The 72,089-nt window shown below is 38.0% G+C and overlaps 1 long non-coding RNA gene across 1 annotated transcript; it reads left to right on the top strand.

Annotated features, from left to right (window-relative positions):
• The first annotated feature begins 51,292 nt into the window (after nt 1-51,292).
• LOC118764990 lies at nt 51,293-70,393 on the top strand. The gene is made up of 3 exons (XR_005000833.1): nt 51,293-51,421; nt 55,748-55,757; nt 70,383-70,393. It is a non-coding gene; the product is annotated as an uncharacterized LOC118764990 (long non-coding RNA).
• Nucleotides 70,394-72,089: the final 1,696 nt, after the last annotated feature.

The following is a 72,089-nucleotide window of genomic DNA, read 5'->3' as shown; positions in this document are numbered from 1 at the left end:
ACTGGTCCACTTTCTTCTTCTTTCTCTATAATCTGCTGAGGCTATCTTATGATAACAGCTGTGGTCAGTCTGCATCTCTATCAAGCCACTCCTGAGCAAGAGGCCTTCCCTTAAATGTCCTCCATCATTGTCACTGTTACCAACAATGTTCATCAGAATTTATCATCACTGCTATCATTATTTGACATCTGATGCTTTCAAGTAAGATTCGATTGCATCACTTGCATCACTTTCATGTTGCTCAGATGTGTGCAGCATTGTGTGTTCTTTTGTGGGTACTTTTTTTTCCTTTTTTTGGTGAGTATTGAATTGCTTCAGTATGTTTTGTTTAGGGGTTTGGTTGTATTAGTGTTTGTATTATGTGTTGTGTGTGCAGTGCGAGTTGTGTTCTTTTGTTGGGTATCGGGTCTGTATGGTACTTGTTGTGAGGGTTGTTCAGTTCATTGAGTATAAGAGTTTATACTGGTGTATTTTAGGGAGTGTTGCACTGTAGTATGCATATATCACTTCATTGTAGTCATCATCTGTCCATCATTCTCTCTTAGTTTTGTTATTTATTTGGGATCGGTTTGTCTTTACTGCATTAACTTTCTGACAGAACATTCTCTCTGGATGCATGTTGAGGCTTCTTTTATATTGTGATTGCCTGAGCCTCACAGAACGAAATTCCCTGCTATTTCTTTCTCCTTTATTCTTTATTCTTAGCTTTATTACTGAGCACAATTACTCCTTTCTAATGCTTAGGATGAATGGAGCTAGTCGCCTCTTTTGTTAAAGTAATTTAAATACCATGTGTGGACTGAATAAACATTATATTTGTTGATTATAAGCAAGGAACTGAGAAACAACAATGTGTATATGTATATAGGATTTGTAGAGATGAGATGCATGTGTGATTAAAAATTTACTCACAGTTTTGCAGCCCATGTGTTTACTTTGAAGAAAAATCTTTTGAGTTCCTGTGATGACTACATTAAAACAAACTTTTCTTTCATTGTCCTTGTGAATTCTTAACTTCAATTTCATGTTAATTTCAGATTTGAACTTTCTTCCAGGCATCTTGCTGTCATAAGTCCATGCTGTTAAATTAGTCACTCCTGTTAAATTTGTAATATTGGTAAATGGTCAATGTACTTAAGAGCAGCTTTGCGTATATTCCCCAGAGCTCCACCAGTCTTAAGTACAGCAACTGTTTTTAGATGCCACATTTTTTAAGCCTCTATTTGAAGGCCGTTATATTTACTTAACTTTTTAAATGTTATTATTATTGATTTGACTCAAGTTTGGTCTTATTCCTGGCAGGATTTATGTGGCTATCAGATTGCTACCTGTAACATTAGGTATCCACTAGCTTTCAATAGACTTTCAAGTGCTTAGAACACCCATGAGAATCTTCCCTCTCCTTAACAAGCAAACTTTCTGTAGATGCTCTACATCTCCTTCAACCTTTTGTCTATATGAAACCACTTTAATTTGGTACACTTCTCAGCCAGCATTCAATTACTATCACATTTACATCTTTTTTTTTCTTTTTGGACTTTGATTCTGGTCCTCTTCAAAGGCTTGGAGACAACCTGCCAGAGCTTGTTCAGATACTCCTTGCCTGTCATGTGGGATACCTTCACCATCGTTTTTATTATTATCCTCATCATCATCATCATTATTATTATTATTGTTGTTGTTGTTATAACTGCCATTATTTTATTTTGCTTCCCAGACCTCTTGATTTTCCCTACTCAGTTAATGCTGTGAGAGGATACAGCAACTCACAGGGTCTCTTTCCACAAATTATAAGACCCAGTACCTAGATGTTAAGTATCATTGACAAACACCCAAGTTCCAATCTCAAAATCATTGCTTTCCCCAACAGAGCAATATTTTTAGCATGTTCTGCCCTTGTGTCAATTCCAATTTCTCCAACCTGGTGCTTAGTACTCCGAGTACCCATACAGTTACTCTTTTCATTGCTCGCATTCTTGCAATTTTGTCTTTTAGCAATTTGTATTTTTTCATTTTTTTCCCCAACTTTTTGTCACCTGTTCATTCATCCCCAGGTATGGCAATATCAATGACCTTAGTTTCCTTTTTCCTTTAATTCACTACAATGATGTCTGGTCTTTGAAGATTGTTTAGGGAGTTGCACTGGATTACAAAAAATCCCACAAGATCTTATATTCATTGTTCCTAGAGACGTCTTCTAGTTCATGTTCATACCATTTCTGTATTCTTCCAAGACCACACTTCTCATACAATCTCCATTTAACAAACTTAGCCATGTTATCTTGCCTCCTTTTGTATTCTTCTTCAGACAGTTTGCTACACTCACTCACAACATGTGATATTGTTTTGTGTTTGTTTCTGCTTCCACACATCCGACAAACGGATAATTTACTGCTCTTATCTATTTGGAACTCAATGTAATTAGTTCTCAGAACTTGTTCCTGGGTGCTGCATATCAATACCTCAGTGCATCCTTTCAAATTACTTTTCCATGGCCACCTCCAGGTGTTGGTCTTGTCTTTTCCTTCGATTTCTCTGAGGTTATTGTCTGTGCATTGTTTTCATTTTCCAGTTGTTTATTCTTTGTTCTTCATTTTGCTTCTTAAATGGTTTTAGTACATCACATTTTTTGTAGCTACCATGTTGCTATTTCTAACTGTGGCAAGCTAGAGTTTACTCTGCTGTTTGATGTACCATCCCAGGCTGTTTTCCTCATTAACAACACACATCTTGCGTCATATGAGGCTTCCTCCTTCCTTGTACCTATACAGACTATTGATATCACTTTATGGCTTCATTGTCATCACTTTCCTGGTATTTTCCTCAAACTTGTTTCCTGTCTGCCTAATAACACCTGCACCACATCACATTCAGGAAACAGCCCATGTATTCATTGCCCTGATCTTGTTCTTTCCATTGAGTCTACTTTCCATAATTATTATTGTTGTTAATAATAATAATAATATTCAAGCAGTGAGCTAGCAAAATCATCAGCATACTGGGCAAGTATTACTTAGTGGTGTTTCTGTTCTGATTTCAAATGCTGCTGAGGCTGTATTTGCTTGTCATCCTTTTGGGAGTCGGAAAAAATAAGTACCAGTTGAATGCTGAGGTTGATGTAATTGACTAAACACTCCCCCAAAATTTCATGCCTTGCGCCTATAGAATTATCATTATTTCATATACGCACAACAGATTTAACTGTTGAAAAAGAAAAGTTCCTAACATCTGGTTACAATAGATAAACTTAGATGCCAAGAACCCTCCTAAGTATTCTAGCTGTCCCTAACAAAGCTGTTTTCTGGAACTGTACTAAACAAGGTTTAATGCCTAAATCCTCTATCCATCCATTCAAATCTTTCAGGATAGGTTCCTAATGCACCTATAACTATATGCATACATTTCACCTGCACTTTCCCATAGTCTCTGTAATTCAATGGTTACGTCCTAGTACTTTGTTCTTTTCTCTATACCTCTCAAATTGACTTTCTTATCATTTTGGACTGGAAAGTCAATTATCTGGCACTTTCTATTCTCTTTATCTACCACTACTAACTTCTTGTCTGTTTGAATAGGAAAGTCCCACAAAATCTCACATTTCTCTGACTCCAGTACTCTTTTGACTCAATGATGGTACCATGTTTCCAGCTTCAAATCCCCATTTCTGACAAAGTTTCCAGTGTAAAACTTTTACAACCTGGTCCTGCTGCCTCCATTTCTTATATTCTTCCTATGCCAACTTGGGGCATTCTTCGAACTGGGACAATGAAGGGCAGTGTTGGCATATGTGGATGACGTCACCATCATGGTGTTGCACGGCTCTGAAATGGAGACAGTTGGCACCATCCTAAAGGAATATGAGTCAGTAGCATGGGCTAAGATCAATGCCAAGAAATTGGTGGGTTTCCTGGAGAGGCAAGATGATGCCATGAGACAGTGTCATTGGACGCTGGACTGACAGACCAGTTAAACTGCTCAGGGTCTTGTTTAGTCTCAACCACCAGGTTGATAAGAAACAGGACAAGGTGGTGAACAGGGTGGCTAGTCTTACCCAGAAATGGGCTGAGAGGAAACTGTCCCTGAAAGGTCGAGCAGAGGTGGCAAATGCCTACATCACCTCCTTTATCATTTATTGCCTGACCCTCATCCTTATCCTGGTTACTGCTTGACCAAGTTGAAACATCTGTTATTCTGTTATTTAAATTTCTGTGGAAGAGATGCATTACAATGGTTAGGTGGTCATTCTGTTGTCCGCATCCTCTGAGTGGTGGATTAGGTTGGATGCTGTGGCTCCGAATGCACAGCCGCACTCTCTTAGGTTACACCACCTGCAATGATTTCTGGACAGTCAGCTTGTGTGAGCTCCGTTTGTGAGGCTCATCTTTCTGCAGCTCATCTCCTTGATGGAGCTGCCGTCCTGGGTGAAGAAAAGACCAAGACTGGGTGCCTGACACCTAAAATGTTGTTAGGCACTCACAGCCCTTTACCAGTCAGGCAATGGGATTGGTGGATGTTCTGCTTTAGAAATTTATAGAGAATTAGTCATGAGGAAGTGTGATGGCATTCTCAGGGAGACTCTGCGCACTGATGTAAACAAACTGGTTAGTCTGTTCTGGAGCACTTTCCAACTGGGAACTATCATGGATAATTTCCAGACGTTCTTGGCCTGGCAGTGCTATGGTAGGGGGGTACTACCAGTTCAAGATAAACTCTACAGGCACAGATATACTGTCAGGCAAGCTTGTCTGAGGTTTGCACAGAATGATGAAACCATTCTGCATGCATTCATTCAGTGTCCAGGTATTGCTGACTAGTGGGGTTATGTTAAACAGCTGCTGTCATGTGTGGGATGGATCTGTCTGTTGGCCGAGTCTGTAGTGATAATTACCCTGACGCCCTACTTCAATCGGGCAAGCAAGGCAGTTTTCCTTTGCTTGGTGGTCGTAGCAAAAGAAGTTGTACGGTGGACAAGGTTGAAAGGCATGAGATGAGAAGAAAGTGCTGTCCTCGAGTGAGTTTACTGAAAGGTGGGCAAAAGTTGCAAAAATGGTACCTCTGTCTGTGTCGGAGAGAAGGAATTAGAGAGGGCACTCGCTCTTAGTGTTCAGGTAAATCTCAGACAGTGGGGCTCCTTGATTATCCCTGAGGTTTTCCTGTATCAGGAGGACTACATCATCTCTATCATTCTCCCTGCCACCTACCCACCCTTTTTTTTTCAACCTTTGTATGCTGTGTATATGACCCTTCTTTTTCAGTGTATACCATATATACTTTTTTTTTATCCTTTCATTATATTGTAAACCCTCACACTTTGTCTGGCCCCTTTGTCCTTTGCCCTTGTGGCAAATAAATGAAATCATTATTATTATTATTATTATTATTATTAAACGACGACGATGATGATGATGATGATGATGACAGTAGAAGGAGTAGGAGGAAAAGTAGGAGCTATAGTAGTCCTACCTTTATGGGCAAGGATTCATATTGCTGGTCAAAGTGATCTTGGATCAGTGTGTGTGTGTGGGGTGGGATTGGGGGCTCCCATGACCGGCACAAGCTGCAGGCTTTCCTCTTTCAAGAGAACTGCATCATCCACATATGTTTTGTAATCCTTTCTATCCTATTTCTCATCTCCTCCCCTCCCCACTCTTTTCTGCCCTCATCCAATCCTTATGTAAACCACTTCCACACCACAAAAATTGTAACCTGTCTTTGTAATGTCCCCATCATCTAACACCCCTTTGGCAAATATAAGAAATTTTTATCTTTATTACTACCTCTACTCTTACTCATCATCATCATCATCACCATCATCATCATCATCATTATTATTATTATTATTATTATTATTATTATTATTAGTAGTATTAGTAGTAGTAGTAGTAGTAGTAGTAGCAGTAGTATCATCATCATCAATAACAAATAATTAGCTTAGTTAACAGAAGCAACACACAAAATTTGCTTTCAATGCCTCGTCTACAAGACAGTAGACAAATGACTGTAATTATGCAAGAATTTATCACAGAGTCTGACAGTTAGAAAAATATAAATAAATAAGTATACAGAAATGAGTAAAATAATAAAATGGAAACCTGAAGTTCCAATAAGACATCAGTATTTCTACAATGCACAAAAAACAACAAAGAACCTTCATCTCAACTTATCTCTTTCTCATGTTGACATCTATTTTTATTTTTCTATTTGTCTGTTTCTATTTTGGATTTTGTTTCTTAAAAGATTGAATATTCAGTTTCCTGGAAAAATATTTGCTTTAGGCAGTGAGTGTATGTAGATCTAATCAGCTAGCAACTGTATTGTCATAAACTAGTTGCACTTGTGCATTAGTGTGAGCACTAATGAAGCAGCTAGGCTTGTTGTTAGCTGGGGAAGAGCTATTAGGCATATGGACGAAAAAAAAAAAGATGGTGAAATACTGACAGCAGTCATTGGAAAATGTACAGCAGTCCCCCAACTGGCAGATAATAAGATGATGATTTAAATGCTTGCCTTTCAGCAAAATATAATTGTTAATGGTGATTTTTGTTATAGCACAAAATCTCAGAGTTTTCGGTCTAACAGCAAAGTCCTGCCATTAATTCACTGCCAGAGAAATGGAATTATTTACATGTATTGTTGCTGGAAGTCTAATTGATATATGTACATGTATGTGTATATATGTTATTTTATTCATTTACTTGTTTCAGTCACTTGACTGTGACCGTGATGTAGCACTGCCTTTAGTCAAAGAAATTGACCCCAGGACTTATTCTTTGTAAACCTTGTACTTACTTTATAGGTCTCTTTTGCCAAGTTTCGGGGATGTAAACGCACCAACGTCGGTTGTCAAATGATGATAGAGGGATAAACACAGACACACACACACACATAAATATATATATATGTACACAGCGGGCTTCTTTCACTTTCCATCTACCAAATCCACTCACAAGGCTTTGGTCAGCCCAAGACTATAGTAGAAGACACTTGTCCAAGGTGCCATGCAGTGAGACTGAACTCAGAACCATCTGGTTGGGAAGCAGAGTTCTTACCACACAGCCATGCCTGTGCCTGTATATATATAAATATATATATATATATATAACTTTATAAAAATAGGGTAAAGTAAAATAATTTACTTTACCACACACCGAGCTTTTTAGAAATAGCAGCCAAAAATTTGGCTATTTCTTCTATTGCAAGAAAAAGTCTCCCAGACAATGTATACTCAGAAATAACTCACATAGGTATAAGGGAAAAACAACAAAAGATCACATCCATACGAGATACCCGAGGACAAGCCTGTTTCTGGATTAGTTGATTAAACGCCAACATTTCCTTCATCAGCTCAGAGATTTCTTCTGATTTAGATTTGAAAGTACTAAGAATCAAACATACCCGTCCGATATATGAAACACCGGACAAACCAAAGCTCGGTGTGTGGTAAAGTAAATTATTTTACTTTACCCTATTTTTATAAAGTAATATTTCAAATATACCGTAAATGGTCATTTTACATACCGAACACTGCTCGGTCGAATTAATTAATTCTACCCTTTTTTATTGACTATATATATATATATATACCTACATACACACATAAACACATATATATCAACATCACCATCATTTTCATGCTCACTTTTGTATGCAACAAACATACACACACATATGTGCACACATACACAAATATATATTTATTTCAAAGCTGTGCATTTCTTCAGGGAACAAAGTGATTCATCTCTTTGTAACCTGAAAGTTGGCACTACCAATAAACTCTGAAATGCTGCGCAGGGAATCATCAGCTTTGACTAGATAAATAAATAAATAAACTCTGTTACATATATTGAGTACTTTTCCTACCATCTGTTTATAAAAACATATCTCAGTTTATTGTGTATATGCGTGTGTGTGTGTGTGTGTGTGTGTGTGTGTGCGCGCACATGCTTAGCTGAAAGTGCACATATCCTTATTTAGATCTAAGAATTACACTGCAGAATTTCAGATCAGAAATTTTCAGTAAATGCAGATATGTAGAGAAGTTCCTTTTGGCAAATTGGAAAACACCACCCTCTCCAAATAGAGCAGCTGTATTACAGACTTTAGATTCCTTCCATTGTTTCTACACCATTTAGCCTTACTATATCGTCAAAGGGGACATAACTCTATTTTTTTTCCAGTTTTTTTTCAGTTTTTTTTTAATCTCTTCCACTTTTTGACCCCCACCTTCATCTATTTTTGTCTTGGGATTTCTCCTGTTCTGTTGTCCTGATTTGTAACTTGTATAGGCCATATGCTTATATATATATACATATATATATATATATATATATATATATTATGGAGATGTACTCGCATAGCAAGTAATTTGATCTGAGATTGTGTGCTGAAACGAAAACAATTGCAGCGTGGAAGGTGTTTATAAGCCATTTAAGAAACACACAAAAGCCGTTCGATTCACTTCAACATTTAAGTTTAATTTGTCAAAATATTTTCGTCGCTAAAATCCGCGACCTGTTCACTGACAAAAATCCGTGCTGCATCACGACCTGTGCATTTCTTCAGGGAACAAAGTGATTCATCTCTTTGTAACCTGAAAGTTGGCACTACCAATAAACTCTGAAAAGCTGTGCAGGGAATCATCAGCTTTCACTAGATAAATAAATAAATAAACTCTGTTACATATATTGAGTACTTTTCCTACCATCTGTTTATACAAACATATCTCAGTTTAAATCCGCGACCTGTTCACTGACAAAAATCCGTGCTGCAGCACGGATTTTTGTCAGTGAACAGGTCGCGGATTTTAGCGACGAAAATATTTTGACAAATTAAACTTAAATGTTGAAGTGAATCGAACGGCTTTTGTGTGTTTCTTAAATGGCTTATAAACACCTTCCACGCTGCAATTGTTGTGTATATATATATATATATGCATGCCTGTGTGTACACATACATTAAATATTTAAAATAATACATTTGTTATGGACTTCCAGTAAGACATGTACAATGACACAGTGATCAGCTGGAGTTAGCTGCACCATACCTACATATATGTGCCCCACTATTGACAACATCAGGGAGAGAGGAAAGAGAGAGAGAGAGAGGAGAGAGAGAGAGTAGTGTGTACAGACATTTACTGTCCAGTTGTGAGCCTTGGGGAGCAAATTTAAGTGGGTAGAGACCTTTGGTGTAGTGAGACACAGGGTGGCCCCATACACAAACAATGATATTCACCTCAGTACTTGTATTTTGAAGTCTGGCAATTACTCTGTCAGGTTTTATCACCAAATTGCTAAGTTATGGGGATTAAACAAACCACATTAGTTTGTGTTAGTTTGATCACAAACACGCTCATGCACACACACAGACACACACACACACACACAAACACACACACACACACACACACACACACACACACACAGGTGATGTATTTCCACACAGTTTCCATGAACCAAATTTACTTGATGTATTCATCCATCTGGGTCTATAGTCGAAGAAAGATATTTTCCATGCTGTGGGATTGAACCTGAAGTCATGTGGGCAGGAATCAAACTACTCAACCACACAGCCATATTTGCACAGACATTGATGAGGACGTCTGTGTGTCTTGGATCCACTCACAGTTACAACCAAGTATGCAGTGTGTGTGTGTGCAATCATGAAAATATTCCTGCTTGCTGTATGAGAATTAGTATCTCCTCGCAACAGTATCCCATAATTTCCTGGCATCACTTATGCTTCAGTAGCAGCCATATTACAAGTATCTTGGATTTACCAGCCTCAAAGATGTCATGCCAAAGGGAGATTTCTCCATCGACCAATAAATACACCAGGCAAGAAACAAAGGAAGCCACTTGATTCAGAAGCTAAAACAAAAATGCTTGACCAACATGAAGAACAGAAAAAAAACAAAAGTAAGTGCTCTCCTGAGATGCAAAGGAAGAGTCCTTTATTCTCAAGAATAATGGAGATTGTTGAATGGGATAACTGCAGATCATGTACGATAGCATTTACTTTTCTTAAGGAGAAAGGATGTTTTTCTTGGATGCTGTTCAGCCACCATGCAGTCAACAGCAATAACAAAGAAACAAGAAAGACTTCTCCACAAAATGGAGAAATTGTTAATGCTCTGCATGGAAGACCAGATAACACATGCACACACACTCACACAAAACAAAAAAACACCTGTAAGCCTATTAACAATGGAAGCTGGAGCTCAAAGAATTTTCAAGACTTTGAAGGAATGAAAAGAAGATGGCTGCATGGAAAAAATATTCAAGAGGAATACTACAAATAATGAATTATTTGATTGCCTCCAAAAATGATTCCTTCTTCAAAGACGAAAAAATGGAAAATGTTGCTAACTGCATATCTTTTATATGTTTCATGTTTCTTTACTGCCCACTAGGGGCTACACACAGAGGGGACAAACAAGAACCGACAAACAGATTAAGTCAATTATATCGAACCCAGTGTGTGACTGGTACTTATCTAATCAACACCGAAAGGCATTAAAAATCAACCTCAGCAATCAACATAGCAGCAGACGAAATATCGCCAAGCATTTCGCCTGGCATGCTAATGTTTCTGCCAGCTCACCACCTTTGATGAAAAGATAAAACATCTTTTATATGTTTCAGTCACTGGACTGTAGTCTTGCTGGAGCACTGGCCTGAAGAATTTATTCCAAAAAATCAACTAAAATACTAATTTTAAAAAAAATATGATACTTATTCTATTAGTCTCTTTTGCTGAACTGCTATTGTTATAGGAACATAACCAAACCAACACTTGTTGTCAAGCAGTTGTGACAGGAGTAATAATCTATTTAAAATCAGTACAAAGTACAGTACTTACTTTTTAATGCATATACTTCCTCTCTCCCCATCACACAGGAAAAGTCAAATATGAATCGGTCTTCAAGGGACATTCCTGTTGTTTGGCAACCAGTTAATAAGTTGGTAAATCCTATATACATATTAGAAAAGGGCAAAATATGGAATAATGTGGTTCAAGACACCCCTAAAAAAAATGAAAAATAAAAAGAGACAGGATGACTGCTCTTGTCTGGAACATCAATAATAACAACAACAACAACAGTAAAAACTAACTTAAACAAGACCTTGAGTTGGCTGTTTAAGCAAGTACTTGGAATATTCTGTTAGTAAGAAAATATCTTTTGAAATTGAACCATTCTGTTTAAATTAGGAAAAACATATTAGATGTCCCAGATATACATGTCAGGAAAAAAAAAAGGATTGGACAGGATAGTCATGGCTGGAATGCCATTTGTTATTGATTTGCATGATCATAGCTGATTAGAAGGTTAATTAACCATAAGAATAGTCAATGAGAAAGAAATAACAAACTGCAAAATGTTATATTTTCCTGGAAGAAAATTTTTTGAAATAAAGTTTGTCACATTCAGAAAATGTAATCAACTAAAATAACCTCTGTAGGAAGTAGGAAAGAAAAATAATTAGCTTGACAACTAAGTTTTGTTAAGAGAGGCAGGGGAGACAAACCCCAGAATTTAAATTAATTAATTTTAAGTAAAAGTAGAATATAGTGGAGAGTGAGTTTGATTGTAATAAATATCTTTATGTAATTTTTGCTTGTTTTGTTAAGATTTTTTTCCTTCCCTGCAGACTTTTTCAGTAATTTCAAAAATGATTCAAAAATGTTTGACATTCTAAACAATTTCTTAATTTTTTAAATTCTTTCTAAACTTGAAAAATTTTGGGTTTTTTTTTTTTGCTTCAAGAATTTGCATTTATTTATTTATTTTGTCATTGGCATAGCAGCATATATTTATATGATTTCTTTCGAGATTCCATTAAATTGTGTTTTGGTGTGGGAAAATATATACTAAAATAGTAATGACAGTGTTGTTAATGATGATGATGATGAATAACTTATTTCACTTTGTAAATGTTCAACATTCTAATCATTTTCTTTTGAGAAATCATTTCAAAGAAAGCAACTAGAATGAAATTCTTTGAAAAACCAAAAAAAAAAAGAAGAAAATTTTTTTCAAGAATATTGTTTACTTTAATATTTGTGTCTTTGTGAAATAGATTTTGGCTGGATTATGTTCTTCACTATTTTTGTATTAATGGCGGTGGAGAGGGATGGCGTTCTAGTGTCTTTTGTTTATTTTAACTCATAAAATTATGTGTAATTAAAATTACTTCATCAGTAAATGAAGGATTTAAAAATATCCTCCCCCCATCCCCATCCACTCTAATACTCCAATATAAATATCTTTAATAGGTAATTCCAGCCTGAAGAATTCAATATGTTATATAATAATAATAATAATAATAATGATTTTAGTCAGTTGTCTGTTTGCTCAACAATATCTAAATATATGTTTGGGAAATTATTGGCAGATACATTTGTTTGCTTCCTGGAAAACTGAAAATTGAGAATAATTTTTTAGCCTGAAGAGAAGGTGTGGAAGGATGAGCGGGAGGAGAGGTCGTGGTGGGGAAGACTCCTGTAAAGGATTATTCCTGTTGAAATTAAGTAATGAGATTATTAACTGAAAATATGTAAACTTGTCTTGTTCAATTATCAATGTCCCTTAAGTGTTGCATTATCTACACAAGTGCAATCTCTTAAATAACTTGAAAACAGCTAAATTGAATTGAGAAGAAATAATTAAATTAAAAACAGAATACATTGATAATACTTGTTCTTTTCTGAAGAATTATATTTGACAGAAGGAATTACACAATGTTGTTGTTTTTAACAATGCTGTTCAAATATTTGCTTTTAAATTTCTCATTTTTATATTAAAAAATATATAACACTGCTCCTAATGAAAACTGTTTTTCTTTTCTTTTTATTATGTTTTAAATTTTTAAATTTAAAAATCAAACAAAATGTATTAAGAGGGTAAAAAGAAGTGACTTCATACAAAATTTTAATATGAAACAAATTCACCAACTGGAATAAAAACAAAAAAAATTATCATACTTCAAATAAACTTGCAGACATAAGTCCATTAAAGGCATCATTATGAAAACATATTCAAAATTTGGTTATTAATAACCAAATAGTAGAAGCCGATTGACAAGATGAGATATTTCAAATAGTTTCTTATAATGAACTGCTGTCAAATGTAAATAAAGGAAATGTTAACACCGGAGATAATGACTTAGTAGATAATGATCTGCTAAGTGCAATTAGCAACATTGGTGATGGTTTACTTAGCAACACTCACTGGTGAGAAAAGAAAGGATTACCTCCCCTTGCCTTTGAACCCCATCCAAGCATATTCCATGCATTAAATACCTGCCAGTTGTTACTTGGGGATTCGACAGGATTCTTAGCGCATTACTTAGAATATATTGAAGTAGTCATTCTGGCATTCTGTGCCCTGAGTTCAAATCCCATCAATGTCAACTGTTTTTTCATTCATTCAATACAATGTCAGGTACTGAAAGGAATTTGTCATTATATTTTACACTCTTCCTCTCACTCTCTCTTTCTCTCTCTCTCTCTCACTCTCTCTCTCTCATTCTCTGTGGTTTGACAGAGAGAGAGAGAGAGGTTGGCTACACCATGTTTAAAATACCCAAATATGAGTGTGAGGAAGGCATCCTTATGATTCCGACAACATGACAGTATGCCCAATACTCAATCATATTGAACAACCACAGTTATCTGTGGTAGGAAGAACACCAGATAAAAATGCTATCTGAGGCGTCTGCTGAAAATCTAAGCATAGTCCTGTCAAACTGTTCCTGTCTATTTATTTGTACAAGCTAATAATGAACCAATGCGAGATCGGGTTTGTGGTGGTTAGGTCTGTTAGATGTAGCAGCCACACCTGCCTCATATCTTAAAACAAGGACATGTGAACTTACATGGTTATATGATCATTGCAAATAGGAAAAAGACAGGATGGTCACAGCTGGAATGCTTTTGATCTCAGGCCTGCACAGTCAGGGTTGACCAAGGGCTAAACAGCAAATTTGTTCACAAGTGATTTATATAGTCATATGACCTGCTTGAAATAGCAGTCAAATATGCCTCAAATCCTATTCTTCAATCTTAAAACAAAAAGGAACACAGTAGATAAGGTGATCCTTGAAAGATGAGATGGATTTTACAACTGGAATCCCATTTGATCAGTTCTGGTGGATCAGAGCTAATCATCATCAACAACATCTCAGTGAAACTAAATCTTTCTCAGTAAATATATTGTACCACATGCTTTAAATCTTAAAACACTACAACAAACATCCCTGTCATATGATTAAATCATTAAATTTAAGACCTAGAATGCTGTGCCTACAAATATCCCTACCAGATGGTTTAAGTCCTGTATTTAAGTCTTTAAATGCTAAGGTCGCAGGCCCTATATTAAAGATGGGAGGGTTACATTTAGGTACATCAATGATGACATGTAGAGAAGTAAAATCTTCTGTAACATTTGGTCTAATTACCTATCCTATTGAGTGCCCATAATTTTTTCCCTAAGCAAACCTGACGGGAGTATTTCGATAAGACCAACAGCAACAACAATGCCTCCAGCAATAAAAACAATCATTGTGAAGTAAAGTTTAAACTTCATTATTTTCTTATTGATCTACATTTATTGATTTCTCTCACCTTTTCTTTCTTTTCTTTTCACTTACTATCCCATTCTCAACGCTTCTCTCACTCAGTATTCTACTCTCTTTTTCTTTTATTTTCTCTCTCTTCCTCCCCCTCTCTTGTATTGATTCAGTCTTTCACTACTGCTATGTATAGATAAGATTCTGTTTAATGTACAAGTATGTTATAGCGAATTGAATTCTATTCTTCCTTTGTGCCATCCCTCTGATGCAAGAACAGGAATAAAATATGGCAGATATAAGCTACGTATCAAAACAAACCTTTGCTCTTCTCCATTTCTTTTATATCTCTCTCCCTCTCTCTCTCTCTCCCTCCATCTCTCTCTCTCTCTCTCACACACACACACACATATTTATACGGGAGGCAGAGTGCTACTTTTATTCCCCATCCTGTTTCTCCATTTGTTAAAATTTAACTACTCTTATATTACCCTCTCACTCTCTTCTGTTGTTCTCTCCCTTAGCTTCCTCTCTCTTTCTCTCTCTCTCTCTCTTCCACTGTCATCTTTCTCTCTTCCCCTTTGTCGTCTCTTATCATTTTACATAAGCACACATACACATTCATACATCCACACACATGCACATCAAACTTATATATATATATATATATATATATATATATATATATATATATATATAATAGAAATATTAAAATTACTAAGTCTCTCTAAAAGTATGGCGATAACTATTTATATATATATATATATATATACACACACATGTATGTGTGTGCATGTTAATATATATATATATATATAAATATATATACGTATATATGTGTACATATATGATTTATTAAAGATTGGCTTATAGAGTTACAATTCCACTCCAGTGCTCATGGTTTTTCAAAGCCAATAAGTAAATCAGTTCAGAGGGTGAATATATAATTTTAAAGACCGTTGAAACGGAATTATAACTCTGGAGGCCAGTCTTTAATAAACAAAAATATTTAACTCTTTTTTTTCTGAAGTATTGCTTACTTTATTAGAATTTGAAAAAGACTTGCTTAAAATATATATATATCTATGTATATATAATTGTGTGTGTGCATACACACACACACACACACACACACACACACACACACATACAGACATATTTATATATATATAAGATATTTAAAAGATGCATAATTTATGTATAGGTGCATATCATCATCATCATTTTAATGTCTCCTTTCCCTCATTTGGATCAGATGAAAGTATTTGGTGGTAGAGTTGTCTGTAGCAATCTCCCTGTCTACCATACAACAAACAGCTCAGACTTTTTTACATGGGAAACTGGAATTAAATGACACTGTATGATCGAGCCTTTTGTTTGCAAAACTTATGCAGCCTATCATGACATATCGTGGAGCCCGGATATGCTTCTGAGGTGGACAGCAAAAGTAAGGGGCACCTTTAGTGAAAGCATTGTTTACAACCAGTGAATGGACACACTCACATGTAGACAAGGAAAATACAAACTCATGCATACAAATACATGCACGCACGCACACACACACACACACACACACACATTATTATATTATTAGTATTGTAGTTGTTGTTGTTAAGGTGGTTGGTTGACTGAAATCTGAGCACATCAGGCAAAACGCTTAGTAGCATTTCTTCTGACTTTACATTCCAAATTCTGATTACCATGAGGCTGACTTTGCCTTTCATCCTGTTAGGGTCAATAAAATAGGTACCAGTTGAGTACTGAGGTTGATTCACTAAAATTGTTGGCACATTTTGATTTTCTTCTTCATCATCATCATCATTATCATTGTGGCGGCAAGTTGGCAGAAACATTAGCACATTGGACAAAATGCTTAGCATCTTTACGTTCAAATTCCACCAAGGTAGACTTTGCCTTTCATTCTTTCAGGATCAATAAATTAACTGTCAGTGAAACACTGGGGTCAATGTAATTGACTAATCATCCTCCCCCAAATTTTGGGCCTTGTGCCTTTAGTAGAAGTAATTATTATTATTATTATTATCATTATCATTATTATTATTATTATTATTATTATTATTATTATTATTATTTAAGGCAGTGAGCTGGCAGAATTGTTAGCATGCTGGATGAAATGCTTAGCAGTATTTCACCGTTTGTTACATTCTGAGTTCAGATTCCACTGCGGTTGACTTTGCCTTACATACTTCTGGGCTCAATATATTTAGTATCATTTAAACACTGGGGTTGATATAATCAACTAACACCCTCCCCCCCAAATTTCAGGCCTTGTGCTTATAATAGAAATGATGATTATTATTATTATACAGTAGTCTTATTTGCTTTCACTGCACTACTGAGCACAATTCTGTGTGCCTTGAGTATGCACTGTGGTTTGTTGTGATGCTCTTATTTTCACTGTATTGAAAGTGCTTTATGTAGGATGTCTCTGGTGCCTAGCGGTGCTATTTTCTGCATGTTATATATACTTGCAAGTCCTGGTGTTTTTGTTATGTGCTTGTCTGAATATGTTTTTTTTATCATACCTAATGTGCCTACTATAATAGGAATTGTTTTTGTTTTTTAGGCTCCAAATTTGAGTTACCTCTATTTTCAGATCTTTGTACTTTCAAAGTTTCTCCATTTCTTTTAGAGAAGCATTGGTCATTTTTACTTGGTGATCTCAGACAACTATATAACTATATCTGGCCAACTATTATTATTATTATTATTATTATATTATTATTATTATTATTATTATTATTATTATTATTTTTATATCTGCATATTTGTTACTATCACTTGTTGAGACACACCCAGCATCCTAGGGCAAGTGAAGGATAAGAGATGTTACAGTATGACTGAAAGCTTGAGGAGGGGAAGTGGCAGGGGTAGTATTGAAATACCTTCATGTAATACAACACAGACGTTTAAATTGATGGGGTTTTCTAATGATGTGGGCATTACTTGTCAACATAATCTTTTAGATTTCTCTGAGATATGGTTCTCCTGGGATATTATCTTGATGTTTCTGACATCCTTTTCTTATTGTACCTAGGGCACCCGCAATAACAGGAACAGTTCTTGCTTTAAGATGCTACATTAATCTACTAGTATTTTTCTTTCCTATCTTTAATGACTATGTCTGGTCAAGTAGCCTGGATTGTTCTGTCAATGTTGACTGGAAAATCCAAGAGGATAGGGACATTTTTACCTTCAACGACTGGCTCAGGATGATGTTCATACTAGTAAGCAGGAGTACTGATTTTGTTGTGTTTACATATTTTCCAATGTAAATACTGTCCTACCCTATCGTGGCAATTTTTGTAATTGTTTAGTGTCAGCACAGGACATGCTGTGATGAGATATTTTGTCAAATGTGTCACAGAATCTGAACTTAGGATCAGAACTGTTTTAAAGAACATTAGCCTGGTAGTTTTTGGTAAGCAAGCTTTGATCTTGTGCTACCAATATGAAACCTTCAGTCTCTCCTTTCAGTCCTGAGCTTCTCAACCACTGATGGGTTGTTGCTTGGTCTACATCAGCATCTTGGCTTTGGAGTATATACTGTCCATGAAGAGGCTTCTGGTTCCATCACACCTCAATCTTTGTTTCTGCTTGTTCTTTTTTGCAGTCTGCTTGATCCATTTTGCTACTTTTGTGGCAGTGGTTTCAGGTTCATCAACTATTTCAGGATTAATGTGAAGTTCCCTTGTGAATTTCCAAGCTTCCTTGACATTGGAATGTGACTTTTTGCTGCTTTCGTGTTTGCATACAAGCTGCAGTGACCACTCCTCTGTACTAGATTAGTACCAGTTCATTGCTCTTGTAGAAGTGTTATAGCACAGTTCTACCTACATCATTCTTCTTTCCCCATTTAGTCTAGGTAGGTACAGACGATCAACGTCTGCTTCTGGGTGGTGCCATATCCTTAGATGTTAGTAGTCTTCTTGTCTTCCTGTTCATACATTGAAGCTCTGTGAGATTCCAGTTAATGATGTTAAAACTATATTTGACTACTGGAAGTGCCAGGGTGTTAATGGCTTCATTGCAATTTTTGGAGTTGAGTTCAGTTTTTAGTATGAGTCTTATTCTCCTGTAATATTCCTTTCTTATTTCTTCCTTCATAGTAGCACGTATACCATCTTCGTTTATCCCCAGCTATTTATAGCTTTCTTGTGAATCAAGCTCCTTGATGGTAGTGTCACACCTCATCTAATTGTTTGCCTTTCCTCACTACTTTAACCTATATCTTTAGGCAAGCTTATGGCATTGAGTCACCTACAGAGGAGAATCTGAGCAGTAAGAGACTGACTCAAACACTATGAAATATATTAGTAATCTCTACTATGGTGTTGAATACTCTTTTTCTGCCAGTTAACACTAAACAAATATCTATCTATCTATCTATCTATCTATCTATCTATCTATCTATCTATCTATCTATCTATCTATCTATCTATCTATCTATCTATCTATCTATCTATCTATCTATCTATCTACCTACCTATCTACCTACCTACCTACCTACCTACCTACCTACCTACCTGCATGCACACATACACACACACGCAAATCTAATTGTGCGCATATTTTGTTCTGTAATGAAATATTAAATTTTCGTTTCTAACCAATATTCTGAAATATACTGGTAATATTGATTCAGTTTTCTTTATTACTCTTTCGCAGACATGATAGATGGCAAATTGTTACTGGAAACTCCCTCAAGTCTATACAACAAAAGGAAATAAATAAACATATTCATAACTGTAAATCAGATAGTGAATTGCAAAATATTTCTTTAAATGACACCAAATAAAAAATATTTGTCATAGATGTTACATTAAATTCAAATACATACATACCCACACACACATGCACACACATATATGTATGTATGTATGTATGAATGTATGCATCCATTCATGTATGCAGACACAGGCATGACTGTATGGTGAACAAATTCACTCCACAGCCACATGGTTTCAGTGACCTCCATGAGGCATTGACCTGAGTGACATCACTGTGTCTACTTCACAAGTTGTAAAATTTGTGTTGCTTTGATCATGTCTATGCTGTGGTCAGTGATTTTGTCATGGACAGGGACAAAGAACCAACATGAAATTTTGCGTTAACCTTGGGAAGTCTACTGCAGAGACATTGAGCATGCTTATGGTGATGAAGCAATGGGCCGTACACAGTGTTTCAAGTGGTATGAGCACTTCAAAAGCAGAAGAACTTCCCTAGAAGACGATAATTTATCTTCTAGAAGACCTGCCATGTGTGTCACCCCTGGAAAGGTGGAGAAAATTCATCATCTTGTGCCTGAGGATCGTTGGAGTACAATCAATGACATTGGTGATGTTGTTGGTCAGTCATGTGTGTCCGAGCAGGCAATTCTAATGTCCGGATTCTTCATGACAACAATGCACCCTGTCACTGAGCTCGTTTCACTCATGAGCTTCTCACCAAAAGCAACATCGTATCACTTACACACTCACCCTGTTTGCGACATTTAGCACCTGAGGACTTCCATCTCTTTCCTTCCCTAGAGGAAAATACAGCTCAAAGATTGCTGTTTTAACACCATTATTAAGATCAAGGTCCTCGACTCACTTATGGTCCTTGGCTCACTTAAAGCAAATGACTTCCAGGTCAGATTCCAAACATGGCACCAATGCTGGGACCTCTGTATTGCTGCATTATGTGACTATTTCAAAGGAGATGGTGTTAAAAATTTGGTAGATAAATCATTTTTTATTAAACATAACTAGTCTGAGAACTTTTTTGATACTACCTTATATATGCTGTAAAGTCTCAAAGAATGGTAATGCTGTTACTTTCAACTACTGGTTTTGGCTAGTTTTCATATCAGATTCTGAATATGTTCAGCACAGGCTTTTGCAGAAAGTCCAGTGAATGTATTGGCCAACTCTGTCATGTCTAGGTTTATCTTCAGTTGAAGTGAGGGTTAAGCATCCAGATAGCATATAGTCAATTGTTTCATTGTGAGCATCAGAAACTCTGCACTTGGGGTTTGCTCCATTTTTGAGGATGTTAGCTTCTGTGTGTATTGCACTCTGATTCTGTACAGCAAGAATGAATCCCTCGGTTTCTGCCTTCAGCTCTGAACTCTGCAGCCACTGATGGGTTTTTGGTTGGTATACATCAGCTCCTGGATGTGGAGATAGTATTGGCCATGGAGAAGTGGTTTTTGTTGTCATTCTATACACTGCTCCATATTTCTCAGCTTTTTTGTTTATAGAATGGAACTTCTTCTGGGGTCCTTGGCTTTTCACCAATATCACCATCCAATCACTGGTCTTAACTTAAGTATTTTTGCAGACCATTTCTGCTTTATATGCGACTTCTAGTTGGATCATCCCTCTTCTGCCTCATTTCCCTGGTAGCTGGAGGTAGTTTATATCCACCTTTGGATAATGCTTTTTATTTATAGTTTACATCCATTCTTTGTAGCCCAGCAAGGTTCCAGTTGATGGCATTGAAGCAATATTCTATCAACAGGTAGCTTCTATGCAGTTCTTTGTATTTCTCCTTTCAAATTTTCCCCTTCATTTTTCTGTGCTGAATACCTTTACCTTGTGAATATCATCTTTTTTTTTTTGTTGTTGCTGTTGCTGTTGTTAGGGCAGTAAGCTTGAAGAATTGACCATTGAAAATCTATTTTGTGCTATTTCTTCAAGCTTTTGACATTCTCATCGGGTTCAATAAAATAAAATACTAGCGCTGGGTTGATACAACCAACCAACATTCTTCCTTCATTCTGGCCTTCTACCTAAATCAGAAATAATAATTATTGTTGTTGTTGCTGTTACCTTGTACTAGTTACAATATGTGTCAAAGTATATTTCAGTTATTAGACATTAATACCAACAATGTAACATGACATCAAATTTCATTTCCATTTCTTTGCTTAAATTTTTCTTTTGTTGTTTCTAAAGTGTTTTTAAATAATAGTACCATTTGTCTTAAGATTTTTTGTTTTTTTATCTCCGTCTCATTGATGAGATGCTAAAATAAAGAAAGCTCTTTCTATGATCAGTATTTTTAGATGGTGACCAAGATATTGAAAAGAATGTTCAGTAACTCATGATACTCTAATGTTACCATCTGTGTATAGTTGCCTTAACTTGTCTGAAAGATCAACTTCCATGACCTAACTGCTCAAATCAACTGTAAGATTCTTCGCCATCTTCTTCTTATCACCAAAGAGTTTTACTTAAATTGATGATCTATTTTCAGACTCACACATTTTTCTATGATTGATGAGGTTAGTGCAGCCAGCTCATTGGAGAGCGTATTGGTCACTCAATTACATCTCAAATGAAGCATGCACTTTCCACTCTGCTGGATTTGTTTCCTATTCAAATGCACTTGCTGGCAACCATATTGAATGCTTGAATGTTGTTTAGTATCATTTCTTGTTCTTTTAATGCTGCAAAGTTTCTAATAGAAATATTTCTTGCAGTCTACCAAGTAATTATTTGTTCCACTCCATCTAATATTTCATGCATTTAGTAAGAAAATATTCATTGATTTATTTGCTTTTTTTCCAATTCATTTCATTTCAATTCAAAGTCATGGATGATATTCTTCAAAAATATTGAAAAATTTAGCAGAGTTTACACTGAAATATTCCTCTGGATTTCGATAATGCAGAATAGGAATTTTGTTCTTAAATTCTCAGAAGAAAGTTGGAAAGAGTTATAGAATATCGATTTCTTTGCTTCTTTTCATTCTGCTGCTAATGGATTTAAAGATAGTAAAATTCTGTCAAAATTTTTTTACCATATTAGATGTGAATTAATACAAAAAGAAATGATAATAATGAATCAGCTTCATTTATTTTTTTGTTTTTGTTTGTTGGTATATTCTCTGTAATAAATATTTATAAATTTAATAGTGGTGTTGTTTACTTGTTTATTCCTTTCTTATAATATATATAATGGGATAATTATATAGCAGTATTTGTTATTTTTTCCTGAAGAAAAATTAATTGAATTACTTCATTCATATGAAAGGAACTTCTCTAGATATCCATTATCAGTTTTGTCACAGGCATAGCTGTGTGGTTAAAAGTTTGCTTTCCAATCATGTGGTTTTGAGTTCAGTTCCATTACAAACCTTGTGAATGGATTTAACAATTGGAAACTGAAAGAAACCATTCATATATGTTTGTATGTGTATGTCAGGAGGGGATGTAGCTTCATGCTATACAGCCTGAGAAAAATGGTAATGCCATATTTCCATTTCTGATACTTGATACCTATTTGTAAGAACAAGAGGAATAAAAACCTCAAATTTAAGAATTTGGGGATGGCAGGAAGAACATCCTGCAGTAAGTCTTCAAATGAGTCCTTGTCAAAGCTATGTGAGCATGGAATAGGGGACACAGAAACAAAGGAAAGCAGTAATAACTGGGTTTGTGGTGAAAGAGTTAAAAAAAATGAATTTCATAGGACTGAGACAAAAGGGTTCCAACAGAGTGTCTTATAGAAGTAAGTCAAAAGTTTTAGCCATTAAGTTATGCCCTCCTCCTCTTCTTCCAACTCCTCCTCCTCCCTCCTCCCCCTCCTCCTCCTCATCATCAGCAGCAGCAGTAGCAGCAGCAATTTAACATCTACTTTTCTATGCTTGCATAGGTCATACAAGAGTACACTGGGACAGTGTTCTCTATGGTCAGATGCCCTTTTGGTCCCAGCTCTCACTAAATTCCAAGCAAAGTAATAATTTCCCAGACATTTTTACATGAAGAACTAGAAAGAAACGACACTGCATGAATGAGCCTTTTGTTTACAAAGAACACACATGTTCAGAAGCTTTGACCTGCTTTCACAGTAGACTGCAAGTAAATTACATTGTCCAACACCATCTGTGAAGCAACCATTGTTTACAATTGGCAAACAGATATGAAAACGAGGATAATATGAACTCACACACACACACAGGCATGGTTGTGTGTTTAAGAAGCTCACTTTGCAATCACATAGCTTAGGTTCAGTTCCACTGCCTGGCACCTTGGGTGTCATCAACTATAACCCTGGGCCAACCAATTTCTTGTGACTGAAATTACTACATGGGAATTGCGTGGAAAGCCCATCATATAAAAAGGTGTATGTTTGATTTTGTATTTCTCTTACTTTCTCTGGTTTGTAAACAATGGCTTCTTGAGAGTGTTTTTGTTTGCAATCTACCACAAAAGCATGTCTGGGCTGGGAGATTATTAACTCACTTGGAAGGACATCTAGAAACTCTGTGCCAACATAGTCTGACACATGCAAGCAGCAATGGTGATGACATTTCTATGCAATTTATGCCCACCAATTCTACCCATAGAGCATTTTTCAACCCAAGGCTATAGCAGAAGTCATTTCCTTAATGTGCCAGTCACAGGGATAGCACTTGCAACCATATGGTTACAAAGTGAACTCCATAACCACACAGCAATGCCTGTCTTTGATTCTTTGAAATAAAATTATCTGTTTTAAAGTGTCCAATATTTATTTTTGGGGTGGGGTGGGGATCGTTTACTGACAGCAGTTTTTTCTTAAGACTCTCCTACTTTTGTTTGTTGTTCCCAAATAAATACCTTCTTGCACATTTATTTAATGGTTCTTTGATCACTACTTTGGCAAGTGCTGTGGAGTATGTACTGAGGTTTAACATCACAGAAACATGTCCAGAAGAATCACTAGTATTGTTCCTTCCTTACCACAAATTTTTTTCTAGTTAGTTTCTTTGATGTTTCACAGTGATGGCCATGTTTCTTCATGATTTGGGCTTTGACCCCTCAGTGCAGTTCTATAAGTAAGTGACTCCTATTATAGCTGTGGGTCAATCAAAGCCTTTTGAATGAAATTTGGTCCACAGAAAATGTGTGGATGCCAGTCAAAGGAACTGTTCATGTTTCTCTGGGATTTGACTTGATCCAACACTATCCCAGCTACTCCAAACCTTTGGATAATTTTTTCAAAATGCTTTGTTGCAAAAATTTGGAAGAGAATAAAAGGTATTGGAATTGAAACTCACATTGTTGACTGCCAATATGTACAATCCTGTACTCTACTAGAGACTTAAGAAAGATTTTTGAGATTTGAGGAGACATGTCACCAAACCTCAGACTGCTAATTAAATTAGCATGCATTCGCAGTGGAATAACAACAACAACAGTTGTAGTAGTGGTGATGAATTGGGTGAGTCATTAGGGTAGTAGATAGAGTATCTAGCAGTATCTATTTTGACTCACTGAGCTCTGAGTTCAAATCCCACTCAGCCCAGCTACAGTTTTTGTCCTTGACAGTCAATAAAAAACTTATGTACATAGGTGGAGGCACAATGGCCAAGTGGTTAGGGCAGCGGACTCGCGGGCGTAGGATCGCGGTTTCGATTCCCAGACCGGGCGTTGTGAGTGTTTATTGAGTGAAAACACCTAAAGCTCCACGAGGCTCTGGCAGGGGGTGGTGGCGACCCCTGCTGTACTCTTTCGCCACAACTTCTATCACTCTTTCTTCTGTTGGCCTGCCCGCTTAGCCAGCGGGGTAGCGTCACTTGTGATAAGCGGTGTGTAGCAACATCTGATAGCCTGGTCGGTCACGGTGATATATATATATATATATATAATCTTTTTGTTAATCTCAGAGGCATTATTTGGGCCACAGGCACTGCCTTATCCCATGACTAAAAAATAATACAAAATATTTTATTAATTTACACACACACACACACACACACACATATATATATATACCCAGGCTTATTCCTCATTTTCTTTTTGGGAGGGGGTAGCCACAACAAGACACCAAGCATTCCATTTATTTCCCAGCTCAAAGAAGCGAGCCCTGTTTTATGCTCAGGTCAAGGCATAGAATGCAACCCCCAGTATCAGTAGCAGGATCCGACAGCATATGTTGGGTTATTCCTGCCGCATCAAGCTGGTTCCATACCCCTTTGAGCAACATCAAATTCACTCATCTGTCCACAAACATTCTCCAACCTTTCCTATCATTTATAATCTCTCTTGCCTCTCTCACTTCAACACCTCTGACCATCAAAGCTTTCCTCACTCCATCCATCCACACAAACCAAGGTCTGCCTCTGGTTCTGCTGTCTACCACTTCTGCCTTCATCACCCTCTTTACCATCCACTCCTCATCCATCCTCTCCATGTGGCCAAACCACCTCAACATTTGTCTATCCAATTTGGTTGTTTTCCTTTCATTCCTGCTTGTCTGCGCACTTCTTCATTCCTCATCCTGTCCATCCATGTCACACCCACCATATCCCTCAAACACATCTAGTTGCCTCTTTTCTGCCTCTCTCAGTCCCCACGTCTCTGCACCGTATAACATTGTCAGCACAGTCATGCCCTCATACACACCTCTTTTCGCTTTCATACTAACCTTTTATCTCTCAGCATACCTTTCACAACTTCAAGTATTTTACTCCCCTCCTTCACTCCGTATCCCACCTCCTCAGCCAACGCCCCATCCACCATCACATGTGACCCCAGATACTTAAAAACACTCACCTCCTCTAACATCTCACCATTTATACTCACATCCATCCTACCAGCCATTCCATCTCTCAAACATCTCATCACCTTACTCTTAGCTACATTTTAATTTTAGTTTCCTCCTCTCACACAGCTCTTCCAAACTCTATCACCAGTCTCTTCAGTTGCTCTTCCAAATCCACCACCAGTGCTGTATCATCAGCAAACAACAACTGACTCGCCTGCCATTTCTCTCCATTTTCTCCCACCATTTGGGCTCCCCTACCGAGGGTTCTAGCATTCACCTCTTTCACCACACCATCCATATATAGGTTAAGTACCCACAGAGACATTACACAACCTTGTCTTAACCCCACCTTCACATCAAACCATTCACTTACTTCACTACCCACCCTAATGCATGCCTTACTTTCCCTATAGAAACTCTGTACAGCCCTCAGCAATCTACCATCTACAACTGCAGCACATTGCATCCCTATCCACTCGGTCATTCATATATATATATATATATGTATATATATATATATATATGTATATATATATATATATGTATATATATATATATATATGTATATATATATATATATATGTATATATATATATATATATATGTATATATATATATATATATATATATATATATATATATATATAATTTAAAATGAGGGTGAGAAATTAGATATTAATTTAATTAACATCGATTTCACACCAGTGGTCTAGCATATAGAAAAACTGAAGGTTCAGTAAAATTGTATTATATACATATTAGAGGGAAACCACTATGTGGTCACACCAATGATCTCGGACATTCACGTAAGTAAAATTACGTAATATGGTTATAGTGAAACATGTATGTGAATAATCCATATTTATATTGCTTTTTCTTTTGTCTTGCTCGATTACATTTTGGTTGTTTTGCTAAATATTTTCTTGAGAACATTTCTTAGTGGTAAGGCCATACCAGATCTATTTCTAGCATAAGGGTGTCCACATAGTGGTTTCCCTCTAATATGTATATATATTCTACTTACATGTATATTACTAATATATATTTACATATCTGAATAAGTTAATCTTGAACTTGTCTGTATTATGTAAACTATTTCATACACAATTCATATTATATTGCATTATTATGATAATACACTTTATTACGTTTATATACAGTGTGAGTCATTGTAAATTTATTTCAATGAATTCTGATAACTTTTGTCTGAATGGACTTCAACTAAGATATATCTGTAAATCGAAATAAATAAAATCTCTATAAATATATTTATGTTTGGTTTTATTTTTAGCTGATTCTATGTAAAATAGAAGCTTTCCATTGATGGAACATTGTGTTTCAATTACATTCGTATTACAATTGTTCTGTTGTTCTCTTTATAAGCAACTTTTAAAACTCAAGGTTTCAAAAAGTAGTCAATGCTCATGGTATTCTTTATGTCACAATATTGGGTTCACTGGGTGTAGCCATGTGTGAAAGGGTCATCACTAGCTTTGTCATCTTAGTTCTATGACCCAATGTGTTTCCATATTAAAACCGTCTGATATTTTCCATTTGTTTATTTTTCATAAAGTTCTTCAAATCCATGTTGATGTAAGTATACAATGACTTGAAATTTACACAAAGAATGCAAGACTTAATGAAGATTATAATAAAAACCGTTTGTCACAGTTGGCATTTACTATTCTTTGAGAATAGCATCTATAACCATTGACTACATTTTTTTCTCTGAACAGTAAAATTACTTTGACTCTCCTACATTGATATAATTCTCCTCAAATAGTCAGTGGTTGTTTGATCTTGATCTCCTGCACTGTGGGTCCCTATTTTTCTCCTTAAATCTGCTTTGCCCAATAAATCTTAGAACTCAGTCACCTTAAAACTTCTGATTTTTGAAGTGATATATTTTCTGCTAAAATAGCTGCCCTCACTGTTTTTTTCTTCCTTTTAATATTAGGCTCAGTAGCCTGCATTACTCTTGTCAGTTTTGGCATCTGATCCTACATACTTCAATAATGATTTACCATTAAGGCGGCGAGCTGGCAGACACATTAGCACATCAGGCAAAATGCTCAGCGGTATTTCATCTGCCACTACATTCTGAGTTCAAATTCCGTCGAGGTCGACTTTGCCTTTCATCCTTTCGGGGTTGATTAAATAAGTACCAGTTATGCACTGGGGTCGATATAATCGACTTAATCCATTTGTCTGTCCTTGTTTGTCCTCTCTGTGTTTAGCCCCTTGTGGGTAGTAAAGAAATAGGTACTTCGTCTGTCTTTACATTCTGAGTTCAAATTCTGCTGAGGTCGACTTTGCCTTTCATCTTTTCAGGGTTGATAAATTAAATACCAGTTGTGTACTGGGGTTGATCTAATTGACAAGGCCCTCCTCCAAAATTTCAGGCCTTGTGCTTAGAATAGAAAAGAATAATGATTCACCAATATTTGCAATGAATTTGCAGTACATTTGACATTCTTTTCATTTTAAAGTCATTTTTCCATGTTTACCAATCTTGTTCAGGATTTTTTGATTCATAAATATTATTATTCTTTTATTCTGTTACATGCTTAAGTTATTGGATTGTAGCCATGCTGGGGCTCTGCATTTAAAAGTTCTGTCAGTCAGATCCACTCTAGTACTTATTCTTTAATGTCCAGCACTTATTGTATTGGTCTATTTAGGATAAACTCCTAAGCTGAGGGGATGAAAACAAACCAACACCAGCTGTCCAGTGGTAACAGACAAATATACACGCATTCTCACATTCAAACACATACACACACACACATTTGATAGACCACTACAGTTTCCATCAACCAAATTCACTCACAAGGCATTGGTTGACCAGGAACTACAGAAGATTCTTGCTCAAAGTTGAACTAAATTGAAAAGCACATCCTCATTTATTAACTATGCCTGTACCTTACATTTGATTATGAACAAAGATGGTCAATCTTGCTGCATTACGTTGCAAGCGAGTGACTTTTATTGTTGCTCAAAGCTGATCAAAGCCTTGTGGGTGGATATGGTCGATGAAAACTAAAAGATGTCTAGACTGTTTTTATCAAACTATTGTCTAAGGTTCACTTCAAAATCTTTTCTCAGCCCTCTTTCAGCATCACTTAGTACTATTGGATTAATCTTTGATGTAGAATGTTTAATGAATACAACAACTCATTTTGGATTTTGATAGAAAATAAACAGAATGATCCAGATTTATCTTTGATATAGAATATGAAATGGGTGTTTGTTGTAGCTGTAATAATTTTAATATAAAAAGTGAATGTAATATATAAAAGTGAACCACACACACAAACGGTGGTCTTCTTTCAATTCCCATGTATGAAATCCACTCACAAGGCTATGGTAAGCCCAGGCTACAGTAGAAAACACATGCCCAAGGTGTCATGCAGTGGGACTGAACTTGAAACCACACAGTTGGAAATCAAACTTATCAACCATACAGCCACACTTGCACCTCTGTGCTTGTTTCTTTCTTTCTTTATTTATTTAATTTTCATCATTTTTTCTAAATTACTTTATGCAAAAATTTTGGGATAAATCACTATTCCCAAGCCAACTAAAGATTGTCAACATCTTTTTGAAGTAATTTATCTAAAAAATAGTGAAATGATTTCATTACACAAATGTTCAGGCACAGTTGCGAATTATACACATGCATACACACACACACACACATGTAGGAGCAGGTATGAACTTCTGGTAAAAAGATTGCTTCTCAACCATGTGGTTCTCAATTTAGTTCCTCTTGTTGGAATCTTGGGCAAATGTCTTGCGAGTGTATTTGGTGGAAAGAAACCCATCGTGCATGTGTGTGTGTTGCTGTCTCCTTCCCTTAATATTCCAGGTTAGTTGTGAACCATCATGTAAGCAGTGTCCTTTGTTCCCAATCTTCCATGGAAACATGTCAGGTTATGGAGAAATATTATCTCATTTGGAAACAAGCGAGGTTTGATGACAGGAAGGCCATTCACCCATAGAAAATCTGCCTCAACAAGGTTTTGTTTGACCAAGCATGGAAAAGTGGATGTTAAATTGTGATTATGATGGTATATACACATCAACGCAATAACTATCATATTAACAAAAGTTTATTTTGGACATAATTCCTATAAAAATCATTTTTATTTTTACCAAAACTTCACCTGTTAAGTAGTCTGGTAATAAGCCAAGGTTATTAAGTTTCAAGGGAAAAATTAATTTCTTCAATATTACACTTATGCATTTCTTGTATATAATTCCAAAATTTGTTATCAGCAAAATGCTGTTGATAAAACACTTAAAGTAAAGTCATTAATCGAAAGCTCTGAACTAAGAATGTGATAAAGTGGAAGGAAGAAGCTACTTTTTGTAGTTTTTAATTATTATTTTTTTGTATACAAATCTAATGTTTCAAATATTAAACTTGACTTAAAATCAATATAGATGTGACTGCAGACTGTTATCATTTAAGATTTAAATTTTTACATTTATATGATAACATATATCATCATCATAATCATGGTTGTCATTTATCATTTCGTAACTATGTTACATCCAAGCATGGGTGGACAGTTTGACAGGATCTGGTGAGCCACAGGCTTGTGTTGAACTCCAGCCTCAACTTTGGCATGGTTTCTATGACTGGATGCACTTCCAATGCTTTACAGTGTATAATGCTATTTTTTATGTGTCACCATTGCTAGTGAGGAAAAGAACAGGAAAAAAAAAACACCCTTGACTAAAGTTGGGTGAAGTGTTTGAGAGGAAATGGTGGCTTTATGCTGGGTGTTGAGAGTCTAAAGTATGATAAAGGGTATCCTATGACAGGGGTACCCTCTATCATACAGATATTTTGCTATCAGGAAGATCCCTGGCTATACTGCATTGCATAAGGGTGAACAGTATTAACCGAGAAGAAGATAAAGATGGTAACGATGGGGTGCTAGTGCAAACTCCCAAGACATAGGTGAATATAAGAGAGGATGGAGATAGCAGACGAGAGGAATAAAGGAAAGGTGGATAGTTTCATAAGTGCATCAGGTGAGAATAACAAATAGTTATAGATGGGAGTAGAGGTGGATGTAGTGAGTGATAGATATATATTAATATGTGTATGTCTCTGTGTGTGTGTTTGTGTGTGTGTGTGTGTGTGTGTGTATATATCATCATCATCATCATTGTTTAACGTCCACTTTCTATGCTAGCATGGGTTAGATGGTTTGACTGAGGGCTGGCGATCCAGAAGGCTGCACCAGTCTCCAATTTGATCTGGCAAAGTTTCTACAGCTGAATGCCCTTCCTAACACCAAGCACTCCGAGAGTGTAGTGGGTGCTTTTACGTGCCACTGGGACAAGGACCAGTCAGGCAGTACTGGCATTGGCCATGCTCAAATGGTACTTTTTACATGCCACCTGCACAAGAGCCAGTTCCATGGCACTGGCAGCAACCATGCTCAAATGGTGCTTTTAATGTTCCACTGGCACAGCTGCCAATCAGGCTGTACTGTCATTGGCCATGACAGCAATTTCACTTGCCTCAACAGGTCTTTGCAAGTATAGTTTATTGCCCAATGATTGAAGGGTACTCTTAAATGGGCTGGTTATATAGTACTGGCATAGGCCATGTTTATGGTCTCACTTGGCTTGCCGGGTCTTCTGAAGCACAGCATATCTCCAAAGGTGTCAGTCACTTGTCATTGCCTCGGTAAGGCCCAATGTTCGAAGGTTGTGCTTCACCCCCCTCAACCCAGGTCTTCCTGAGTCTACCTCTTCCACAAGTTCCCTCAACTGCTAGGGTTTGACACTTTTTCACACAGCTGTCCTCATCCATTTGCAACACATGATCATACCAGCACAGTTGTCTCTCTTGCACAACACACACACACACACACACACACACACACACACACACACACACACACACACACACACACACACACACACACACATATGTATGTATGTGTATATATAATAAAATATACACAGTATTTAAATATGAGCTACCAATGGCTTCATGCTGTGGAAACACAATAATATATATCATGTCTTGTGGTTTATGCCTGAAGGGGGCCAAGGAGACACAAGACACAAAATCTGCTGAATTATTGTTTCCACTACATTCAACTGTTGGTAGCTCTAATTAAATACTGTATGTCTCAAACATTTATTTCTCACTGGATAGAGTACTTTCTTTGATAAAGAAGAGTTACTGTAACCATGATGTTCCAGTGATCTGATGAGCTAGCTTTCTTTATAGACATTAATTTGTGAATATGCAATTCTATCAGGGGCGTGCACTCTCAGGTATGCAAGGTATGCGTTGCATGCCCTGTGATTTTTTTATTCATATGATCGGAAAATTAGATAAAATAGTTACTTTGTTTCAAAGAAAATCCGTCCAGTTGTATTTTTCTCCCCTTCTCTCTCAGTGACTCTACTTCTGCTTTTAGAAGTCATGCATTGACAAGACCAGCATGTTAGACACTCCCTCTCTGTCTCAGTTTGTCCTTCCTTCCTCTCTCTCTCACTCTTAGCGACTTGTTTAAAAGACATGCTAAGGGGATAGGGCATTTGAAATATTTTTACCCCCTTCCTCTTTCTCTTAGTGGCTATGCTGTGGGAAGACCCCCATGACTTCCCTCTCTGTCTCTTAGTTTGTCCCTCCTTCCTCTCTCTCTCTCTTAGTGAATTCATAAAACAGATGCTAGGAGGGAAGGTCGTTCATAATATTTTGTACCCCCTTCCCCTTTCTCTCAGTGGCATGTCATGCTATGAGCTGACCGAATGATACCCACTTTCTGTATCTTTCTGTTTTGTTGAAATTGACTTACAATTTACGCCAGCGTTTCCACGTGTGTTCGTATATAAGAACAGCCTTTTACGAAATGAGTGAAATGTGTGTTATAAACAATATTTTGAGAAATAGTTTTTCGAAAGGAGAATTTGATGGAAAATAATTAATTATATCGGTGGGAGACCAAAGGGCTAATGCATTAGATAACATTGTTAAAAAAAAGATTTCCGAAGCCAACAGCCTCACGGCTTAGTATTACCACAAAGGAAAATTATCATTTCATAATCAGCCTTTTTGAGCACATCATTGAAAATCCTGAAGCATGGGATGATACCACCATAAATTCAGCAATTGGATTCTTACAAACTTTAAAAGCTCCTGATTTCTTATTTTTGTTAGAAGTATTCAGTGAGATTTTTTCTTTTTTCATATTTAACATCCTCCAGAGTAAAAGTCATGACATAGTGTATTGTAAAGATCAAATAGATAAAACTAGAACTGTACTCGAAAACAGACTTGATAATTTTTCAATCTCTTTTACTTGTTTCAGTCATTTGACTGCGGCCATGCTCGAGCACCGCCTTTAATCGAGCAACTCGACCCCGGGACTTATTCTATCGGTCTATTTTGCCGAACCGCTAAGTAACGGGGACATAAACACACCAGCATCGGTTGCCAAGCAATGCTAGGGGGACAAACACAGACGCACAAACACACACACACGCATATATATACATATATACCACGGGCTTCTTTCAGTTTCCGTCTACCAAATCCACTCACAAGGCTTTGGTCGGCCCGAGACTATAGTAGAAGACCCTTGCCCAAGGTGCCACGCAGTGGAACTGAACCCGGGGGGAAAAATATGGAGTCGATGCAGGAATTGGAATTCAGAGATCCAAGAATATATCTATTGAGCTCCAACGACATTATAAAATGCTTTATAACAAAATTATCAGTGCAATAGTTGACCAAATAAAAGCACGATATTCATCCTTAGAAGAGTTTAAATTCATGGAACTTTCGAATTTCAACAAATTTGATGAGTATTGCAAACAATTTAAAAATCATGGGTACTATTTAAGAAGAAAATTTAAGAAATTCATTGCATGTCCAGCCCCGGAAGTCACCACACGCCACTGAATTCTATTGTACAACACTGAGTATACATATTAATGCCAACATGTACACAGAATTTCTTGGATATTTGAAATTAATACTATGTTAAGAAGGTTGTCAAAATGGTCATAATCCTATGGATGTCACATTGTTAAATAAATATATAATCAACTCTCATATCTCCTGACCTTATGGTTTTATATTTTACTCACGAAATACCTTCATTGACTGGATCTTCTGGATTTTCAGTGACGTGGACACTCTATATTACACTTCTTTGTAATTGATTGCTCTGTGGATTGATAGTAGATTCTGTAAGAAGAGCTTTCTGTGTTAGTCACACAGTTCTCTTATTCCACATCTTGTACTACTAATATGCATGTATGTATAAATGAACATGCATGGGCATGCGTGCACACATGTGCACAAATGCATGCACACACACACAGACTGCAATTTGATGTTAAGTGCTGCTCTGAGAAATCTTGAGTTTGTTCCATTTAGTTTTCTTTTCTATGTCTTCATTAGAATCTACTTTAGTACAGCTGTGTAAGAACACGGTTTCTATAGTTACTCTAGAGAAACTAATCTTAAGCTCTCTGTTTCACTTTGATTTCCAAATGGTGTCCATCTCTGACTGAGCTGATCATGTTTTTAACAATGTGAATTTTAAAGCCTTTTTCTCTTTTATCATCCCATCAGCACAATTACAAGAAATCGATTATGTTTTTCTGATTTGTATCCAGCTGTTGTTAATAGGCAGCTTTCTTTTTGGATGTACTTTGTTTTATCCTCATCTGTAAGTCAATCAGGGAAGCACCGAACTCAACTCACGATAAAAACATAAGCTTGTTTTGTTGCCTCAGATCTTAATGCTAAGTCCTCATCTGTGGGGTGCACTGCAGGATGTCTCCTGTTGCATTCTTATTGTGGTTTAAAACTGATTAAATCACCATCTTTTGTTGCTTCTCCCATCACTTAGCCTAGTGCTATTATGAATAGGAAAGGGGTGAGGCTACCAAAATTTCAAAGGACACAGAGGTGTCGTTGTGGAGCACTTCAACAGTCAAGACTATTTTCCAGAGGATTCTGTGAGCAACCAATGGATTAAGTCAAGAACTTTTTGGAAATCTATGAATTTCAGTATTGCTGAAAACCATTCTGATTTGACTCCTTCAATGAGTAGCCTTACTGCTTGTATCTATGCTGTTGTTGTTCTACTTTTCCAAATCCATTTTGTTATGCAGAAGTGTATAACAAAATGAGGCCTTATTCTATTTGGGAACATTTTGCTGTGAATTTTTGCTGTCACCACTGTTCATGTGATATCTTTGTAATTTCTCAAAGATGCCAAGTTACCTTTCTTTGGAAATAGTAGGATTCTTCCCTGTCTCCACATTGTTGTCATGTCTCCTTTGTATGTTTTAGTGCAAGTCTCCTGATGTTGCTCATTTAAATGACCAGTTTTGCAAACTTCAGCTGGAATCTGAAGCTGTGAAGTTTTGTTGTTCTTAAGTGTTAGACATATATTTATGTACACTTAAGCATATATAAATATATGTAGATGTACACATATACACAAACACACCCACACATAGATATTAAAAGTAATATCTTTGTGTTAAGCACTTGATTGTGACATTGGTGTCATACCTACAATTCTAAAATTAATTAGTCTTACTAAGACAATAATTAAGTTTTAGCTCACCGCCATATCATAATTCCTATCTCTGCACCTTAACCAAAGTCAGAGTTAATTCGGAGCACAAGGTCAATCAGTACAGTTCACTGCTGTTTCATACTTGGCTGTAATAAAACAGCTGTCATATTGCAATTTGTATAAAGTTTAAATCCAGATTAATAACGAAAATGAATTTACTTCAGAATATAAGAATTTACAAAGTTCGTTTTGGAATGTAGTCATCTATAAATTTCACAAATGCTGTTCAGTATTGTATAAACATATTTTATATCATATACACATGTATATGTATATATGTGTGTATATATATATATATATGTATGTATGTATGTATGTATGTATGTATGTTTATGTATGTTTATGTCAGGTCACTTTCGAGTGCTACTGGTAACATGTAACCCAGTACAACCTGTTGCATGGCCAGGCCGTCGGTGACTAAACCTGCAACCCCACTAAGCCTGCTTGGTGAGGAGGGTGATTATTGGACACCCTGCGGGATGAAAAACAAAACCCGTCAAAGGGCGGAGGAACTCTTGAGAGTCAACGGCCATCCAATAAATGTGTATTTTTTTTTCTCTTAAGGCTTAAGGCTGTATCATGCGTGGGGACATAGAAATAATTGGACTGAATACCCGATTGCACGGTTAAACCATTGGGAGTGAAGAACTCCTAGCCTTTGTTAGGGCATCCTTCTAGGAGAAGGTAACTCAGGTAACTGGGATAACTCCGACATAAAATCTGCGGCTCAGTGGTTACCGATGATGTTGACTTGTTCTTCTTTTCGGATTATGGCTGCCTTTTAAAAAAAAATCTTCTTGCACAGGCATTGCACGATAACAACATTGTTCATGATTGTTGATGGTGCTGTGAGTCTCAACTGAATGGCTGGCTGTAGCCTTAAAATGCAAATAAAGTCACATTCGATCACAGCACCAATAACAGTTAAGCTTCGTGCAATGGCCATACTCGATAACGAGGGGGCAGCCATCATGTATGTATGTATGTATGTATGTATGTATGTATGTATGTATGTATGTATGTATGTATGTATGTATGTATGTATGTATGTATGTATGTATGCATGCATGCATGCATGCATGCATGCATGCAGCATGGGTATGCAGAAATTCCAGGGTGGTGTCCAGCATGCTGAAAGACCACTGGGAGTGAGGCGCCCCTCAGCTTTTGTTAAAGCATGCCTCTAGGAGAAGGTCACTCTGATATAAAACCAGATATGCAGGGAATGGCATTGGACATTTTGGGGATCTTTGGTTTGTGTTAGAGATCACGGCGCTCCCACATCCCTGAGCCTGCGACTCATATTGGCACCAGCTTGCTCCGGCTTGTCTCTGGATAATGTCAATAAAGTGGAGAGGTTCTATGAGGTGTTGTGCAAGCCTTATTGGACCTAAAACTCTGCACAGGCATTGCCGACCTCTGCTCGATATGTGCATTTTCTTTTTCTTTCTATGTATATTTATTTTATTTTTAATATATATTTTCTTCATTTTTAGTATATATTTTTACTTATTTACTTATTTTTATTTTTTTTATTCGGAAGTCCTGTGGCGATGGGAAGGTGATGAAGCATGCAGACCTGATGGGTTGGAAGCATGTAGTCAGCGACCTGCATGTAGGCGGCCCATGCTAGATATAAAGTCGTCTCCTTATCGCCCAAGACAGCGGTAGGATTCGGTTGCTGCATGGGTGTCTGAGCAGCTCCATTTGGAGAGGGCACTGCTCACCGGGAGACCGGGGAGGTTCTAGAAAAGGTGAACCAAAAATTGCCTGTCTTTCCATATCTGGTCAGTTTAGCGCGACTGATGGATGTCCACCCTGCGCTCGAAAAACAAAGAGTCTTTTATCTATAAAATCTGGACGGAACTTAAACATTTCACGTTGGAATGTGCGCACTCTGTTGGACAACAAGAGTAATTGCAGGCCTGAAAGACGCACTGCACTTGTTGCTCGTGAGCTGAACCGTTATAAAATTGATATAGCTGCACTCTCAGAGACTCGTATAGAAGGTGATGGTCAGCTTGAGGAAGTAGGAGGTGGATACACTTTTTTTTGGAAAGGAAGGCAGAAGGAGGAGCGCAGAGAGGCTGGTGTTGGTTTTTGCAGTCCGATCTGATATTCTTAAGAAGTTGGAAGAGCTCCCTGTTCCTATAAATGAACGTATAATGACCCTACGGTTGCACTTGAAAGGTAAGCGGTTTGCTACTCTAATAAGTGCCTATGCACCTACTTTGACTATCTGTGATGAAGATAAAACAATCTTTTATACCCAGCTGAGAGCCATACTTAGAAAAATCCCCAATTCTGATAAAGTCATTCTACTGGGGGATTTTAATTCCAGAGTTGGAACAGACTGGCAAACATGGAACTCTCTAGGACGTTTTGGAGTAGGGAAAATGAATAGCAATGGTCTCATGCTACTGGAGCTTTGCGAAGAACATGGACTTTACATTGCAAGCACTCATTTTTTGCACAAAGGTGATCACACAACAACATGGATGCATCCAGGGTCCAAAGTTTGGCACTTGCTGAATTATGTCATCATCCGCAAGCGCGACATTTATGACAGTTGTAATGTCAAGTCCTTGCATGGATCAGAATGCTGGACAGACCACAGTCTGGTGCGAGCAAAGTTCCGAATGGTGATTAGGGCGAAAGAGAGAAGAGGACCAGCCAGCATTCCTCACCGTCCAAATGTCCACAAGGTATATGATGTTGTGGTTAGAAAAGAGCTTCAGACTCGCTTGTCCAGCATTGAAACTGCTGCAGCATGGGAAGATTTTCAAGACCAGGTTGTTCAATGTGCAGCCGAAACACTGGGGTATGTTACTGCTAGACACTGAGACTGGTTTGATGAGAATGATGCTGAAATTCAACGACTATTAGTGGTAAAGCGCTATGCCCACAGTGTGTAGCACTTGCTCACTATAACAGTGCAAAATCACTACTGCAGCAATCTCTCAGGAAGATGCAGAACACTTGCTGGGAGGATCTTGCTCATGATGTTCAGGCTGCTGCTGATGCAAATGACAGCAAGAAACTTTACCATCTTATGAAGCAAGCTTATGGACCTAAGAGCTCCACATCAGCTCCTTTGCTTTCCAAGGAGTCTTCCACTCTGTTTACTAAATCAACAGAAATCACAGGTCGCTGGATCAAACACTTCTCTGAACTCCTAAACCATGAGTCAGTTGTGGATGAAACAGTGATTGATACTATGAAACAAAGACCTATCATTGGCTCCTTAGACTCCTCGCCCTCAATAGATGAAGTAATGACATCAATAAGTAAATTGAATCTTGGCAGGGCACCTGGAAAGGATGGAATTTGTACTGAGGTCTTGCGATTTGGTGGTAATTGCATCACACAGTCCCTTTATGAACTTATTAATGCAATCTGGAGGGATGGTGCAATCCCTAAGGACTGGAAGGATGCAATTATTCTTCCTCTATATAAAGGAAAAGGAGCCAGAACAATGTGTGGTAACTACAGAGGTATTGCTCTACTATCAGCTGCTGGCAAGGTTCTGGCAAATATTCTTCTTGCCCGTCTGAATGGGTGTCTCGTAAATGATGTCCTATCTGAATCTCAATGTGGCTTCCAATCTGGTAAAGGGATAATGGATATGATTTTCATAGCAAGACAAATGCAGAAGTGCTATGAGCAGAATATGGATCTTGTCCAGGTATTCATTGATTTAACTAAGGCCTTTGATACTGTAAATAGAGCCTTGCTATGGAAAATACTTGGCAAACTTGGATGTCACTTTATATCTATAATTAAATCATTTCATAATGGGATGGAGGCTTGGGTCAATGTTGATGGTGCCATGGCGGGACCCATTCCTGTAGAGAATGGTGTCAAGCAGGGTGACATCCTTGCCCCAACTCTCTTTTCTTTGTACTTTGCTGCGACTTTTACTCATGCTTTTGCTAAGGTTAGCTCTCTGGGAATATATGTCAGATATCAATCTTCTCGCCGCCTCTTTAATCTTCGCCGATTTGCTGCCAATTCAAAGGTTTCCCAGTCTATTATTCGTGACCTCCTTTATGCAGATGACTGTGACTTAGTCACTCATACAGTGGATGACATGCAAATACTCATGAATTGCATTTCTGCTTCTTGCAGGGCATTTGGACTCAGCATTAGCCTGGACAAGACTGTTGTAATGTTCCAGCCTGCACCAGGAAATCCATATATAGAACCAGCTACCTTGGTTGAAGGAACAATTCTGAAGGTAGTAGACAAGTTTGTCTACCTGGGCAGCACTCTCAACTGTTCTTGCTTCCTGGATGAGGGAATATCTTTCAGGTTGCAGAGAGCAACTAATTCCTTCCGGTCTCTTCAGTCTCGTGTCTGGTCCCAACATGGCATCGCAAGGAGAACAAAAGTTGCTGTGTACCATGCTTGTGTACTGACATCGCTTCTCTACTCATGTGAGACATGGACTCTGTACAAACGTCAGGTAAGGGTACTTGAACGTTTTCATCAGAGATGTCTCAGACACATTCTCAATGTTGGCTGGACCTCAAAAATTCCAGACACACAGATCCTGAGGACAGCTGATATCTTGAGTATTGAGGCAGTGGTGCACAAGTACCGGTTGCGTTGGACTGGACACCTTATTAGAATGTGGGATAGAAGGATTCCTAAGCAGATGCTCTATGGAGAACTTGTGAATGGTAGGAGACTCCGGCAGAAACCAAGGCTGCGATTTAAGGACTGTGTCAAGTCCTCATTAAAGGCCTGTGATATGCAGGACACTGACTGGGAGAACAATGCCTGTCATCGCCACAGATGGAGGAAGCAGGTTAAGGAGGGGATCAACACTTTAGAGAGAGCACGTATCCAGCATGAAGAACTTAAGCAAGCTGCGCGAAAGCGCACGGCTTGTATAGTGAATGGGGAAAGCTTGGTCTGCAATGTTTGCAGTCGTGTATGCTTGTCAAGAGCAGGGCTCAATGGAGCCGCAAATGCAAAATATAAGTTAGTCCTAGAGCGCACAATGTTCCTGAAGGTCAGCAATGGTCTTCCTCAGTCACTAGTGGACAGCCATCATGTATGTATGTATGTATGTATGTATGTATGTATGCATGTATGTATGCATACATGCACACATGCACACAGTGCACAAGTTTACCATTTGGGTTGCAGTTCTTAATAGTAATCTCATTGAACTCTTTGTTGCATGATCCCAAAGAATTCAATGCCATATGAGAACGGCCATAATATAATGTAAAGAGCACAACAATAATGAGAGAAAAATCATAGGCATGAACTTGTTATTCCTTTATTCCATCTGTTACATATGTTTCAGTATTTGGTAATAAATAACACCGCATTGTAAATGCAATCCATAGATGCAACTTATACATACAGCATACATGAAAACTGGACACCTCCATGGACACAGAGAAGAAATACAGATTACAAGCATGCAGTTATCTTATATAAATAGCTGAGAGAGATACAAAACCAGTGGGAAGTAGAGTGAAGAGGGGTAGGTGGGGACTAGATTTAGAGTCTCCCTAACCAGAAATATATAGAGGTGGAGAAAGCAATTAAGGGAATAGCCACCAGATAGAATGTGAAAACACTGGTCAAGACTTTAGGAAAAAAAAAGTTAACCAAGCAAATGGAACCATTTAGATAAGCTAGTAGAGTGGTGTAGTGGGAGGGGTTATAAAGCCCCAAAGGGTTGCTGACATGCCTTGTGATAGGTGAACTAATATATATATAGATAGATAAACAGATAGATAGATACACACACATGCATATACATACATATATCTCTCTCTGTATATACATTTATATATATATATGGTGGGTTAGTTCACAGGTGATCTAAATGACTAGGTATGCTAGGTAAATGCTGTAATGGATTACCAGGGCTCCAAGGTTATAGTTGAGACGGTAGTTATGGAGCCATTGTAGATTTCTGATATAGCAGATATATAATTGTTAAAGTGAATAACAAACGTTAAGGCAAGACAAACATCATATACGTTATTATTATTGGAAAGAACACCTCTCTGAAATTAAACCTAGGCAAGCATACACGCATATTGGATATCCAAACCCTCCCATTGTGGTTAAACAATCTCGCCCACCTAGCACCCAGACGCATAAAACTCAATCTAAGAATACTAATATCAAACCTTCCAACTCTCCTCTAACATACAGTAGGAATCACACCTCCCCAAATTTGCATAATAAAAATGGTGGGAGATTTATTGTCTGGTATATACCTCAATTTGCTTTAAACGTTAAGGGCCTCACCAAAGCACTCTTTAAAATAGTAGACTCTAATTTCCCACGGAATCACAAGTATCATTCTGTCTTTAACAGGTCCACTTTGAAATTATCCTACTCCTTTACACCAAATATAGAATCTATTATCATCTCATCTAACAAATGTAAACTTAGCTCTTACTCTCCAAATGCATACAACCTGACCATAGAGCTACACATCGAAAACACTAACACCGATCACAGTCACATATCCAACATAACCTGGCCCAACCACTTTAAACAACTTCAACATACATAATATTGTCCCCTCACCTCGGAGAGTAATGGGTGCACAGTTGAAACTGACACAAGCACTAATAGGCACACTGATACTATATTATAACCACTACAACTAATAATACCTATACGTCAACTACTAACAGGACTAGCAATAATATTTAGTACTAGCACACACGCACACACACACAAACACACTCCTTTTATCATTTACTTGTTACAGTCATTTGACCGCAGCCATGCTGGGGCACCCAGCATGGTTGCATGTTGATCTTGAAGGGTTTTGGCTGAACAAACCGACCCCAGGACCTTTTTTTTTATTAAACCTGGTCCTTATTCCATCGATCTCTTGGGAGACAAACACAAACACGTCGATGTAATGTCTGTTTTCCATGCTGGCATGGGTTGGATGGTTTGACTGAAAACTAGTAAGCTGGGGAGCTGTGCCAGATTCCAAATCAGATTGGAACCTGGGGCAGCTCCCCAGTTTACAGTCAAACCATCCAACCCATGCCAGCATGGAAATTGGATGTTAAAGGATGATGATGATAATGATATACATATATATTTGAGAAGCTTCTTTCAGCTTCCATAAACCAAATCCACTCACAAGGCTTTGGTTGGCCTGAGGCTATAGTAGAAGACACTTGCCCAAGGTGCCACGCAGTGGGACTGAACTCGGAACTATGTGATTGGGAAGCAAGTTTCTTACCACATGGCCACGGCTTCACCTACACACCCACACACACTTCTTTCAGTTTCTGCATTACCAGACCCATTCACATGGCTCTGATCGGTCTGGGGCTATAGTAGAGGGCATTTGTCCTTGATGCCATGCAGTGGAAATGAATCTGGGACCATGTGGTTAGGAAGTAAACTTCTTACCACACAGTCCTTCATTTATTCAATGTCTTCCTTAAATATTTTTTTGTATCATTCTAAATTTTGTTTATTCTCTATTACCACAGTTGCTACCTGCTTATCTTTGACCATTCCTGCTGTTCATACCTCTTTCTTTTCATTTCCATTGTCATTTTAAAAAATTTATTTCTTTATTCACTCATCTCTTTCTATTCTATTCTTAAATCTCATTCGTTCCAAAGTTCATTCCTCTGTTTATCTACTCTTTCTCAATTGAATTTTTCCATTACATTCTTTGATCATTCTCTAATGGCTAAAACCTTCTTCCCTATCAAAATATTTCTTTCTTTTCCTCTCCACCTTACACTCTTCTTGCTCTTTTTCTTTTCTCTTTGCTTCTGTTTCCTTTCCTTCTTTATTTTCCTTTCTTTTTAATCTTTTTTCTTCTCTTTGTCACTTCTTTTTTCCATTGTTGTCACCTTTTCTCTCCACTACCACCATCATCACCACCACACTATGACAGGAATCCTAAAGATGGATGTGCAAATTCCATCATTTTCCAGTCATAACTTCCCTGAAGAATCTCTGCACCCACAGCTGAAACTCAGAGTAGCAAGAGTCACAACAGGCTGACTTCACTGGAGTAATACACAAACACACATACACACATATAATATATATATATATATATATATAATCCTGAATCAGCAGTTCCTTGGTAGATAAAACAATTAATGATATGAATTCAGGGAAAGCCCCCAGCCCATTGGAATCACTGCTGAGATACTCAAAATATCTGGTGATGAGGGTTATGGTCTAGTCACCCGTATTGTAGATTTGGTAGTTCATGAAGGATTCATATCCAATGACTGGTGTAGCAGCACAATAATCAGCTGCTACAAAGGTAAAGGTGATGCCTTAGATAGAAATGATTACAGAAGTATCAAATTGTTGGACCAGGTGATGAAAGTTACTGAGAGAGTCATAGCCCACCTGATTAAGGATCGAATTAGCTTAGATAAGATGCAGTTTAGTCTTGTGCCAGGGAGAAGCACCACTGATGCTATATTTCTGGTAAGGCAGCTGCAGGAGAAATACATAGCCAAAGATAAACTTCTGTACTTGGCCTTTGTTAGCTTGGAGAAAGCCTTTGAGAGAGTCCCCCAATCCCTTATCTGGTTGTCAGTGTGGAAACTAGGGAAAGATAAGTGGTTGGTGAGAGCTGTACAAGCTATGTACAGGGATGCTACCAGTAAGGTGATAGTTGGCAATGAGTACAGTGAAGAATTCAGGGTACAAGTAGGGGTTCACCAAGGATCGGTCCTAAGCCCCCTCTTGTTCATCATAGTCCTCCAAGCAGTAGCAGAGGTATTTAAGACAGGCTGCCCCTGGGAGCTCCTCTATGCTGATGACCTTGCTCCTGTTGTTGAATTCCTATCAGAACTAGAGAAGAAGTTCCAGGTATGGAAGCAAGATCTAGAATTGAAGGGCCTTAGAGTTAACCTAGCAAAAACTAAAGTCTTGGTAAGTAGGAAGGCAGACAAATCACAAATCCCTTCAGGTGGATGGCCCTGCTCGATCTGTAGGAAAGACATTGGTAGAAACTCCATAAGATGCACCCAATGTAAGCTTTGAGCACATAAAAGATGCAGCAATATCAGAGAAAGGTTAACAGGGAAACTAGCTTTTGTATGTGGAAGATGCACAGGTACAGTAAACACTGAAAATGTGCAGAAAATAGACTCCTTCAACTGCGAGTGGAGCAAGCTAGAGGTATTAGACAGCTTCTGTTATCCAGGTGACCAAGTTAGTAGTGGAGGTGGATGCTCCGAGAGTGTAGCTATGAGAATAAGAATAGGCTGGGCAAAGTTCAGAGAGCTCCTACTTCTGCTGCCAACAAAGACCTCTCTCTCAGAGTGAAAGGCAGATTGGATGATGCCTGTGTGCAAACAGCTAAGCTACATGGCAGTGAAACATGGGCTGTGACAGCTGGGTACATGCATAGGCTTGAAAGAAATGAAGCTAGTTTGTTTCACTGGATGTGCAGTGATGCATGTTCAACAGAGTATAAACATCCTGAGAGAAAAGTTTGACATAAGAAACATCAGATGTGGTGTGCAAGAGAAACGACTGTGATGGTATGTGCATGTAATGCATATAGATGAGGACAGCTGTGTAAAGAAGTACCAATCTCTAACTGTAATGGGAACCTGTGGTAGAGGTAGACCCAGGAAGACATGGGATAAGGTGGTGAAGCATGATCTTTGAACTTTAAGCCTCACAGAGGCAATGACTAATGACCGAGATCTTTGATAATATGCTGTGCTTGAGAAGACTTGTCAAGTCAAGGGAAATTTTTGTCATGGCTGATGCCGGTGGCACGTAAAGGGCACCCATGCAGGTGGCACGTAAAGGGCACCTATCAAGCCTTGGGCCTCATGGAGGCAAAGTGGCTGAGATCCTTTCGAGCGTTGGGCCTCATGGAGACAATGACCGAAACCTTTAGCATTATGCCATGTTTCAGAAGAAGATCCTTCAAGCTAAGCAAAATCACAGTTGTGGCAGATACTGGTGTCATGCAAATAGCCCCTGTGCCAGTGACACGTAAAAGAACCCATTTCACTTTCAGAGTGGTTGGTGTTAGAAAGGGCATCCAGCTGTAGAAAACTATGCCAAATCAGACTGGAGTCTGGTGCGGCCTTCCAACTTACCATCCCTGGTCAAACTGTCCAACCTATGCCAGCATGGACAATGGATGTTAAATGATAATGATGATATGTAGTTAAATAAGATTTGAATAAAAACCTTGTAGAACACTGTGCAAAGCTGGTCCACAGTTCTTGGGTACTTTATGTATTTTGTTTATAATTGTAGGTGCAGAAGTGGTTGTGTGGTAAGAAGCTTGCTTTCCAACCACATGGTTCTGGGTTCTGTCCTACTGCATGGCACCTTGGACAAGTGTCTTCTACTATGGCCTCAGGCCAACCAAAGCCCTGTGACTGAATTTGGTAGACGGAAAATGAAAGAAGCCCATTGTATATATACACATATATATATATATATATATATATATAATATCTGTGTGTGTGTCTCTGTGTCTGTTAGTCCACCACCACTGCTTGACAACTGGTGCTGGTGGGCTTATGTCCTCATAACTTAGTGGTTCAGTAAAAGAGACCAATAGCGTAAGCACCAGGCGTTTAAACAAATAAGTACTGCAATCGATACATTTGACTGAAAATTCTTCAAGGTAGTACTCCAGCATGGATGCAGTCTAATGACTGAAACAAGTAAGAGATAAAAGATTGTATTTTGTCTGTCACTAAATGTATGGGTTTAGTTTTGTCTTTAAACTGCTGAAAATGACACATCCCTTTGGGTCTGAATTCTCACTCTGAGTGAAATGACAGTAAGGTCTGAGAAAGGACTTATGTAAGCAATCACCTGAAGAGGAGCATTTTACACCTTGGATGCCTGAAAATGATTACACAACATCTCACCAATAAACTACAAGTTTTAAAATGTGTCTAAACAATTGTAGTGATTATAAATAATGTTCATTCCATTTTCTATAATACACACACATACATATAATATATATATATATATATATATCATCATCAACATCATCATCGTTTAACGTCCGCTTTCCATGCTAGCATGGGTTGGACGGTTCAACTGGGGTCTGGCAAGCCCGAAGGCTGCACCAGGCCAGTCAGATCTGGCAGTGTTTCTACAGCTGGATGCCCTTCCTAACGCCAACCACTCCGAGAGTGTAGTGGGTGATTTTATGTGCCACCGACACAGGTGCCAGACGAGGCTGGCAGACGGTCATGCTCGGATGGTGTTTTTTATGTGCCACCGACACAGGTGCCAGACAAGGCTGGCAGACGGCCACGCTCGGATGGTGTTTTCTTATGTGTCACCGACACAGGTGCCAGACGAGGCTGGCGGACGGCCACGCTCGGATGGTGTTTGTTACGTGCCCTCAGCACGGAGGCTAGTCGTTGCAGTACTGGCTACGGTCACGTTCGGATGGTTTTCTTATGTGCCACCGGCACTGGTACCACAAGGATACAAATTCCATTGATGTTCATCTATTTGATTTGATTCGATTCGATACTCACTTGCCTCAACAGGTCTTCACAAGTGTCACAAGAAGGAAGGTATGCACAGGTGGACTGACTACGTCCCAGGTAGGGGCCACGGATTATGGCTTCACTAGTCTTGCCGGGTCTTCTCACGCACAGCATACTTCCATAGGTCTCGGTCTCTAGTCATTTCCATGGTGAGACCTAACGTCCGAAGGTCGTGCTTCACCACCTCGTCCCAGGTTTTCCTGGGTCTACCTCTTCCACGGGTTCCCTCAACTGCTAGGGATTGGCACTTTCTCACACACCTATCTTCATCCATTCTCGCCACATGACCATACCAGCGCAATCGTCTCTCTTGCACACAACAACTGATGCTTCTTAGGTACAACATTTCTCTCAAGGTACTAACGCTCTGTCGAGTAAGTACACTGACATTACACATCCATCGGAGCATACTGGCTTCGTTCCTCACGAGCTTACGCATGTCCTCAGCAGTCACGGCCCATGTTTCACTGCCATGTAGCATAGCTGTTCGTACACATGCATCATACAGTCTGCCTTTTACTCTGAGCGAGAGGCCTTTAGTCACCAGCAGAGGTAAGAGCTCCCTAAACTTTGCCCAGGCTATTCTTATTCTAGCAGCTACACTTTCAGCGCACCCACCCCCACTACTGACTTGGTCACCTAGATAGCGGAAGCTATCAACTACTTCTAGTTTTTCCCCCCGGAAAGCGACGGAAGTTGTTTTCTGCAGATTTTCGGAGGTCAATGCTCCAGAGCATCTGCCACATACAAAAACTATCTTCCCAGTTAGCCTACCTTTGACATTGCTGCACCTCTTATGTGTCCATAGCTTACACTGGGTACATCTTATAGAGTTTCTACCTACACCTTTTATATATATATAAGTGTTCCCAGCACTCGGCATCTTAGTTTAGGAGCCCTTAATTGTATAACTACATGAATAATATTTTTCTATATGAATAATATTTTTGTCTTATGACTAATTCGTCTTTTGTGCTGGGCACCTGGTAGTAAATAATATTACTACCCTTCTTGTTCATATATATATATATATATATATATATATTTATATATTTACACACACACACACATACATACATATATACATACATTCATGTGTGTGTGTGTGTGTGTATATGTGTGTGTGTGTGTGTGTGTGAAAAAGGCACAAAGGTAATGGATATTCAGACATTTTATTCCAGTTAGCTTACACATGTTTCTGATAAACCTGAAGAATGCATAGTTCACTAGAACATAAGGAACTTTGCATTCTTTAACTTTATCGGAAATGCATGTAAGCTAACTGGAATAAAATGCATGAATATTTATTACTTTTGTGCCTTTTCTATAGTATTCTTTAACAACATATCCATTTTTTCTTTAGAACTAAGCTTTAAATTCACAAATTGAAGTAGCGACTGCTTGTTAACTACTGATTGCCCGAATTTCTATGTCTATCACTGGCCAATTGTGTTGGCCTCGTTTATTTTCCTTGATGGAGTGCTTATAAGATATATTGTGCAGATGCTTACATTTGATAAATTTGTATGTGTGTATATGTATGTATGTATGTATGTCATTGTTCAGTTTTATTTCAAGATTTCTTGTCATTAAAGAAAGAGCTAGTTTGTAACCTAGATCCAAGGTTCCTTCATTGGAATCTCAACATCAACAACAGGATGTTTTTGTTTGTATGTGCGTATATGTGCAGATTTGTATGTTTTGCTTTATGTATGTATTCTCATGCATATAGTTGCATATCTAGACACACTCGTATATATATCAGGTCTACATGATCAAGATCGACCAGCATTTAAAAATAACAAAGACAAAAATAAAGCAATATATCTTTTATGGGTTTAGCCAAAAATTTTATCTATTTGGTCTCATTCATAAGTGACGAGGCTTGATGACTGTCTTGGCGAATATTTGTGATCATGGAAAGTCAAATGAATAATTTGGCTAACAAGAAGATTGTATAAACAATATATATATGTGTGTGTGTGTGTGTGTGTATAAAACCATACATACATACATACGTGCATACATACATACATACGTGTATATATATATATATATATATATATATATATATAGTAATGATGATAATAATCCATGGATGGAATTTATAGATATTTCAAAGCCTTGCTCTGCACATTTGCACAAATCTCATCGTCCATATTCGTGGGACGATCTCGGTACTATCTATAGTATCCATGGACATCAGGTGGATCATAGTTCATGCATTCATTTCATCAGGTGATACGGCATTAATGTTGGAAGCAACGAATATATAACTGAAAGATATTTATCAATTGTCACCAATCAAAACCTTCAATGTGGGTAGTTCTGTGTGTATTTGGTTGAGAAGAATAGGTGATGAAAAGAGAGAGGAAATATAATAATGAAAGAGAGAGAGAGGAATGTGTAGTCAGGCTAGACTGGTTTTGATATTTGTGTGTGCGGATGTTGGGATGAGTAGTAAAATTTATTGGTTTGATCTTACCCACAAAAGGCACTTATTTTGGTGTAAAAGCTCATTGTCTGAGTTGCCAAATAATGTTCCTTTAAAGGGTCCTTATAATTACTTCTGGTGGTACAGTGACATAGAATAGGAAGATAATGTGTTTTTTTTTTGTTTTGTTTTGTTTAGTTCATTTACATGTTCTCTTGTTCCATTAGATGCTAGTAACGGTTAGTGTTTCATAATGCTCTGTTTGAATTCTAGGATGGATGCCTTGATCTTATGCCTGCTTGATATAATTACTTCAGAATGTCTATTAATTATGTCTTCCCCAGATGTGATCTCTAGGATTTCCTCTTGGTATCAGTTACACAGTTGCAGTGTTCAATTGTATGGTCTAGCATTTTTTTTTATTATCGACCAGTGGGTTGTATGCTCCACTCCCTTCCATTTCAGCCTCTGAATCCCATTAGATCATGGTGTACAGAGCCATTTGTTTTTATTGGAAAATGACGTAAGATGATTGTGCAAATGATATTTCATGGTGTCTCCAGTTCCACCAATAGACACATTTGTGAACCATGTTCTTTACCATGCAGTTATTAAATTTGCATTCATTTTCCATCTGCAGTTACCTGTTATATTATCTATTAACGCTCACATTCTTTCTTCCTCCTGCAACAGTGTTCTTATTTTCCTTAAGTCATGGATTGCACTTCCAATGGTAAAATGCTGTCTGGACCTGCTCTTGTTATGGAGGAGCTTTTATCATTCATATTTGCATTGTTTATCATGTTTTGATCTGCAGTTTTTCGATAAGCTCCTGTTAGTTTTATCTTACTGAGCTTTATGCTATTTAATTTGTGTATGTAGTATTCTAGACTGTGTGATGTCACATATGCTAATTTCACATTATGTCTGTTGATGATTTTGTAATATATAGGCGCATGAGTGGCTGTGTGGTAAGTAGCTTGCTTACGAACCACATGGTCCCGGGTTCAGTCCCACTGCATGGCACATTAGGCAAGTGTCTTCTACTATAGCCTCAGGCTGACCAAAACCTTGTGAGTGGATTTGGTAGATAGAAACTGAAAGAAGCCTGTCATATATATATATATGTGTGTGTGTGTGTGTGCGTATGTATATGTTTGTGTGTCTGTGTTTGTGCCCCCAACATCACTTGACAACTGATGCTGGTGTGTTTACGTCCCCGTCGCTTAGTGGTGCAGCAAGAGAGACTGATAGAATAAGTACTAGGCTTGCAAAGAATAAGTCCTGGGGTCGATTTGCTCGACTAAAGGTGGTGCTCCAGCATGGCCACAGTCAAATAACTGAAACAAATAAAAGAATAAAGAATATGTGCTACATTTAGGGAAGTACAACTCTATAGGACAGCTATTGCAAGTTGATATCATTAGGCTGTAGCCTGCACAAGAAGATAGGAGCTTTTATATACATAGTCAAAAATGTTTCCCCTGTACATGAGCTGAAAGGATATATATATATATGCATGTGTGTATATATATATATGCATATATTTCATACATATGTGTGTGTGTATGTATATATATATATATACAAAATAAGAAAATGGACAAATACATCTAAATCTAATATCGATTACCAGATAATACTCAATCACATACTTTATTAAACCACCACATAAGAAACTGTAAGGACAAACATAATAAAGTAGAACAACATAGTGTACATAAAGGAGTAATGTTATACAGTTAGTACAATATGTATAAGATAATATAAAAATAAGTAAATATAAGTATAGATATAGACTATACATTTATACATTATATATATATATATATATGTGTGTGTATGTGTGCTGAGGACATGTGTAAGCTTGCAAGAAATGAAGCCAGTATGATCCGATGGATGTGTAATGTCAGTGTGCATACTCGACAGAGTATAAGTAGCTTGAGAGAAAAGTTGGACCTAAGAAGCATCAGTTGCGGTATGCAAGAGAGACGGCTACACTGGTATGGTCATGTGGCAAGAATGGATGAGATTAGCTCTGTGAAAAAGTGCTACACCCTAGCAGTTGAGGGAACCTGTGGAAGAGGTAGACCCAGGAAAACCTGGGATGAGGTGGTGAAGCACGATCTTTGAACATTAGGCAATGACTAGTGACCAAGACTTTGGAAATATGCTGTGCTTGAGAAGACCCAGGAAGCCAAATGAGACCATAACCTTGTGGCCTATGCCAGGGGTGTAACCAGCCCACTTATGCATACCTTTCCTTCATTGGACACTAAACTCTGCTTGCAAAGACCTGTTGAGGCAAGTGAAATCAAAATCGAATGAAATTCGACAATTAGCACCCATGCCAACCTTCCTTCATTGGACTCTAGACTCTGCTTGTGAAGACCTGTTGGGGCAAGTGAAATCGAAATCCAATTCGATGACTGGCATCCGTGCTAGTAGGGCGCTAAGAGCACCATCCAAGTGTGATCATTGCCAGAGCAGATAACTGGCTTCCGTGCTGGCGGCACATAAAAAGTAGCATTCGAGCGTGATTGTTACCAGCATCTCCTTACTGGCACTTGTGCTGGTGGCACGTGAAAAAACATTCAAGCGAGGTTGTTGCCAGTGCCGCTGGACTGGCTCCTGTGCAGGTGGTATATAAAAAACACCATTTGAGTGTGGTCATTGTCAGTACCACCTGACTGGCGCTTGTGCCGGTGGCACGTAAAAGCACCCACTATACTCTCAGAGTGGTTGGTGTTAGGAAGGGCATCCAGCTGTAGAAACTCTGCCAGATCAAGATTGGAGCCAGATCTCAGTCAAATCGTCCAACTCATGCTAGCATGGAAAGCAGATGTTAAACGATGATGATGATGATGTGTTTGCATGTGTGTGTGTGTTTATATATATATATATATATATAATATATATATATATATATATATGTATTTATTTATTGCCCACAAGGGGCTAAACATAGAGGGGACAAACAAGGACAGACAAAGGGATTAAGTCAATTACATCGACCCCAGTGTGTAAATGGTACTTAATTTATCGACCCCGAAAGGATGAAAGGCAAAGTCGACCTCGGCGGAATTTGAACTCACAACATAACGGCAGACGAAATACAGCTACGCATTTTGCCCGGCATGGTAACGTTTCTGCCAGCTCGCCTTATATATATGTACTAGCAGTATCGCCCGGCGTTGCTCAGGTTTGTAAGGGAAATAACTATAAAGCATTTTTAGAGAGTTATAGCCAAAAAATAGCAAAAAAAATGGAAAAAAAATGATGGTAAATTTTTTTTGAGAGTAAAAAAAGGTTGAGTTGCGTCCCCTAGACAGTCTGTGGTTTGTTTTTTTTGATTCTCGACCCCATGTCGAATTTATCGATTTTTTTCAGACCTGGGGGAACTTTTCAAAATTTGCGCTGCGTTAGTTTTGAATTATGACATTGGGCTATGTGTGTGTCAAGTTTCATCAGAATTGGTTGAAAGCCGTGGTCAGGGTGAAGGTACAAGCAAACAGACACACAGAAACACGCACAGACAAACTGCCGTTTATATATAGAGAGATATATATAAATATGTATATTTATATATATATATATATATATATGTGTGTGTGTGTATATATATATGTATATATATATATATACATATATATATATATATATATATGGAGACATACACCATACACATACCTACGTAGACACGTGTGTGTGTGTGTGTGTGTGTATGTGTGTGTGTGTGTGTATGTGTGTGTGTGTGTGTATCAGTTGGAAGAGTTAGCTTGTGAGCTTGTGTTTGTTATCAAAAGATGACATTTCCTGCTCTTTTATTGGGTCTGTGGTGTGTCTCCAAGTTGAAAGAATGAGCAAAGTGTATTTGAGAATTTATTTGATGTGTTTTTGTTGTTGTTGTTGGTCAATGTTTGGTGCAAATACTTGTGTTTGACTTGAAGCTATCTTGGGAAAACCAGAGATCTTTTTAACCTCAAGAAAATGGAATATTTATCTTGCAGAGTGAAAAAACTGAAATACTGCAAGTTTTACCACTTTTTTCCATTCACCTGGTATTAAGGAAATGATGATGATGATTATGATGATGATGATTATGATGATGATGATGATGATGATGATGGTGATGGTGGTGGTGGTGGTGGTGGTGGTTATTATTATTATTATTATTATTATTATTATTATTATTATTATAATAATAAGGAAGAAGGAATAATAATAATAATAATAATAATAATAATAATAATAATAAGGAAGAAGGAATAATAATAATAATGGTTCAGAATGAGGATGTAGAATTCAGTTTTAATGGTCTAGTCATTATAACAAATTTATGATGAAAGACATTCCAGCATGACCATACAGTTAATCTTTTTAGAATATTTCTGTTTCTTGCACCACTCCATCTAGAGCCACCCATCCTTATATATCATAAGAATAGCCTTAAATTTCCTCCTACTCAATCTATCTCACTATTCCCCTTCTTTTTACCTTCTTGGCATCGTTCCACTACCCCCATCCGACACTACTCTTTCCCTTCTATTAATTACTCCTACTCCCAACACTGCCCCTGTTATCCTCCACCCCACTAACACCTTCTGCTAACAATAAACTTCTTCTTCCTCTCTTCGTGCTTTCACTTCTTCGCCTCTCTTCACCTCATCTAAACTCTTCACTTTCCATCCTCTTCTCTCCTTCTGATTTGGTAGTTCTTTGGTCTTGCACCCAATATTCTATCTATGATATGGTCTGCATTAAGAGAAGCATTTAGTCAGAGAAGCTGTACCAAAACTGAGATAATGGAACAAGAGCACCCGTTGACCTGTCGGATTCTGTTGAGTCATTCTACCCATGTCAGCCTCCAAAGTGGATGTAAAATGAAGATGATGACAACAGTGGTAATGATGATGATGACAATGGACCCCTTTGTCAGATTGATTCTATACCTATGAAGTGGTACCAAAAAGTTCCAGGACTAGTTCTGTTTAATTAAAAAAAACTTCTTTCCCTAAGTTTTAACATCATCACTTTCGAAATGGTCACCTTGCACAGCAATACACTGGTCCAAGCATTCCTGCCACTTTTGGAATCCAGCCTGGAAGTCACTTTCCATAAGCAAGTCGAGGACCTTCTGTGATTTGCTCTGGATTTTGGCAATGGTGTTAAAATGGTGATCTTTGAACTGCATTTCCATCTTGGAGAAGAGATGGAAGTCTGCCGGTGCTAAATCTGGTGAACAGGGGGGTGGGTGTGGAAGTGATACCATATTGTTTTTGGTAAGGAACTCATTAATGCAGAGAGCTTAGTGACAGGGTGCATTGTCATTGTGAAGAATCCAATTCTTTGCACTCCACCGATCCAATCACTTTCGCTGAATGTCCTCCCCCAAATGCTTCAAACCATCAAAGCAGAACTCTCGATTGACGGTCTGGCCCGGGGGCGGGGGGACGGATTCTTGATGCACAATTTCCAGGGATGATGCTCATAGCAGGTCTCCCAGATCGCTCAACATCTTTCAGGTATATTATTTACATTTGACGGATGTTTGTCTTCATCTTGTTTGTTGCTAACACAACAGTCAGGTGTCTTGGGGAAATATCGAACTTGGGTTCTCATATGGGTTCACATATGGTGTAATGGTTAAGAGCGCGGGCTACTAACCCCAAGATTCCAAGTTCAATTCTAGGCAGTGACCTGAATAATGATAATAATAACATTGAAAAATGCCTTAGGAATAAGAACACAAGTTCGAAATTTCCCCCAAGACACCTGATGAAAGCTGGAGGGTATATCAGCCAAAATGTTGTGTTAACAACAAGCAAGATGAGGACAAATATCCATCAAATGTAAATAATGTAAATAATGTGCATAATTCCTCATCTCTTAAAAATAGAACTGTATCTTTCAGGTGTGTTCTTCCACTTTTGAAGCTCCAGCATACATTCCATACAACCCATTGCCTCATCACTGTAAGCTTGCCAAAGCATGCTCAATGTCTGTGGCAGACTTCCCAAGATTAACGCAAAATTTCAAGTTGGCTCTTTGTCCATGACAAAATCACAGACCACAGCATACACGTGATCAAAGCAACACAAATTTCACAACACGTGAAGTAGACACAGTGATGTCACTCAGGTCAATGCCGCATGGAGGTCACTACTAGCTCTCACTGTGTATGCAACCCTGTGCTGCCATCTGTTGGCATGCTACAGAACAAGTTTGGGAACTTTTTGATACTACCTCGTACATGAGTATGTCTTGACCTGGATGAGAATCTTTTGCAGAGGTCGGACAGTGATCCAGATGTAAGACCTTCTTACATCTGCACACCAGATGTAAGGCCTTCTCACCTCCATGCTTCTGGTTGTTGTCCAAAGGTAGGGGCTAATATAGAATAACCCCAATGTCATCATAAATATTGTGAGAATACAAAATGCGAGAAAACATATCACAAGTTATCCATTTTGTTTGTAAGACTTTCGCAAATCTATCATCCTGGATTGGTATTTTTTTTTATTATCTCCAAAATGAAGAATGTTGATTTGGTAAGATCTAATCTCGAAGCACAAAGAACTGGAACAAATACCACAGGCCATTGTTTCCAATACTCTTATAACTCTGCCAAATTTGATGCTTCAGATATGTTTTTGAATATTATATTTAATGATGCTTTTCTTTGTTCAAGAATTGGCTACGTAGATGCTCCCTTGTGTTCCACATAGCAACAATGGTTCTACTCATGCCGTTTGTTATTACTTCTCCTGTTTTATTCGTGTTATTGTTACATGTGTGGAAATATTAGTGTGTTTGTGTCAATCATTGATTTTGTTCTGGTTTAGATACAGATCCCATCTTCAGTGATCAGATATCTGACCATCCCATCTTATTTCAAGGTGTTGTATATCTAGGACCACATTACCCAAAGTGTTCTTCACCTATTTTTAAGAGAGGAGTGTGTGATTTAATGAGAAAAATATATCTTTAAGAAAATGAAAGAACTTGTTGGATAATGTCTGAGACATTGCTTAGAAATGATTCAGAATGGTCATGATTGGAATATCTTAATTTGCTTAATCCAGGTCTGACCTGGAGTTAAAAATCTCCATTCATTACAATAACAATAACAACATCAACATGTTTGGTTCTTGAAAACAGTTTCATACTAATAAGACTGATTCATATCCCAAAGTTTGGATCTGAATTAGCACCAGTCACTTGCCAGTCTTGCTTTAATTCAAATTCCACCCCTCTTACTATCTCTTTTCTCTCTCTTCCTCTCCCACTCCCCTTTCTCTCTCTTTTTCTTTTGCTGAAATTTGGCATTAACCCATTTCCATTAATTCCATTAATTCATTCTCAACAGTTTTCTCCTCAGTATCAATCAGGCATTATAAAGTAGTTCTTTTACTTAGACTCATATTTGATTGACTTGGATTGATGAGTGTTGATTGATTTGGTTAGGCTTTGTTTGTTTAGGCTTCGTGTGACTTGGCAGTGCTAGACAAGGCTTGCATCGGCTTGGCTGAGTAGGCTAAGCTTGGCTTGCTTTGGCTTAGTTCAGTCTGGTTTAGTTTGGCCTGCTTGGCCTTCCATTTCTCTAGAACGGATAAAATATGTACCAACATCACCTCCAGACATTACTGAACTACATTTAGCTCATTACACTTCATGCTTATGCAAAGAAAAATTATTTTGTTCCTAGTCCGAGGGATTGAGCCATTATTTAATGGGAAGACTATAGTTAATAGATAGGAAAATATATTTCTTTCTTTTGAAATAGAATTGATAAGTAATAAAATGTTTGCATCTTCTCATAGAGAGTGGTGTTTTCTTGAAAATATTTATTGCAAGAAAAAATTAAAGCAGTGAAGGCATTTCAGCTGAGAAGCTGTCTGTTGAGTCATTTTGATTTTGCAGTCAAAATGTTATTAAATAGATAGAAGAATACTGGTATCACACACACACGCATTGTGTGTGTGTGTGTGTGTGTGATAATATACACATTAGTATGTGTGTGTGCATGCCTATATATATATATATATATATATATATATATATGTAGAGAGAGAGAGAGAGATGTATGCATGTATGTATAGAGCATGTCTGTATGTATACAATGTGTGTGCATACACACACATACATTCACATGTGTCTGTATATAAATATATATATATATCTATGTGTATATATATATATATATATATATATATATATATATATATATATATATATATACACACATATATACATATATATATGTATGTATGTATGCATATATATGTATATATATATATAGTATGTATGTATGCATATATATGTATATATATATATAGTTATGTATGTGTGTGTGTATAATACTTATGCACTTTCACACACCTACACATATAAATAAATATATATATATCCTTGTGTGTTATAGTTATATATTGAAAAGTTGTTAATATTCCAGTAGTTTCTCTGTGTAAGTTATTGGGCCTCAGCTGCCTCCATAACTTATTTGTAGCATCTCATACTATTTCAGTGCAACTTAACTATTTATATTTTTGCATGTTTTCAGTCAGTTGTTTTGTTACTAATTTCATAAAAACCTGTTTGATGCTTCGTTCATTGTGAGGGTGGTGTTCTTTTTATCAACGAGACACTAAAAAAGGGGTTGGTGCTGGGTTTTTTTTTTTTTTTTTTTTTTGAAGGATTAAATTGTATTCTATCTAACTGCACTTTGAAGTTCTGACAACAAGATTAATTAAGTTGCAATCAAAGCACCTGACATTAATCCCTTGATAAATCATAGCTAATATGCTTTTATGCAAAACTGTCCAACTATAAATTCAATTTAATTTGCACAATTATTTATAATTCTATGCTTTGAACAAGAAATTAGTTCTCAGAGATTTCTTCTGCTTTTTCTATTTTTATTTATCATTTTTTTTTTTTTTATCACTGAATAAAACTGAAATAACATAATCATAAAACAGAATTGAGAAGGAGCAATAAAACTATCGCATAACTTTATTAGCTGAGATAATAGTGACAAAATTGGCTGAAGCTTCAAGACATCTTTTAAATAGAAACTCTTACTTTGTAGGTAACGGAGAAGGTCACAACAGGAGAATACTAAACTATATGCATTGCACTATTTACATTTTCCACATTTTTTTTTGTGTATTTATATATTTAGTTTTTTCTTTTCTCCTTCACTCACTTCTCAAGATTCATATTCTATCAAATCTGACTCTGCCCTTCGTGGACTCACTGATCAATAAATTCAGAACTAGTAATACTATAACTGGATTCTGTTCAATCAATTATTCTCTGCCACACCGAAAACAAGGAGAAGAAGAGAAACTAAAAAGACTGACATTGTTTTTCATTTTGGCAAAGTAAATGTAGTAACACATAAATTGAAGAATACAGGTGGAGATATGTGTGAAGGTATGTGTGGCTATGAAAATTGCTTCATAACTTTGTAATTCTGAGTTTGATTCCACTCTGAGTCATTTTCAGCAATTAACTTTCTCCATAGTGTTTGGCTGATTAAGTGTGTATAATTATGAATAAATCGCAATATAATGGTTAGGGTTGCAAAAAACCCCTGCATGTCTAGAAACATCAGTCAAAACCACCATAAACCCACTATAAGCACTCATATTCTATCTCTTCGCAATAAAGCTGTCAGCAGCCTACATGACATAACATTCAAAACTTAAACATAAAAGGTTAATTCTCTATTGCAATTTCAAAGTTAGGAACCTAAAGGTTCCACTCTTCTCTTCAGGAGAATATTCCTGTGCCTTTTTGTATCTACAGGAATACTCACTTGAGGAGAAGAATGGAACCTTTAGGTTCCTAACTTCAAAAGGCAATGCTCCAGCATGGCTGCAGTCAAATGACTGAAACAAATAAAAGAATATATATATATCATATCATGTAAGAAGTTAGTAAGCAACTTTCAGGAATAATAGTTTGTTGGTGTAGAAGGTTGTAGGTTTTTTTCCATATCAAAGTTCAATAAACTGAAAAAAGTGTTTTTTATAGTTCGTGGTTGGCAACCAGGCTTGCTTTGAATGCAAATAAAAGTCCAAACTGGGGGAAGGGAGCAAGTAAGATCCAGGATACATACACAGCCTGGGTCTTACCTTCTCCCCAATGGGGTACCCCTCATTGAGTGATTATTATTTCTGAGGTTCTGCTAGCTAGGAAGCTTGTGTAGCCTGAGCCTGGAACTCACATGCTCCACAATTTGGATTTCTGTATTATATCCAAGCCAATAACATGTAAAAGGTCCCCATGCTGGTGACACATAAAAGGCATCAGATACACTGTGGAGTAGTTGGTGTTAAGAAGGGCATCCAGCCATAGAAATCAAGCCAAAACACAAGTGGAATCTGGTGCAATTCCCCAGCTTACTATTTCCAATCAAAATGTCTGTCATATCCTAGCATGGAAAACGGATGCTAAATGATAGTGATGATATTGTATATATATGTATATTTTATTTATTTCTATAACAATTCAACATATACTAGTGGCTAGTGACTTCAGGCTTAGGGTCAGAAGGATTCAGAGATGCAAGCTGATATGGAAAAGGTGGTTGTGGAAGTTCAAGGCTCCTTCAAATGGGCAGAGATTTAGTAATGTTCTTAATAAAGCCTTTGGTGAAAAGGAAGAAGAAATGGAGGACAACTGTGAGTTTCTATGTGACAATCTACTGAGGGTGACAGACTAAAACTGTGGCTGGAGCAAAGCCTCTGCCAGACAAAGGGTCACATGGGAACTACTCAAAGTGGCTGCAACTCATGGAAGAAGAAGACCCAGGAAGACATAGGACAAAGAACTGAAGGACGACCTCAGAATGCTGAACTTTTCAGATGAGATGACAACCAAGATACTTGGCACCTTGCTGTACTCAAGAAGGCTGTTCTCTTCAACAGAATTGTTAAGGCCATGTCTCCTGGTGAAGAAAGCTGGCCTGCAAGAGTTTTGTGCTGGTAACATACTGGCACCACATTAAAAGCACCTGGTGTACATTGTAAAGTGTTTGGCATTAGAAAGGACATCCAGCCATAGTAACCAAGCCAAATCAGACTGGAACCATATGCAGCTCTCTGGCTTGCAAGTTCTAGTGAAACCATCGGACCCATGACAGTGTGAAAAATGGACATTAAAGAAAGATGGTTTCACCCCTCTCAAGCTGTTTGTTCTTGGAAGCCACTGAAATTAAATACTTGGGTGTTTCTTGTATGCAGTTAGCTTTAAATCCTGTGCATTGATAATTTCGAAATATCTAGAGATTTGCAGTTTTTCTTGCACTCCTGTGGAGATTTCGGTTCATTCGCTTCTTCACAGCTTCAACAGTTTGTTTGGTATGAATTGATCATTTCCTACCAGGAATTAGCTTGCTACAGAACTCCATACATTGTTTCCAGGTATTGAACACAGTTTTATGGCACTCATTCACCTCTTATGTCCTTGTTGCTCACTCCATCTGTTTTCAAAGTGACAATCCAGTCACATTTTGCTTTCGACACCAATGTTCGTTTACAAACCTGTTACAGACAAATGAAACGATAGACTCGTGAACAAAAGACATATTCAAATCATCTTTATATAAAATGTTGGTAACATTACCTTTTGGGAAAGTTTTAAGCATGGGTAAATCTTTCTGGAACACCTTGTATGTATGTAGTTTGGCTTCTAGTCATATATAATACTAGTGAAACATTAGTTGAAATATTATTCAATGCAATTAAGTAGAATATTCCATTTATTTTTACAAGGGAAAAGTTGACAGTGATAATGAAGCCTTCGACTGGTGAATCTTCAAAATCTCAAGATATTCTTGTGTGTGTGTTTGTATGTTTGGTATGTGTGTGTGTGTGAAACAAAAGTTGCATTTGGTTATGTACCTTTTTGCTTCTCCAGAAGGAAACTAAGCCTGTTGGTCAGTAGTGACCCCTAAACTAAATTTTAGACAGTGCCCTATAAATGCTTGAGAACCACTAATTCAAGATATCTTTAGTAGATTAATTCTTAATACTTTGAAATTACCCCACCCCTGACCCCTTTTCTTTGAGTGACATTAACAATTACTGTTTGGTGTTTCTTTTCTTTCTCAAATGAAGATAAAATTTTAATTAATCAAGATATGATTTTTTTTCTTTTATATTCTGAACACAACCTCTTTATTTATTTATCTAAATTTATGTCACTGGCACCCCCCACCCCAATTGTGTTACTTTCATTAACTGACTTCTTTAAGTATTTCATGTGTGCTGATTAATAAAGTGTTTCAGTTAATTAATTAATTAAATACCCATGTGCAGCAAAATGCTGAGTAAGATGAAAGAAAAAAAAGAAATTCAGGTGAACTACTAAACTAATTCCAAGGGAAAATGGAGCTGTTGAATCAAGAATGGTCATAGTTCTACTTCAACATACATTTCTTATTTTATTATCACAATTTGGTGAGTTCTTTCAAATACATTAAATTATGTGGACAGTTCAACTAATGAAAATATCTTTTTTTTTTTCTTTTTGCATTTCTTTTTTGCATTGAATGAATAATTTAAGAGATTATTATTTTCATTTCTAATTATAAAGATCTTGTGTAGATCAAAGATGCTAAAAATCTACAGTCCATCGAAGTTTTCTCTTTTTTTTTTCTTTCTTTCTTCTGAATCTAACATTTTAATCTCACATCATTTTATAAAATTGTTATTGGACAATTGTAGTTATTCTGTCAATTACAATTCTGTACTGTACTTACTTATGGCTCGTTAACTCTCCATTTTATCTCATTAAATCATATCAAATTGAATAAAATGAGAATCTAATGATTTTTGTCGCAATATTTCTCTTTTAATTTTGCAAATTTAAAAAAAAAAATTTTCATGTTAAATCATATCTTTGAATTAATTTCATTGAGAGATAATTACTTATAACAACCAGAAATTGAGGAATTCATCAGTTCTCACTTGATGTTCCAACATTTTCATGTTTGCTTTAAATTTTATATTTAGTTGGAGAATGGCTGTAACAATATTAAGAGAACATAGGAATGAAAAACTAATATTATATCTAAATATGACTGTGTGTGTGTGTGTTCACACAAAAACACATATACATATATTTATAATATATATATACACACACACACATATATATATATATATATATATATATATATATACATATATATATATATATATATATACATATATATATATATATATAAATATAACAAAACTTACTGGGAGGAGATGAAACGAAACGAATCGAACCGACGCGAGGGTGCTCAGTCATACAATAGTGTAATAAATAAAATACATACATACATACATATATGTACGTACCTACATCTACATGTATATATACATGCATATATAAATATATATACGTGAGTACAGGACACCACAAATAGACGTAGAACTCAATGAGAAACGAAAACGTAAAAACAAACGTGGAAACGGACCTAAACAAAAAAAACAGAGTACAAGACAAACTACACAAGGAAAAATCCCCTTCATCAGCTGTCCCTAGTTCAACTCCAGCATGTTTCGAAGGTGAGGACAGAACACGACTAGTGGAACTAGTCCTTCCTGCGAAGGAATTAAATAAAATTACTTCGCAGAGGAGTAAAAACAAGGAAAGTTAAACATGTGACAAAACCAGGACGTAAAAACGATACAAATAAAATTACAAAATAAAATACAGAATAAAAATACAAAAAATAAAAATACAGAATAAAATTACAAGTACGAAAAATACAGTACAAGAATAAAACAAACAAAAAAAACAGACAATGAGGGCCTTAATGCTGGCCTACATGAGGAAAGATTCTAAGAGCGCTAGATATATATATATATGTAGGTGCAGGCGTGGCTGTGTGGCAAGAAGCTTGCTTCCCAACCATACGGTTCTGGGTTCAGCCTCACTGCCTGACATCTTGGACAAGTGTCATTTAAAGTGTTAAGCCAACTGAAGTCCTGTGAGTGGATTTGGTAGAAGAAACTGAAAAATGCCCATTGTATATACATATATATATATATACGGGGTGTCCCAAAAGTCACTGATGGGTTTCAATTTTTAAAAACTTTCTTAACTTTAAAAAAAAATGCATGCAATTTTGGTACAATATAAAGGACATAATGGAAATTAATATGCACAAGTCAAATTTTGCAACACCACTACATAATATATAAAAAATGACATCACTTAAATGGCAACCATTTTTGGCTTCACACGCCCATGCTCCTTCCAAAACTTGCACCATAACACCATCAAGAGTTTCAGACCCCACTTCTCTAATCTCTCTATTGATGTTCTCCTTCAGTTGCACCAGGGTCTCTGGATTGTTAATGTAAGCCGTCTCTTTCAGGTATTCCCACAAGAAAAAATCTGGGCTAGTCAAGTCTGGGGAACATGAAGGCCAGTTGACATTGCTGTAGTGGGAAATTATTCTCTCTCCAAGACACTGCCATAGCAACTGCATTGTTTCTCTTGCAGTATGAGCAGTTGCCTCATCTTACTGGAACCATGTGTGAGGTCTACTTTGAATGGCCTTCACATTCCCCAGATTTGACTAGCCCTTATTTTTTCTTGTGGGAATACCTGAAAGAGTATTACATTAACAAACCAGAGACCCTGGTGCAACTGAAGGAGAACATCAATAGAGAAATCAGAGAAGTGGGGTCTGAAACTTTTGATGGTGTTATGGTGCAAGTTTTGGAAGGAGCATGGGCGTGTGAAGCCAAAAATGGTTGCCATTTAAGTGATGTCATTTTTTATATATTATGTAGTGGTGTTGCAAAATTTGACTTGTGCATATTAATTTCCATTATGTCCTTTATATTGTACCAAAATTGCATGCATTTATTTGCAAAGTTAACAAAGTTATTCATCATCATCATCATCATCGTCGTTTAGCGTCCGTTTTCCATGCTTGCATGGGTTGGACGGTTCTACTGGGGTCTGTGAATCCAGAAGGCTTCATCAGGCCCAGTCAAATCTGGCAGTGTTTCTACGGCTGGATGCCCTTCCTAACGCCAACCACTCCGTGAGTGTAGTGGGTGCTTTTTACGTGCCACCCGCACAGGTGCCAGACAGAGCTGGCAAACGGCCACGAACGGATGGTGCTTTTTATGTGCCACCGGCACAAGGGCCAGGCGAGGCTGGCAACGGACACAAAACGGGGCGGTGCTGGCAACGGTCGCGAAACGGAAGGTTCTCTTACATGCCACCGGCACTGGTAACACATCTGCAATTTCCATTGATCGATTTCCATTCTGATCCTCACTTGCCTCAACGGGTCTTCACAAGTAGAGTATCGACATGCCACCGGCACTGGTAACACATCTGCAATTTCCATTGATCGATTTCGATTCTGATCCTCACTTGCCTCAACAGGTCTTCACAAGTAGAGTTTTGTGTCCCAAGAAGGGAAGGTATGCATACGTAGGCTGGCTCCATCCCAAGTAGAAGGCCACGGGTTATGGACTCACTTGTCCTGCCGGGTCTTCTCGCGCACAGCACACTTCCAGAGGACTCGGTCTCTAGTCATTTCCTCAGTGAGACCTAAAATTCGAAGGTCGTGCTTCACCACCTCGTCCCAGGTTTTCCTGGGTCTGCCTCTTCCACAGGTTCCCTCAACCGCTAGGGTGTGGCACTTTTTCACACAACTATCTTCATCCATTCTCGCCACATGACCATACCAGCGCAATCGTCTCTCTTGCACACCACAACTGATGCTTCTTAGGTCTAGCTTTTCTCTCAAGGTACTTACACTCTGTCGATTATGAACACTGACATTACACATCCATCGGAGCATACTGGCTTCATTTCTTGCGAGCTTACGCATATCCTCAGCAGTCACGGCCCATGTTTCACTGCCATGTAGCATGGCTGTTCGTACACACGCATCATACAGTCTGCCTTTCACTCTGTGCGAGAGGCCTTTTGTCACCAGCAGAGGTAAGAGCTCTCTGAACTTTGCCCATGCTATTCTTACTCTAGCAGTTACACTTTCAGCACACCCGCCCCCGCTGCTGACTTGGTCACCTAGGTAACGGAAACTATCAACTATTTCTAGTTTTTCTCCCTGGAAAGTGACGGAAGTTGGTCTCAGAGCATTTTCAGTGTTTATTGTTCCTGAGCATCTGCCACATACAAAAACCATCTTCCTAGTTAGCCTTCCTTTGACATTGCTGCACCTCTTATGTGTCCATAGCTTACACTTGGTGCATCTTATAGAGTTTCTACCTACACCTTTTCTACAGATCGAGCAGGGCCATCTACCTGAAGGCGTTTGTGATTTGTCTACCTTCCTACTGATTACGACTTTGGTTTTAGCTAAATTGACTCTGAGGCCCTTCGATTCTAATCCTTGTTTCCACACCTGAAACTTCTCCTCCAGTTCTGATAGCGACTCAGCAATTAGAGCAAGGTCATCAGCATAGAGGAGCTCCCAAGGGCATCCTGTCTTGAATTCCTCCGTTATTGCCTGGAGGACTATGATAAATAGGAGGGGGCTGAGTACTGAGCCTTGGTGGACCCCTACCTCTACCCGGAATTCTTCACTGTACTCGTTTCCAACCCTCACCCTACTAGCAGCGTCCCTATACATGGCCCGCACAGCTCTCACTAACCATTCATCTATCCCTAGTTTCCTCATTGACCACCAGATAAGGGATCGGGGGACCCTGTCGAAGGCTTTCTCCATGTCAACAAAAGCCAGGTACAGGGGCTTATCTTTGGCTAGGTATTTCTCCTGCAGCTGCCTTACCAGGAATATAGCATCAGTAGTACTTTTCCCTGGCACAAACCCAAACTGCATCTCATCTAAACTAACTCTCTCTCTAATTAGTTGGGCTATGACCCTCTCCGCAACCTTCATCACCTGATCCAACAGCTTGATACCTCTGTAGTTATTTGTATCTAGGGCGTCACCTTTACCTTTGTAGCAGTTGACTATTATGTTGCTACACCAGTCATTGGGTATGACTCCTTTGTGTATCACCTGATTAACTATATGGGTGACTAGGCTATAGCCGACACTACCAGACATTTTGAGCATCTCTGCAGTGATTCCTGATGGGCCTGGGGCTTTTCCTGTCTTCATGCTTCTAATTGCCTTAGCTACCACGGAACTATCAACTCGGATAGCTGGTCCCTCTGTTGGGTCAACATTCGGCAGACTCTCTTTATCCCATTCATTTTCTTTATTCAGCAAACTTTCATAGTGGCATTATTAAAAATTGAAACCCCTCAGTGACTTTTGTGATACCCTGTATGTGTGTATGTGTTTGTGTGTGTCTTTGTATTTGTTCCACACCACTTGGGAACTGGTGATGGTTTGTTATGTCCCCATAACTTAAGGGTTCAGCAAAAGAGATTGATAGAATGAGAATCAGGTTTTAAAAAAATAATACTGCTGTCAATTTGTTCAACAAAAAAATTCAAGGTGGCGCCCAGCATGACCACAGTCTAAAGATTGAAACAAGTGAAAGAATATATATATATATATATATATAGATCACGTGACCGACCAGACCATCAGATGTAGTTACACATCGCTGGTCACAATGCGTTCGCATTGTTTTAGCCTTCGAATGACGCCACCCCGCTGGCTAAGCGAGCAGGCCGACAGAAGAAAGAGTGGTGAAAGAGTACAGCTGGGATCACCACCCCCTGCCGGAGCCTCGTGGAGCTTTTTAGGTGTTTTCGGTCAATAAACACTCACAACGCCCGGTCTGGGAATCGAAACCGCGATCCTGTGACCGCGAGTCCGCTGCCCTAACCACTAGGCCATTGCACCTCCACACACACACACACACACACACACATATATATATGTGAGTGTTTATTGACCGAAAACACCTAAAAAGCTCCACGAGGCTCCGGCAGGGGGTGGTGATCCCAGCTGTACTCTTTCACCACTCTTTCTTCTGTCGGCCTGCTCGTTTAGCCAGCGGGGTGGCGTCATTCGAAGGCTAAAACAATGCGAACGCATTGTGACCAGCGATGTGTAACTACATCTGATGGTCTGGTCGGTCACGTGATCTATATATATATATATATATATATATATATATATATATATTCTTTCACTTGTTTCAATCTTTAGACTGTGGTCATGCTGGGCGCCACCTTGAATTTTTTTGTTGAACAAATTGACAGCAGTATTATTTTTTTAAAACCTGAATCTTCACCTTATACGCTACACCTTAGATAGGGTGGGTAAATTAACCGGCAAGGGCGGGGTAATGGTCGATTTAGACCAAAGTAAAGCGTTCGATAGGGTAGACCATAAGTACCTGGCGACGGTCCTCGAAGCGGCTGGACTGGGCCCTGAATTTCGCGGGTGGATCTCCGCTATGTATAGCGGCATCAAGTCCACTGTCCAGATAAACGGTTACCTAACGGAACCGTTTTCGATCGAATGTTCAGTTCGTCAAGGGTGCCCCTTGTCACCACTTTTGTACGTGTTGGCTCTCGAGCCATTGCTGCGAAAGTTGGAGAGGCTGGGAAGTAACCCGGATGAGATCGGAGGTGGGAGGACGGTTACTGCTTATGCGGATGACGTCACCCTCATCGTGTCCAATGAGGCCCAGCTACCTTGTGTAGAAGAGGCTATCAGAGGATACGAGGCGGTGGCAGGAGCAAGGGTTAACAAGGACAAGTCGGTTGGCTTGCGCTCGGCACCTGGAGGAGCAAGTCGATATCGTCCAGTGTCGTGGGACACTGGACGGATGGTCCTGTTAAGTTGCTAGGAGTTTGGTTTGGGTTAGACTCCCAAACGGAGAGGAATTGGTGTGAGGTGATGGGCAAGGTGGAGGCCATAGTACGGACCTGGTCCGGAAGGTTTCTGTCCTTGAAAGGAAGGGCGGAGGTGGTACAGATGTTCATTGCATCTGTAATCACTTACCGCCTGACTGTTGTCCCTTGCCCCGATTCATTGCTTAGCAAGTTGGAGCGAATCCTTTTCCGCTTTTTGTGGAAGGGAGGAAAGCCACTTGTGAGGCGCTCCGTTTGCTGCCAGGAACCGTTAAAGGGTGGGTTAGGAATGCCTTGGTTGATGATGCGCAGGCATGCGTTGAGGCTGAAGCATCTCTGGCACCACCTGGAGGGTGATAAGGTGTGGAGTCCGCTGGCAGGGGAATTTTTCCCGAGACCGGCTTCCTTAGTGAATTTTAAACCCGGTCGCATCAAAAGACGGAATCTGACTTTATGGCAAAAGGAGTGCTGACAGGCACTCACGCTGATCCACAAGGCGGGCAAGGCCGGCTGCGGAAATACCACCTCGGTATTTTATAGCAGGCTGGTAGAGGCAAAGAACGACGACGTCCTAGGAGGGGCTCTGGGGTTTGACGAAGACCAGCTTACCAACCTGTTTAAAAAGACTTTCAGGACGGGGTATTTGGATAATTTCCAAAGATCCCTGGCCTGGCAGTGTTATAGGAATGCTTTACCTGTTCGCGAGAAGTTATCGCGGCACGGAATTTCTGTACCACCGACGTGTCCAAGATGCGGGTTGGATGATGAAACCATCCAGCACGCTTTTGTACACTGTCGGAAGTTGTCAGACTTGATAAGTTACGCAGAACACGTGTTATCGCATCTGGGACGAGTACAGCTGTCGGCTGAGTCTATGATTAAGATGATACCGCCAACTGGACTCTCGAATGAAGGTGAGGCATGTTTTCACTGCACGGTTGCAGTAGTAAAAGAATGCATGTGGCGTACAAGAATGGAAGGAGTCGCAATAGGATCCTTTGTCTCAGGCCCCGGCTTGCTCACTTACTTCAGATATCATCTGAAGAGCAAAATGGGGCTGGAAAAGAAGATCTTACCACGTGGTGTGTATGAAAAAAGATGGAAGGAAGTGGCAAAAAAGGTGGGTGTCAGAAACCCAGCTTAACTATGGATGGAGGAGAGGAAAGAAAAGCTGCGGGGCCTTATAGGTTGCCGGGGTTTAAAATATCGGTAAGATCACAAGTTAATGTAATGTTGTAATGTTCTATTGGTCATGCAAAGGACAATTTAAATACAAATTTTGTATAATGAATAATCCAAATGTTATGGAAAATTTTTAATCGAACCACTTAACTGTTTTTTGTATGTATGTCCTGTATTGTCCTTCTATGTAATGATTTTATAATCGTAATAAAGAAATTCGCCGACAACTATGATTGTCACACGCTGACGTGAGGTCAATACCTCGAAACTCGAGTCCGTGTGTATCATAAGTTGAAGACGGGAAGGATGACTTCCCTTTGCAAATACTGACAGGGCACAGAAAGTGTGTCTATGGCCAGCTGGAGGAGTGTGTCCTCCTGAGGCTAAAAACTACAGTAGCATCCACCCTTAGGGGTAGCCATATTGAAATGGCAAATATGCGTCACTATATATATATATATACATTAGACATGGCCTGGGCCAATAATGGCCGAAACCTATCAAAGTATCAAAGTATATATATTGGAAGAAATGATGTACTCAGAAATTCGGATGTTTTTATATTTACAGATATTTATTTGTATATTACATGTTTTTATACATCATATAACTTAGATCATATATCATATATTAACACTTTCTCCCATTGTAGTGGGGTTTTCAAATCGAACTAAGTTCCTGTGAAAAAGTTTTGACCATTTTATAGTGTTATTGAGTGTGTAGTGGTGTGGAGGGATATAAGATAGTACAAGAGGGTGATGAATGGGGAGAAAGTGAGAGAGGGCGTGTGTGTGTGTGTGTGTGTGTGTGTGTGTGTGTGTGTGTGTGTGTTTTGTATCTGGAGGGGTGTTAGAAAAGAAGAAGGAAAGGAAGGAAGGGAAGGGAAAGAAGACCATAAATTATATTTATTTTTTATCATTGTCTTGTGAAAGAGTGTGTGTTTAAGAAGGAATGGTCAAGTTGTTAAGAGTAATCAGTGCCACTTTTGTTTTTATTTTTTTGCAACTGTAAATGGTTTTTGGTTTTTAGAAATTGGCCATTTCAAAGAAGAATTGTCTGGAATTCTTTTTATTATTGTTTTGTGAAGGTGTGTGTGTGTGAGGGGGGGGGGCTGTGAGTCTGGAAGGAGTGTCGTTGGAGAAGGGAAAAAAAGAAGAAAATGAGGAAGAAGAAATAATTGTGTTGATATTTATACCACTATATATATATATATTTATATATACTAAATGCTACACTATGTTTGTTAAATTATAAATTGAAAGATTTGTCCTTCGATGTATGATGAGCAAAATTTCATAAGGTCCATACTTGAAAAATAGACTTTCTTGTGTTGAAGTTACAGATGACAGAATACAAACTAACAACCACTGAGTCTGTTGTCTGATCTTCAATTGATTTAGTCTAATATCTCACTGATTGACAGCTAAATAAATATTAAGTTTTATCATACAGGAGCAACTGGTTCCACAAATTAAAGTAAACTGGTTTCATTCAAATATTAGAATATCCTTTGTTCAATGTTGTATTTTCAAAAACCAAAACATATGTGTAGAAGTGTGTGTGTGTGTGTGTGTGTGTGTGTTTAATACAGTTTACTTAACAAATTTGGTCCTTCATCTTGTACAGCTTATTATAGAGCTATTTTCAGCCATTTAATTTGGGGGAGAACTTAGTTATGAAATATTTTTCCATATTCCTCCTGAAGGAGGTGTCATTCTTTGGACATTTGTAGAAGGGAAAGATCTTAAATTTTCCTTTTCCACATGTATCTAGGTGGTATCTTGTGCAGTTCCTCCTGTCAGACATGTTGTCGGTGAATCCTGGCTCATTGGCATAAAGAATTTCCAGTTTCACCTATGTAATCCTCCTTATGATATATGATCTAAGTTATATGATGTATAAAAGCATGTAATATACAAATAAATATTTGTAAATATAAAACCATCCGAATTTCTGAGTACCTCATTTCTTCTAATATAAAATATCATTACATCATCTCCAAACCTTCTAATATATATATATATATATAAAATTTCTACTATATATATATATATATATATATATATATATAGATAGATAGATAGATAGAGAGAAAGAGAGATACACACATATTATCATCATCATCATTTAATATCCATTTCCCATGCTGGCATGGGTTGTATTGTTTTGAGAAGAGCAGGCAAGTCAGAAGACTGCCATGCTCTGCTGTCTGCTTCTCCATGGTTTTTAAAGTTTGATGCTCCTCCTGACGCCAACCAATTTACAGAATGTGGTCTGCGGCATGCTTCTTGCTTAGCACCAGCAACAGTGAGGTCAGCACCAACTTACTGGACAGGACCCCCTGAACTGATGGTGGGGGTAGCTTTGTGCCAGGTGATGAGATGTTAGAGTATGAAGATGGGGACATAGATGGGTGTCTTGGT

Source organism: Octopus sinensis, linkage group LG10 (genome assembly GCF_006345805.1).
Source record: "Octopus sinensis linkage group LG10, ASM634580v1, whole genome shotgun sequence".
Lineage (NCBI taxonomy): Eukaryota > Metazoa > Mollusca > Cephalopoda > Octopoda > Octopodidae > Octopus > Octopus sinensis.
Note: the sequence above shows the minus strand (reverse complement) of the source record. Positions and strands in the feature narration are given on the sequence as shown.